This window comes from Lutra lutra, chromosome 6, assembly GCF_902655055.1.
Source record: "Lutra lutra chromosome 6, mLutLut1.2, whole genome shotgun sequence".
In the NCBI taxonomy this organism is placed as follows: domain Eukaryota; kingdom Metazoa; phylum Chordata; class Mammalia; order Carnivora; family Mustelidae; genus Lutra; species Lutra lutra.
In genome coordinates, this window is record NC_062283.1 from 9,354,146 (window position 1) to 9,426,234 (window position 72,089).

Sequence of the window (72,089 nt, forward strand, 5' to 3'; positions counted from 1 at the left end):
GGAAAACAGTGGGGAGATTCCTTAAGAAATTAAAAATAGAGCTTCCCTATGACCCTGCAATTGCATTACTGGGTATTTACCCCCAAAATACAGATGTAGTGAAAAGAAGGGCCATCTGTTCCTCAATGTTCTTAGCAGCAATGCCACAGTCACCAAACTGTGGAAAGAACCAAGATGCCCTTCAATGGACAAATGGATAAGGAAGATGTGGTCCATATACACTATGGAGTATTATGCCTCCATCAGGAAGGATGAATACCCAACTTTTGTAGCAACATGGACAGGACTGGAAGAGATTATGCTGAGTGAAAGAAGTCAAGCAGAGTCAATTATCATAAGGTTCCACTTACTTGTGGAGCATAACAAATAACACAGAGGACCTGGGGAGATGGAGAGGAGAAATGAGATGGGGGAAATCAGAGGGGGAGAAAAATCATGAAAGACTATGGACTCTAAGAAAAAAACCGAGGGTTTTGGAGGGGGGTGGTGGGGGGTTGGGTGAGGCTGGTCGTGGGTATTATGGAGGGCATGTAATGCATGGAGCACTGGGTGTGGTGCTTAAACTGAATTTTGGAACACTGAAAAAAATTAAATTTTTTGAAATGATCTAAAAAATTTGCATGTCCCTGGTGACTCACATACATTACTCCATTGGTTGAGGTCTAACCATCACTCAACAATTTTTTTGTACTTTTCAGTATGTGGTCTAACACATAAGTATTCTAAATTTATTCCTAAAAATTTTATTCTTAGTGCTATTATAATGGTACCATATATTCAAATTTTATTATTTCTTGCTATTATGTAAGACACAATTGATTTTTATGACTCATTAAGGAAACATTCAAGCACTTGACAGTGACCCCTGTCTTTCATTACCAATTTTGCCACTAAATTCTTTATATATTTATCACATAGCTCTCCATATTCATTCCTCTACCCGTTCAATCCATTTACTTTTGAATGCATCTCAAAAATATGGCAGATTTCATTTGTCCTTAAAACTTTAACATGTACATACATTAACTAATTTCAATATAGTCCATGGTTTTTATTTTGGTATAATATATACTTTCAAAGAAATATACAAATCTTAAGTGTACCTGGACTGACTTCTCTTTTTTATATATATATTTTTATTTATTTGAGAGAGAGAGAGAAAGAGCGTGCATGAGAGGAGAGAGGTCATCATGAGAAGCAGACTCCCTGCTCAGCCTGACGTGGGACTCAATCCCAGGACTCCAGGATCATGATCTGAGCCGAAGGCAGTAGCTTAACCAACTAAGCCACCCAGGCGCCCACCTGCACTGAGTTCTGACACATGCACATACCTGTGTTACTAAAACACCCGTCAAGATATAGAACATTTTCACTGAACCACAACAATCCCTCAGGCCCTTCTGCAGTACGTCCCTCACCTGCCCTTAGGAAGAAACCACTTTTCTCCTTTTCTTTTCTTTTCTCTTCTTTCTTTTCTTTTCTGTTCTGTTCTTATTCCTTTCCTTTCCATTCCTTTCTTTTCCTTTTCTTTCACATGGTAAAGTACTTTAGGATGCTCTACAGTTTCATACAAATGCAATGAAATGGTTTGACTCATTTTTCTAAGACTTCTTTTAGTCAGCAGAGTCATTCTGAGATCATCCTGTTGTTCTGTGTGATAGCAAGGTGTTCCCTTTAGGGGTGAATAGCACTTCACTGTATGAACCTAGAACGGTAAGCTTGGTGTTTTTAGGTTCTCCAGCAAGTTGCTGAGGCTGTGCTTATGTTTACTTTCAATTTTTTTTTTTTCTTCCCAGAGAAAGTTTCTATTTATGTATCTTCATTTACATGGACTCCTGGCATCTGCTACTCTGCTATTAAGCCCATCAATTTTTTTTAAATTTTAGATATTTTTCAGTTCTAGCATTTTATGATCTTTTTCATAGTTTTTGTTTCATTTTGTTTTGTTTTAGCAGATAACTAACTTAGCTGTTGAGCAAAAGCTTTACATTCCGTTCAATTCTTTTATCCATAGCTCCTTTGAGCCTGTCCTACGCATGCATGCTTCAAGGATTAGTCAGAAATCTGGACAAACTTCACACACAGATATTGGTCTTCCCTTCTGCGACTCTGTCTCCTTTTCAGGACACCCCCTTCACTTCAGAGCGGCTGTGTTGGCCCCGAACACTGTCCCCTTGTTCTTCAGATCAGAAAGACTGCTGGTTTTCCTTGGCAGTTTAGCTTGTGCGTGCTGGTGATGGCGACCTACCATCGGGCTAAAAGCCATGAAAATGGGAAGCTTGCTCTGTGTTTCCTTCTTCCGAGTGTTGACTTTTCTCCACAGTTTGCCCACTCTTGTTTACTTCCCAGCACCTTTAGGTACATGATTTTTGTGTACATCATCCCATGAATAGAACAGTCCTCTGTGGAAGAATGAGTCTGGCCGTAGCTCACTCAGCCAGACCAGAAAGGGAACTGCCACAACGTATTTTTGCATATTGACCATGTGTCCTGCTACCTTGCTAAATTCACTTAGTCTAGCAGTGCTTATAGATATCTTAGGATTTTCTAAGTACATGAATCGCATCATCTGTGAATAAGGAGAATTTTAATCCTTCTCTTAACACTCTATATGCTTTCTATTTCTCAGTCATATTGATTTTCTAGTTAGGACCGTTCATAGAAGTTAATAAAACTGGTGAGAGTGGATACCCTTACCATGTTTCTGATATTAAGGGAAACATGCTCAGTTTTTTACCATTCAGTATGTGATCAGCTACAGTTTTTCCTACATGCCCTTTATCAGGTTGAGAGAGTTCCTCTCTGTTCCTAGTTGGCTAAGTGTTTATTGTGAATCAGTATTCATTTCTGTCAAATAATGTCAAATACTTCTGCCTACATTGAGATACATATGGGCTTTATCCTTTATTCTGTTAATATGGTTAATGCTGTGACTGACTTTACTTTTTATTTATTTATTTTTTTAAAACGGGAGGGGGGTGGGGTTGGGGGAGAGGGAGAAGTGGACTCCCCGCCGAGCAGCGATTCCCAGCGGAAGTCAGCAAGCGGGCTCCCCGCTGAGCAGAGAGCTTTAACCCACTGAGTCACCCAGGCGCCCCGCTGTGACTGACTTTAAAATGTTAAATCAAACCTGCACTTCTGAGGTAAACTTCACCTAGTCATCATGTTTTATATAGTGATTTATAGTTTATAGATACATAGATATATAGATTTATAGATATATCATTTTATATATGGATGGATTCAAGTGGCTAATATTTTGTTAAGAGTTTTACTTCTATAATGAATAAAGATTATTAGCCTACAGTTTTTCCTTGAAATCTCTTTTTCTGACTTTAGTCTCAGGGTAATCCCAGGTTTATGAGTTTGCAATCATTCCCTCTTTCTCTATTAATCCAAAGAATTTGCTTAAGATTGTTATCTCTTACTTAAATGATTAATAAAATTTATAAGTGAAGCCAAATGATTCTGGAGCTTTCTTTGTGGGAAGGTTTGGAAATATGACTTCAACTACCTTAAGAGACACAGGAATATTAAGATTTTTTTCTGTTTCTTCATGTGTCAGTTTTGGCAATTTTTGAGTTTCAAGAAATTTGTCTATTCAAAGTTGTCATAAATTTAAAAAAAAATAAAATAATAAAAAAACTTGTTTTTTATTGTTGTCATAAAGAAAACTTGTCAGGGCACCTGGGTGGCTCAGTGGGTTAAGCCGCTGCCTTCGGCTCAGGTCATGATCTCAGGGTCCTGGGATCGAGGCCCGCATCGGGCTCTCTGCTCAGCAGGGAGCCTGCTTCCCTCTCTCTCTCTCTCTCTGCCTGCCTCTCTGCCTACTTGTGATCTATCTCTGTCAAATAAATAAATAAATTCTTAAAAAAAAAAAGAAAAAAAGAAAACTTGTCATAAATATATTTAAAATATATTCTTGGGGCACCTGGGTGGCTCAGTGGGTTAAGCCGCTGCCTTCGGCTCAGGTCATGATCTCAGGGTCCTGGGATCGAGCCCCGCATCGGGCTCTCTGCTCGGCAGGGAGCCTGCTTCCTCCTCTCTCTCTGCCTGCCTCTCTGCCTGCTTGTGATCTCTGTCTGTCAAATAAATAAATAAATAAAATCTTTAAAATATATTCTTAGTGGGGTGCCTGGATGGCTCAATGTCTGCCTTCACCAGGTCATGATCTTGGGGTTCTGGGACCAAGCCCCAAGTTGGGCTCCCTGCTCAGCACGGAGTCTGCTTCTCCCTCTACCTCTGTCCTCCCGTCCACCACTTGTGTTCTCTCTCTGTTCTCTCTCAAATAAATAAATAAATAAATAATCTTTAAAAAATATTCCCTTATCATGTTAATGTCTGTAGGAAATGTGGTATTTTCCTCCTTTCAAACTCCTAATTTGGATAAAGTGTGTCTTCCTATTTTCTTGAGAAGTCTACCTAGACCTTTATCAATTTGAATGATCCCTCTACAGAACCAAAATTGGATTCCATTTCTCTTGTGATTTCTTCTTTGACCTATGGATTATTTAAAGAGTATTATTTAATTTAAGGTATTTGGAATTTTTTCAGGTATCTTTCTATTATTGATTTATAACTTAATTGGGATAAAAGAACATAATTTAATGATTTCAATCATTTTAAATTCATCAAATGACTACATGGTCTCTCTTGGTGAATGTTTCATATATACTTGAAAAGAATTTGTGTCTGCTGGTATTAGAGGGACTGTTACTGTTCTTTATCTACAACAGGTCAATTTAGTTGGCAGTGTTGTTTGAGTCTTGCATATACTTCTAGATCTGTTTACCTGTTATATACGAATACTGAGGAAAGAGTATTGATATTTTTAACTCTGTTACTTTGTCTATTTCTCCTTTACATTCTATAGGTTTGTTTCATATCCTTTTAACTTGAATTATAAAACTTTGGGAATTTTATGTCTTCTTGATAATGTAACTCCTTTGTCATTATAAGGTTCCCCTCTTTATTCTAGGTTATACTCCTTTGCAAAAGTCTACTTTACCTGGTTTTTTTTTTTTAAGATTTATTTATTTTAAAGATAGAGTGCAGGAGGGGAAAGGGGCAGAGGGAGAAAGATAGAGAGGAGGAGAGAAGCTGATTCCCCTCTGAGCACAGAGCCCAATGGGGGCTTGATCCCACAACCCTGAGATCAAGACCTGAGTGGAAATCAAGAACTGGACTCTTAACCAACTAAGCCACCCAGGTGCCCCTACCTGGGTTTTTAACAGACACCTCAGCCTCCAGCATATTCTAATATTTAGAGGTTGCATGACAAAATTTCCTATTATGCTATTTCAGACTTATCTGTATGTTTATATGTAATGTGCATTTTTATAAATAGTATAGAATTGGGTCTTATTTTTTTATAAAGTATGACAATTTCTGCCTTAAAGATGCATTCTCACCTATTCCTTCACACTTTATGGTGTATTTGCTGATTACAGTGGAACTAAAGAAAAAATAAAAATGAAGAAAGCTGAATTACGATGAATAGTTTGTTTCTTGAACTGCTCTACAGTATAAAGGCTTAGTAGGCCAGAAGCTTTCAGGCCACCAGTGTGCTAGTCTTTCCAGCTATGTAACTTTCTAGATGATTGAACTATGGCAATTCCACAGAAGTCATATCCATTTTCTGGACTTTTTGCATGTGTATGATAATGGCAATGAAAACTATTGAATTGCAAAGCTATAAGGGAACATCAGAGCTCTTCTGGCCCAAGCCCCTTAGTTTTATAGAAGGTAAGACCGAGAGGTCTAGCAACTTACCCAGGAACACATAGGAAGTAATATTTCTGGGCCAAGATGACAGTGATGACTATACCATCATCTTAGTATACGTTGAGTAAACATTTGTCATTTTTGAGTTATCTAGCACTAAACACCTGTCCTCGTTGTGTGAGCCTTGGTGAGAGGCAAGACTCTATCTCCTAGTCTGGAATTGGATGGGCCGTATCATCCTCCTCGTTCCCTAATTCAGTAGCTTGCACCTGGGCATTTTACCATGACTCTATCAACTCCATCCTGAGACTAAAACTATTGAGGAAATGATAGAGGAAGGTCAAGATCCCAACATTAGCAGTTCACAGACAGCAGTAACATCATCAGGAGGCCAGCGGAGGTGACTCTGTGTTGTGACAATAGCCCTGTTCCAGTTGTCCGATCGCCCCTGGGTTTTGCTAATTTTCCATGCCTTATTCTTTAGGCTGCCCATAGATTCTCCAGATTTCCAGACACAGCTCCCAAGATTAGCTTAATCATATTTTAATTTCTGTGCTTGGAACCAAAAGAAGAAAGTGAAAACTGGGATGACATTTCTTTGGACATTTGAAGATGTGGCAAGATCGTCGTCAACTGGCTGAATTTACCCCAGAGATGTGGTGGGGCTATTTTTGGCCTGCACAGCAAATTTTACAAAATGAAATAGCCCCTTACATTCAAAAACAGAGAGCTCATTTCAAATCCTGACCTCTGGCTTATCTTGAAGCAGGATATATGGCATCCCACATGGTAATGGCAACAACCCTGCCCTCTATGGATAACACAGCTGACAGGCCACCAGATCTCCATGCAGACCACTTATTTCCACTACATGCTGGCCTGGGGAGTATCTGAGCTGGTGACTCCTGTCTAAGCCACACAGGACACTCTGAAATTTCCTATCTTTAAGCCTTTCTTTAGACACAATGCACTTTCATCTCCGTCACCTTCTATGTCTTGCAAATGATCCTCATCATCCTTCCTGATTGTGACCAAATATCTTGTCCCCTTAAATTTTTTTTGAAATTTTTTTTTCAGTGTTCCAAAATTCATATGTTTATGCAATGCATGCCCTCCATAATATCCACCACCAGGCTCACCCCACCTTCCTACCGCCCCTCCCCTCCAAAACCCTCAGTTTGTTTCTCAGAGTCCCCTTAAATGTTTTCCTGATTTCCCTAAGCAGGGGTGACATTCTTCTCCCTTGAATGAGGGCTTCATCCTGCATGTATCTTCTACTTTATTTTAATGATCTCTACGCATGTGATTCTTTCCATCCAGTGGCTTCATAGAAGTCAGAGCCCACAGTGTGTGTGTGTGTGTGTGTGTGTGTGTGTGACACACACGTTTTCATCCCAGACTCTCAGGCACCAACAAACATATGACTGTGAACTTGGTAAATCCCTCATCTATTACTTTCTTTATAAAATATTAGTAACAATTTTCACCTGCCTCACAGGGGTGTCTTAAGATTTGATTCACATTTACAAAGCACTTGGAAATCCTTGGATTTGAGATGCTGTAGAAGTGAACATATTATTATTATTATCAACTTGAGGAGGATAAATTGTAAAGAGAAGGCAGAGGACGGGGATTGCTTGATATTTACAATAATATAGGTCTCTATGCTGGGAATGCTACCTCCTCAGAAATGCATATTATGAATTACATTTTCTTTCCCTAGAAAATAGTTCTTAAACTCAAGCCAGACCTCCGTGCTTGGTTGTATTTTGGTTCATCTTTGGATTTATATAGCTCAGAGCAACAAATTATACAGCCTGCTCAGAAACATTCCAGATACCCTCAAGGTATATATAAGCATAGACAAATAGGAAAGGTAATTTCCTATTTTTATGAAGTAGCTCAATGAAATGTCATCCTTTTATACTAAATCATATAAAGCAAGCCTTCTGGATATTTAAAGCAAGAAATCAGAATTTCTTACACGGGTTTTGTTTTTTATCACAGTCAAGTTGTGGAGAGAAATGTGTCTGTGTCTTCAGCACTTTCTCAGCCCTCTTTGAAGCTGCCTGACTTAAAGGGATATGAGCTCCTCACCCCACATATCTCTTTTCAGCAACACCCTGAACTTTTCTCCTCCAGCATTTTTCTGATGTCCCCCTATTGCTTTCTGCTCCATTTTGCGGTTGGGGAGCATTGCGTTCTGGTAAACTCACATGCAGGAAATCCTCCCCCTCTAGTTGCCCATCTATCCCTCACACTCTCTGCATGGACAGTCTTCTTGAAACACATCTCTGTTTTCTGATCTCCCCACTCATGTGTCATTTCAATTGAATCAGGCCTCCGTTCTCTCAACTCCATTAAAACTGCTCTGGCAAGTGTTGCCAGTGACCTCTGAATGAGCCAGGCTGTCAGGCTTCTGAGCCTTCATTCATTCTGTTCTCTCCACTGTTCCTTGATAAACCCCAGCTCTCCTCAAAAATCATTATAAGGGGCACCTTCTTATAATCTTATAATGATGCCCATCACAGCTTAGGCCCCAGCTTCCTCCCAGACTTGGCCATATATCCCTTTGTCTCCATTGTGTTCCATATATAATTTCATCAGAATACTTTATTGTTCTTATGGCTTATACTTTGGTCTCCTATAACATAACCTTCTTTAGCTAAAGTTTTACTAATTTCATCTCGGTATCTATAAGCTCTAATGTACTATATACTGGATAACTGTTTCTTTAGAGGAAAATAATCTTAAGGCTAATAGTTGGCATTAGGTTAACATGTTACCTCTGCCAGTGTATTTTGATTCTAATAGTGCTATATTGGTGGATATTATACAGTAATAATAATCCTGTAAGGTTTTGTATTGGGGGGGATTTTGCAGATTGATTGCCCCTAACTTTCTCCCTTGGAATCCCAGTATTACAAGATACTAACACATTTTCTCTCTCTCTTTTTTTTTTAAGTTTTATTTATCTATTTTAGAGATAGCATGAGCAGGAGGGGCAGAGGGAGAGGGAGAGAGAATGTCAAGACAACTCCTCACTGAGTACAGAGCCCGATGTGGGGCTTAATCTCACAACCCTGAGATCATGACCTGAGCTAAAATCAAGAGTCAAATGCTTAACCAACTACACCACCGAAGCACCCCAGGGAGAAAGTTTCTAATAACTTCTAATTCTTAGGTCAACTTTTGGTGCTCTAAAATCCAAAATGCCTAAACCAAGAATTGGATCCTTAGTCAACTGAGCTATGCAGGTACTCCCTAACACGTTTTCTTTAAAGAGAGAAACAACATATAAAAATCTAATTCATATTTGTATTATTTTTAATACAAATAATTCAGGATTTCTGGAGACTTTCCATATAACATTGCTCTCTAAGAGGGATATTTGAGTATTTCTTTAGATTTTTTTGAGAGTAAAACCATTCTATTTGCAGAGCACACTTCAGAACATACTTTAAACAAAACCAGCAAGGCCAATTTCTCACATTAGAGGAAGAAACTGCCAGGGAGACCCAAGGCAAAACCCAGGGTGTTACTGATATTAGAACTGGGTACTCCAATTTCGTGCCTAGGAGTCATTCTATTAAAACATGATGGTAGAATTCTCAACTCTTTGGCTGACCATTTGTTCCTGAGATTAGACGTTAAAAAAAAAAAAGAATTTAAGAGAATTCGTGGCTTAATGGACAAGATATAAGTGATAAGGACAATGTGATAAGTGTTATAATACAGAGAGATGATGACTGCAGTGAGGTCCTGAAGGTGACAAGAGGGGACAAGCCATGAAGCACAGGTGACCAATTATCTCTAGCACATGATGCACTGCTCTACTGAAGTAGGGGACTCCTGGGAGAAAAACTTGGGAACAAGAAGATTCCCTCAACTCATACCAAAAAGCCCCTATTGACTCCACCTCTGTGTAAGGTGCCTCATTATCTATTTAATGAGAAACCAATGCATATTCAGCCCAGTGAGATTTAGAAGTAGATTTGAACACTCCATTGGAGCTGTTTAAAATTAAGAGGGAAAACAGACATATATACAGAGTCTGCGTTTACGCAGTAAGCAATCTACAATGGAATTCCGAACCCCCAACTCTTCACAGCTTTCTATTGCTCACCAATGTAAGAGTCTTGACCAGTAGTATTGAAATACCCATTTCAAATAATGGGTTCTATGTATTTTTCAATATGATGGGTTGTAGGTTTGAGTTTCCAAAGTTGGCCTATAAACATGTTTAGTTTTTTTGTTCCATTCCTACTCAGCTTGGACTCACCTTGGAATCTTTTGGATAAAATCACTGCTTCCTACACCAGCTGTTAGTTTTCCTTTCTTGAGTATAATTCCGAAGGAATCAGAGGGCAGAGTCCAGGTGAAACTAATTTAAGTATTAGCTAGAGGGAACTACTTGTAGATCAGTTTTACTCTGACAGATAAATTTGCCTTAGAGATCCAATTATATACAATATTAAGACTAGCATGAATCACCTATCACACTTGGAAACAGCTGCTAATTAAAGCACAGAAACACTAGAACATTCAGAGTTTGTAAGGATTCAAAATGAAAAAGAGAGAGAGATTATTATTTATTTCTAGAAGATCAATTCCAGCAGCCATGTTTGTAAGAAACATTTGTAGGTTCAGTGGGTCGCAGTGAAATTCATTTTTAAAATTTTTGTTTTCTCTTTGATTTTTATTTCATTCTCATCCTTGCCATACAATATGAAAACTGTAAATCTTCTAGCCAAAGAGCCAATGAGAGTGTTATTTTCCTAAAACAAAGAGATTATAGGGGTGCCTTGGATGGTTCAGTCAGTTAAGTGTCCCAATTCTTGATTTCACCTCAAGTCATGATCTCAGGGTCATAAGATCCAGCCCCGTGGTGGGCTCTGTGCTCAGCAGGGAGTCTGCTTGGGATTCTCTCCCCCTATACTTCTGCCCCTCCTGCTCATGCTCTTTCTCTCTCTCTCCAAAATAAATAAATAAATCTTTTAAAGAGAGAGAGAGAGAGGGAATATGGTAGAGTAGCTGAAGCCTTGGGTCCTAGAATCAGCCTGTTTGGTTTAAAAACTCAGCTCTACCACTGATTTTGTTTAAGTCACCTAAATAACCCATCTTGAGTTTCTGTAAAAAACTGTAAAATGAAAGTAAGGACAGTAACTGCCTCATAGTGTCATGGAGAACATTAAAGGAGTTATGTTTCTAAGAGTCAACACAGTGTTTGAAAGAGTACACACATGTGCAAACACACCAAAAATACACACACAATTTATTTCTTCTTTCTCATTTGGCTTTTGGGGAAGAAATGAGGACTTTCCACTACATTATGTAACTTGATTTTTGATCCATCAAAAATTATACTATTTGCTTAGAGGTATCTACAGATCATCAATTTTCATGGCATCTAAAAATCACAAGAATGGCAGTATTTTATTTTTTGGAAGGGCAATGAAGAAATAATCTAAAACAATGAAAACATATCCACACTGATTCACACACATCCAGAGAATCTAAAAAGACCCATGGATACTTAGAGAAGAAAAGCTATTCAGACTTTGTGAGTGTGAATGGCTGCAAGTCCTTAGCTTGCAGTCCATTTTTGTGTTGAAAAATTCAATTCTGGTGTGTGTGTTAACATCACAAATTAGTCAAAAAACTTGGGCTATAAGGCAGAAAGACAAATACTGTATGATCTCACTTATTCTACATAGAATCTAAAAAAGTCAAACTCATAGAACCAGAGTAGATCAGTTACTGCCAGGAGGTGCGGGTGTCGGGGAAATGGGGAGATGGTGGTCAAAGACTACGAACCTTCAGTTACAAGATGAATGTGTTCTGGGGAGCTAATGTACAACATGGTGATTATAGTTAATACTACTATATTGTAGCCTTGAAATCGACTAAGAGGATAGATTTTTCAGTGTGCTCAGCACACACACGCCCAAATGATAACTACGTGAGGTGATGGATGTGTTCATTACCTTGATCATGTTAATTTCATGTTTCCATATATTAAACCATCACATTGTGCGACTTAAAAAATCATGTGGCGGGGCGCCTGGGTGGCTCAGTGGGTTAAGCCACTGCCTTCGGCTCAGGTCATGATCCCAGGTCCTGGGTTCAAGCCCCACATCGGGCTTTCTGCTCAGCAGGGAGCCTGCTTCCTCCTCTCTCTCTGCCTGCCTCTCTGCCTACTTGTGATTTCTCTCTGTCAAATAAATAAATAAAATCTTTTAAAAAAAAAATCATGTGGTACAACCTAAATATACACAATTTGTGTTCATCGTTTTTTGATAAAGCTGAAAAAATTAATATCTTAATAAACCACCAACCAAATGACAAAACGAACAGATTGGGATAGCCTCTTACCACTGCTGCTGCAACCATCTTGCACTTATGCAGCTCCTGTCTAAACCTAGTCTTCCCTCAGACACAAACAAGCAGACTGAGTTCCACACCTCTCAGAGGAGCCAGCACAGCCGACCACTGCTCAGCGGCTAGGCTAGTCATTCATCAGAGTCTCTTGGGGCTGGAGCCTCAGGATAACGGTTGGACTTTGGGGCCATGAAAAGGGTACAAGTGGCTGTGGTACTCCCCGACATCACATTCATTATGTACCTGAGCTATCTGGAACCTGGGAAGGTTTACATGGAAAGTGGCTCAGGGAAGCTCAGGAGGGTAGGAGAGATACTGCCCCAAACCTAGGTACATTCTCTTCTGAACTATCAGTCTAGTGGGAAATTTTTTCTAGGATCAGTGTCTGACATTAGGGTTGGAGTGGGGAAGAAACGGCATGGTTGGCACAGAGCAGATGGCAACAGATAGTGGCTATTATGTTTTATTTTCTAAAGGGGTAACTGGGTGGCTCAGTTGGTTAGGTGTCCGGCTCGTGATTTCAGTTCAAGTCATAATCTCAGGGTTGTGAGATCACGCCCCACGTGGGGCTCTCAAGTCTCTCTTTCCTCTCCCTCTGCCCCTCCCCTGCTGTCTCTAAGAAAAAAAAAATCTATATTGCACTATAGTGGGATGATTCATAGACTTCATAACAATTATCTTAAATTGCATAATATTCCATATAGTGGATCATCTATTATTTTGTATTTTATATACTTGGGTGATACTTTCATTTCTTTGAAGTAGATGATGCTGAAATAAATCTATGGTGCTCTTCACACAAATCATCATTTTCTGCCCAAATCATAAAATAGTGATTTCTTACAAACTGCAGTGTAGGCATGAACAAAAATGTAAGATTGGCATTCTTTGTACAAATGGCTCATTCAAACCAATCCCCTAAAACAAAACAAAGCAAAAATCAAATAGAAAAACAAGATAACTTCTTCGGTGAATTGATTATGGATATAACATGAAATCAAAAAGTTCATATATCATATGTTTTCCTCCTTGACACTACTTGGTCACCACATCAAGTGTACATAATATATATTGGTCAGAAATTGTAGATCATCTATTCAAAGATTCTTTATCAGCAATAGATAATATTTACCCTATTCTGTTGATTCCACTGTTAATTTTTTAAAAGAGATAGAACTCTATTTTTGGAATCTGCAGAGAACTGCATTCAAGGCTTCCAAATGTAAATAGGTTAAGGTATTTAAATAAATCTTGGTTTCAAGTAAAAAAAAAAAAAAATTCAATATACGGATGGGAGACCAGACCTAGAAAAATGCGCCAATATGAAGCATGAATACTTTTTAAAGCCACCTGGTTACTTGAGTATTTTGCCAACACTTAAGAAATAAAAATTAGACTTCCATGCTGTAAGTGTTTGTTTGAAAACTGGAGAGACAGTCTAAAGAGGAGACTGTAGAATAGAATGGGGGATCTGCCAGAGGAGCTCACAAAGTCAACAGTGATCTTGAAGAAAAATGGAAGAATCAGGAATTTATGACAAATAACTTATTTAGGTTAATGCTTTCTAGAACGTCTACTCCTGTAATTTTGAGAATGATCTATATAACGAAAGCTATATGATCTTTATTCTCCCTCCATTAATTTTAATCAAATCATGACCTTATCAAAGTAGTTTTTTGGGGTGGCAGCCAACCACACTGCCTTTCATGAATGTTACCTGAGATGATTGATCGGGGATGACTGTTTTTTGAGTTAGGTTCCCAGAGGTGGGATTAGTGAGGTTATAAGCATTTTTATGACTCTTGACATATTGGTAGCGATACTGTACTTGCAAAGCTTTTGATACATTTTGCTGGATTGTTTTCCCAGAGGACTGTACTAATTTATAATGCTGTCAGAAATGCATGAGTGATTTCCTTTCACCTTCACATGTTAGGACTTTGCCTTTAATTTTTTTATATTTAAAAGTAGATGAAAATATGCATAAAAAACTATTAAAAAGTGCCCTTCTCAGCCTAAAGCAGCAAAGGAAATCTCAAAAATTCCTATTTCAAATTCTATCACATTACATTTTTAAATGTCTAGAGCCCTCATACCAAAGACATGTCTAATTCATGCCACCTTGGCATGTATTACCCAAACAGGAAATTTTAGAGTCTTTTCTGGCTCAATATTAATGCATGCTTAGTTAACATAAGGTTGTTTTATTTAGGAAAATGACCTTTAAAAGGCCACTGTCTTGTGGCCTCACAAGACAACTATATATTTTAGTTATATATATAAAAAATATTTTAATTAAAGGCAAAGATAAATATTTTTATTGCCTGATTGCTCTTATTATATTTATTTTTGTTTTTCTTTGAACAAAGCCTGTATGTGCCCAAGATAAATTCCCCAATAATGTTGAACTATATATTTCTACAAACATCTAATAAGACTGAGCAGAAGCTCTGCATTCATCAAATTCTATTTCTTATTCCTGCTTCCTGGCTTATGGAAAGCCATACTTCTCAATCCCTTTCCAGGTAGGCAAGGCCATGTCACCAGTTCTGGTCAATGAAATTTGGAAAGGAATGGCATGTGTCATTTCTGAGCTATGGTAATGAAAATTTTCTTTGTGCTTCTCCAGGTTCTTCCTTTTCTTGCCCTAGCAAACGTCATGTAGCCGTGTTGGCGCCTGAGTCAGCCTGGATCCTGAGTGACCATGTGGAGGAGAGAGACCCTGTGCTTCCCCCATTCCTTTACCCCCACAACCTGCCTTAGCTTGCATGAGCAAAAAAGAAACACTGGATATATTATGAGATCTGGCAGCTAAACATGTTTCTGAAGCATGATCTTCCCTGAACAATGCCTCAGATGTGGTCACAGACTCTCCTATTAAATCTATTCCCCCAGCCGCACGGCTTGAATAGGGAGAGTGAGGATTTCTGGGAGAGCTTCACCAGGGAAGGTTATAGTGCCTTGACAGGCCCAGTTCTAAGGGGAGGGACCCTCTGACTGGTCCCTTGTACTTCATAAGCACCAAACACAAAGAGAAATATTAAAATGTATATAGAAGCAAAGAATCCTCAGAACTACAGTTTAGATTTATAATAACAAACTTCAGAAAACTCATAAAAGCCCATCTGTTCTGTGAAGCATTCCAACAAAATGACCACTTGGCGCTCACTCTTCTGTGCCGTTGCTTGTCTCGTATTCGTGTGTGGCTCTCGTAGCCCCCAGTGTGCCGCAAATTCAGGGCCCCGCAGGGCACGGTAGTTTATTGTGTTTTTTTGGCATGGCAGTTCACTTAAGATATGTGAATAGAAGGGGAAAAAAGCAAATTGAAAAAACAAAAAACAAACAAACAAACAAAACAAAAAACGATCCTTTTCTACAGATGTGTGGAATTTGAAGTTTACAAACAAATCAAAAGCAGAAGAGTACATTTTCTTTGTCCTACCATGTTTGTCATGTTATAGGATTCCTTGCCCTCTCTATACAAGGAAATGGTCTCCACTGTCAGATGCAGGGAAATAGAGAAATAATCACATAGTCAACCTCCCATCCCTTCTAGTCCAGAAATGCATGGCTCTGCCAACTGTTCCTTCCTACAGGCTGTGGTTTAAAGTGGAAAGAGTCTGTTTTTAGAAGTAAAAAGGATTGTTGATGGAGACTAGACATGTTACCTGAAGAAAGACAAAGGGAATCCACGGCCACCTACCACGTTCCAACTTCTTGCTGAGACACTTCGTATAAATTACTTCATTTAGCCCTCCCTAAATCCCTAAATTTTTCTCATCTATAATGTGGAGATGATAACCGAGTCTGAGAGGATTAAATGAGATTAGGCACGTGGGAATGCTTTGCAAACTACACAGGAGCACCACAGAAATGAAAATTATTATTTTCAAAAAGTTGACTGTTTCCAAAAGATTACCCATTTTCTCTTGGGCACAGGAAAAGTGTTCCTTGCCTTGCAATGCTTGGTAAGTAGGAACTGCAGGTAAAGGAATATTCCCTTTCAAATGTTGCCAGACAGAAGATTTTTAAATGATGTCTTCATGTGGTAAGAGAGAGGGAAGAAGAGAAACTTGTAAGAGAAAGAGAGAGAAATACAGAAACAGACAGAAAGCACAGAGGAAGGAAGGAAGGAAGGAAGGAAGGAAGGAAGGAAGGAAGGAAGGAAGGAAGGAAGGAAGGAAAGAAGGAAAGAAGGAAGGGAAGGGAAGGGAAGGGAAGGGAAGGGAGAGGAAGAGGGAGAGGGAAAAGAAGGAGGGAAAGAAGGGAGGGAGGGAGGAAATAAAATCTTTTAGAGGAAAAGCTGGTATATACATTTTGCCTGTGTTAGTTTGAAAGATCCAGGCTATCACTTTCCATTAAACCCTGGACAGTTTGAGCTGTCCTACTTAAGAAGTGACAAATAATACTTCTTTATGGCCATGGGGAGGAAGAAGTCTGGACCCTCTGGCTGGTCTCGGATTTGTCTGATCTCTGACCCGAAGCTGCTTTCCGTTTTCACAACGAATGGACTCGCAGCCGGCGGTGGAATGAATGGCCGATGTCCTAGGAGGATTAGTCGATAGTCAGTGCATCAGCACTACCTCCTAGCACCCTCTGAGCACCATGGTTCCCCCTCACAGATGCCTTGAGGAACTTGTGCCACACTTCTGTGTCGTGAGTGCTGCGTTCTGGTCTGGCCACGTCACACATCTGCAGAAGCCCTTGCCCACAAAGAGAGCTTGGAGCACGCAGTGGGAAATCGGCTGCAATCCCAGGATCCAGCTGCCCTGTGCTTCCTTCGAAACCTATGAAATTGCTTCACTAAGAAGCCAAGGCTTCTGCTGGACCCAGTTGTGTGCCAGACCTGCTCCTCTATGCTCTCCAGGTGTTTTCTCATCTATTCTTCCCAAATTCCCCAGGAGGGCAGTGCAATTATGCTTATTTTCGGATGAAGAAACTAAAACTCAGAGATCTTACCATCCACTAGGCTATAGACCTGGTTAGGGGCAGAATCCTGAAGTCAAAGCAGACACTCACTGCCACTGGATGCCCATATTTGGAGGGAAGGGGAGGGAAAGAGGAGAACATTCTTTCTCCTCTGCTGCACATTCATGGTCACGGGTAACTTAGTGTGTACGTGCTCTTATTTGCTGCTCTGTATTTCATGATCTGGCTTCAAAAGAAAAAGGGAACACTTTCAGGACATCTGGGTGCCTCAGTCCGTTGGGCTTCAGATTCTGGTTTCTGCTCAGGTCATGAAGTCATGACCTCAGGGTCGTGGGATCAAGCCCAGCAACGGGATCCACATTCAGCAGGAAGTCTGCTTGAGATTCTCTCTCCCTTCCCTCTCTCCTCCCGACACTCTCTCATTCTCTCTCTCTAAAATAAATAAATCTTTTTTTTTTTAAAAGAAAAAGGGAACACTTTCAAAAACATGTTTTTTAGGGGAAAAAAAGCAGTAATAAGAACTGTTTGTCTGAATTCAGATAAAATGCCCTTTTCTTAAAAATCATTTAAAGTGTTTCTAGCAATAAGTTCTCAGGGCCCAGGATGAAAACGAAAGATGAAACAAAGACAGACTGTAACAGGGAAGGGACAAGAGGGGCCAAATACATGGTGCCTCCATTTTCTTGGGGCACCGACATGAGCCTCAAGACAGAAGGCTCGTGGTGAGCGAGAAGTTGAGTCTCGGAGAAGTTTCTACTTTCCATGCCAACAGAGACCAGACAGAGGCAGCGGAGGAAGTTGAGAAAACTGCAGGCACAGGAGCCCAGCTTTGGGAACTCTCCACTGAAGGAAAGTGTGTCCACCAACAAGCCACTAGAACCTTCTGCATCCTTCTTGCACACCCGCCTCCAAGCAAAGGAAGGAATGTTTGTGGTGACTAAGACAGCTTTGTCCAAACACTTGTCCTCAGAATTTGTCTCTTTTACAACCTTTAACAGATGTTTAACAGAAAGAGGGTTCCTGGTCTACTACATTTGGGAGATCTTTCCCATAATACCCCCTCACCAGGATATTCATAAGAGAATTAGCATATTAACAACTATAAGAAGTCCTAACTTAAGTATATACTTCTCAACTTTATTTAATCCAGTATTCTGCAAATACTTTTGTCTATAGAATCTTACTTTTTTTTCATTTAACCTTCCCCAGAACAGAGTTTCTTCACATGGAAATGTTGTATAATGGAAAGGTGGTAGAATATTCCTTCCTTCCACAGTTGTAAGGCTCCACAGTTGTAAGGGGACCAATTAGAACAGCTGCCCCTTTGCCAGCCAGGCCTCTACATGGAGCTTTTCAATGGCCACAAATTCTTGCAACATCCTCCCTAGGGAGCCAGCAGAAGGCCCAGCGCACCTTTATAAACAAGACTAAGTTGATGGTAAAGTTTTCTGAATCACTACCTACCCAAGTATTATTCTATAACTGTTTCTACTTTTATGTAATCAAAGTGAAAAAAAAATTCAATGTGGTATTTGGGGGGAAAAAAAGAAAAGAAAGAGAAAAAAAGAAAGAAAGGAAGAAAGAAAGAAGAGAAAAATTAGCAATAAGAAAATTATGTTTAAATCTCAGGTTTCTCTTATCCTATAGAAAAAGGAATCTGCCGGAAATACAGTGTTGAGGTCACAGAAGTTAGCATGACTCCTGAACCATAGTCCCTATAAACAAGTACTTCTTTGAACCTAGTGAAGGTGACCAGATTTTTACATACTGCAACTCTAAAGCACAGATCATTCTAGGTAGAGATTGCTCAAACATTTTAGGTGATTGTGTCCATCTCATTTACATATTTTCAAATGTATTTAAAGTAAGAATGGGACACCAGGAATTCCTTCCCTAGTGTTTAAATTTAGAACGTAAAGAGAATCAAAGGATTAGAAAGCCTTGTAACCATAGTCAGTATGTCATCCAAGCTACCTGGGAAACGACCTCCTTCATGCTTAAAGGGCATGGAGTTTTACTCTCCCATAATATTCTTTGAACTGTGGAGTCAGGTTCAAATATTAATCTACATTTACAAGTAAGGAAATTATACCTCTAGTTTCTCATCATTGTCCACATCCTTCGACTTAATTGAAATATCAGTATCAAACGTAACAGGACCCTCTCGCTCTGACTTTAAATTGAACTAGAACAACTAAAAAGCTGTAGGGTGAAAACATTTTACATGATAGACTATCATGGAAGCCAAATAATTAAAATTTCTTGAGAAGTAAAATGGTCTATTATAATTTGTCCTACATATTTCAACTTGGCAAAATTAAATTAGCCATTTCTCTATCAAATGAAATAGTAGTTCTAACATGCAAATATTTTTCATGGGTCACTTGGGATTCTATCCATTAGGCATGAACTAGATTAAGTTTCTGAGCATCTCTAGTCATTTTCTATCGCAAAATTTAACATCACTTACAAATAAAAAGCCAAACACTGTCATGGTTTTTCAGGCATTTTTTTACCATACAAATAATATAATTAGCACTTATTTTGCAAAATCAAAATGACATTATGTTACTCAATAACAACTAATAAATGCTTACAATGCTTACAATATACAGAGCCTTCCTTATTTGATTTCCTTTTATCTTTTTTTTTTTTTAAAGGAAAGGACCATCTCTGTTTCCCATATAACCTAAAACACTACCTTGCATATAATAGCAAGGGATCAATGCATTACAGTGGAAACAATTATTGCTACAACTGGTCAGATACACATGAAATTCAGCAGAGAATGGATGGAATGAATATGATAATCTGACTCCCAATAAGACTCCAGATAGAAGGTCCTAACTCAACCTGACAGCCATAGCTCTCTACCATGACACAGCAAAGCTACCCCAAATTATCAAGGGGTCCTAATCACCTATTAATTCCTCTGCCATCCCAAGGCAGAATCAGACAGTAGAAACTCTAGTGGAACCCAAGCTCCTTCTAGGTAGCTAGAAGCTGCAGGAAAAAGATGGCTTCCTCCTGGAACAGGTTTTGTTACTCATGTGACAAATACGACCTTCTATAAATCCTCTCCTCCCATCTGTGTTCTAGCTGATTCAACTTCCAAATCCAGGCGGTTCTGCCACCCCGCGCATCAGTCTCCCAGCGACATGACAGAGAGCTGGGTTCTGGTAGCCAGCTGGAATTAGGCACTGTAGGAATCAGATGACGCAAATTTCCTAACAATAGATTTCTGGAACTAAGATCACTCTGGTTTATTCATAGAATTTAGAATCATAGAATATCGAATGGGAAGGATTTGTATAGATCACTAATTTAACTCGATCCATTCAAAAAAGGAGGAAATGGGCACCTGGGTAGCTCAGTCGATTAAGCATCTGACTCTTGATCTCAGCTCAGGTCATGATCCCATGTTGGGCTCCATGCTGAGCGTGAAGCCTGCTTAAGATTCTCTCTCTCTCTCTCTCTCTCTGCCTCTCTCCCCTTCTCTCTCTCAAACAAACAAACAAACAAACAAAAAAGAAGAAGAAGAAGAGGAAAACAAAGTCCTTCAAAATGAAGGGTGTCAGAGAGAATTCAAGGCACAGCTAAGGAACCAGGGCTCCATCCTTTACAACTCTGGGGTCAGGTGCTTGGGTGACTCAGTAAATTAAGCATCCGCCTTCGGCTCAAGTCATGATCCCAGGGTCCTGGGACCGAGTACAACATCTGGCTCCCTGCTCAGCAGGAGTGGGCTTCTCCCAATGCCCTTCACCCCGTTCCTGCTGTCTCTCTCTCTGTCTCTCTCTCTCAAATAAATAATCTTTAAAAGAATAAAAATAAATAATAAATAAATAAATAAATAAACAAACAAACTCTGAGGTCTTTCCACTGCCACGATGAAATTTTCTACAAAGCTTGCACTGTTGCATATCAAAGAATTATTCTAAGATTGAAAAGGAGGCATCGAGGAGAAGGGAGTTGAAGGAAATTGGAAGGGGAGGTGAACCATGAGAGACTATGGACTCTGAAAAACAATTGGAGGGTTTTGAAGGGGTGGGGTGTGGGAGGTTGGGGGAACCAGGTGGTGGGTATTAGAGAGGGCACGGATTGCATGGAGCACTGGGTGTGGTGCAAAAACAATGAATTCTGTTATGCTGAAAAGAAATAAAAAAAAATCCTTTGAAGAAGGCATAAATAAATAAATAAAATGACAACTCAAATAAGCAATATTAAAAATTTTGATAAAATTAAAAAAAAAAAGAAAAGGAGGCATCGATAAAAATGTAACTAATACCATATACTGATTTAGGCTTTTTAAAATCCATCAACCCATTTATAGATATTTGGTTTTTGTTTTTTTGTGTCCACAGAAAGGTATACACATCCAGAAGAGACACACACCCACATTCAGACATTCCTATTTGGGGCTTGCACATGTGGGTGGCTGGTTGCCTAAGCATGAATTCTTCAGCTGGAAGGAGAGATCTTTGAAGAAATCTGACAACCCTATCCCCTCTCTCATGTCAAACCAAAAGCTAGTGCATCAGTGATCGTTAAGTTCACACAGTCTGCCCAGCCAAGAGTCCATTCTTTACGCAGTGGTAAGACTATACCACCAGCCACTCAGAAGGGGAAGTCATTCATTCAGGAATCCAAGGATATTGACTCAGATGTTTCTTGGGAAGAGTCTAAGAGCTATAGAAGCTATTTCAAAATGCAAAGTGAGATTTCCTCCCTGAATTCATGTTTAGAGGAAATAAACTTTACATGTCTTCTTCTCTAGTAACACAGTGTGGCCTGTTACACAGCTTACCTCCTGCTGTTTCGTAGGGAGCTATGTTGCTATGTTGTAGTGGAGAAGGTAGTTCTGTATGTGTTTCTGTTCAAGTATGTTGTATGTGGCCGTTTCAGAAAACAAACAAACAATAGTACCAAAATCCTGGGTAAATGGAAATAACATGACTACCACAAGGCCTATATTTAGCCCTATATTCCCATCTTCAGAGCCACTGAGAAGCTTATGACCTCCTGTTGCCCCAAGTATCCTCGAGCCCCTGGGGCCGGGCCCGGCCCCGCAGAGATTACAGCCACAAGCAGGGACTAAGGCAGTGTTAGCATAGGTCAGGTTTTACAACTTCTCACCTTCAAACTCCCCAACAAATACTACTCACCTCCCTTTCTTACAGTATCTTCCCTTTCCACTCTAAGCAAGAGTGAATTCTCCTTCTCTAAGTGCCTATTAAGTAAATGTTGGCTTCCCTCATTCTTGTTTACCCTATACTGCTTTGTACTATTTTTCTGTGATGTTTACCCCCAAAAGTCTTCCTCTGCCTTCTTTTAAAGCCATACCTGATGGCTCCCCCAGTAAGGGAGCTGGCGCACTCCTCAGAACCCCCAGCCCTCCCCTCCCCAAACAACACGGACTTGGGACTTGCACGGCAGTGTGTGTAATACTTCCATTCATCTGCATATTTCAAATTGCCTCTCTGCCAATCCCTTGAAGGTAAAGACAGCACCTTAATACCTTTGGGTCTTTAAATCTTATCATACTTCCCAGCACAAAATAAATATTTACTTAATTAATTGAAACCATAGATTCCTGCAGAGGTAGCCCTCACTCATCGGCTATTTTTCTATTTTGCTTCTTTGTGCCTATTATCCTAAGGGTGACTGTCCCCTTTCCCCTCTGTCATCATCCTATATCAGCTACAGTCAAGGAGAAAAGGTAGGTTCAATTCACTTGGTTGGCACTTGGGTGTGAACATGGCTGTGGGCTCAGATGAAGTCAGGGATGTGTGTTTCAAGGAGCAGAAATGCTGAGCTAAAATATGGAGCGGTCACTTGGATTATCTCAGAGAGGTTACGGGAAGCTTACGTTCCTTGTCCCCTCACACAAAGAACAATGCTTATCTGCCTGGGCTGACAACATATCCAGAGCAAAATGGTACAATGACTGTTCGGATGTCTTGCTTGATGGAACATTTCAGCAGCCCGACAGTCAGACGTTCGAGGAGGAAGCAGGAGATGTAAAGCACCCTTTTTTACTGAGGACCCTGGCTCACTGGAGAGAGATTTGTTGGAAAACCCATTCCCCAAACAGCTTGTTTTGTTTTGTTTGGCTTCCTTTGTATGTAGGCTGATCGTCTCAGGCTGCCAAAGTAGGAAATAAATGGTATTTAAAATGTGTTCCTATGGGGCGCCTGGGTGGCTCAGTGGGTTAAGCCACTGCCTTCGGCTCAGGTCATGATCTCAGGGTCCTGGGATTGAGCCCCGCATCGGGCTCTTTGCTCGGCAGGGAGCCTGCTTCCCTCTCTCCCTCTCTGCCTGCCTCTGTCTACTTGTGATCTCTCTCTGTCAAATAAATAAATAAAATCTTTAAAAAAATAAAATAAAAAATAAAAAAATAAAATGTGTTCCTATGAAGAAGCAAATTATCTCTTTTACCCTAATATTCACCAGAGATTTCCTGAAATTTTGAAAACAACACAAAAGCATCAGTGGCTTTCTGGTGATTCTTCCCTTGGACTGCATCTAATTTCAGGTTCTTTCTCTCCGCACTTTAAAGTTGCTAATGTGTGTGGCAGTATGCGATATCACGCCGGCTTTAATTCAGGTGAAGCTAAAATTAGAGGTAAACTTGCTGGTTAAGTGGTCTCGTATCACATATCACACCGAAGCTCAAAGTAGACACTTAGGGCTAAATTTTTAAAAGGGCTCTCCAAATTTGCATTGACAAAACTCTCATTGGTATGCATGAGCAGCTGTCTGGTTACCCGCCCCACCCAACCACAAGCTGGTGACTTCCTTATCAAAGGCTATACAAATCTGGGGCTAAGACTATAATTGCAAATTGATAAAACATTGCAACATCGACTACAAAACCCGCAACCAGCATGCCCTGATCCATTGAGCTACAATGAGCTCTATCAACTATCAGCCCTTCACACGATATGTGAACTCTTCTGTGATGCCCACCTTTATTCTGACTCTGTGGAGAGATGGATGCTCTCATTCGATCGAGTATCATCACCAGACCATAACAGAAGCAACGCCTCTGACACCAAGCCCAGCAGCTGGGGAATAAAGCACAAACAACCTAAATCTTCAGAGGCTGATTTGTAAACCAAATGATCTAACAAAATAGATATAATTTTTTCCCTCATTCGCTCACTCTCCAGATGAAGCCTGTTATGGGCTGAATGTTTGTTCTTCTCCCTGCAAATGCGTATGTGGAAGCCCTAACCTCCAATCAGAGGGCATTTGGAGCTGGGGGTCTTTGGGAACTCATCAGGGTTAGACGAGGTCATGAAAGTGGGCCCTTGTGATGGGATCAGAGTCCTCTATAAGATGTTGCACCAGAGAGCTCGCTTGCTCTCTCTCCCTGCCATGAAAGGACACAGTGGGAAGGGCAGCCATCTGCAAGCCAGGAAGAAAGTTCTTCAAGGAAATCAAACTGGCTAACACCTTGATCTTGGACTTCCCAGCCTCCACGATTGTGAGAAAGTAACTTCGTGTTGTGCAAGTCATGTGGCCTATGGTATTTAGCTCTGGCAGCCCGAGCTGACTGAGACAAAGACCTAACTGTGGAAGTGACCGTCTCTGCAAACAAATAAGGAAATACTAAGGTTATAGCTGCAGTGGGCAGGGTATCCTGAGGGGCTCCCCGTGAACTGAGACCCAGCTACACACCATTAAGTACACTCGAGGTGCAAGTCTTTAGCTGGCCAAAGTTCTTCTCTCTATTTAGCCCATCTGGAAAAGGTGTTCCCTTCGGGGGGCTGTTTAATAAGTCAAAGACATAACAGAAATGGTGTTGACCTCATTAACATAAGCTGCCTTCTCCTGTTTATAACTTGGTCATAAAGCTTCATAACTGCTCAGTAAGAAAGCCGTCTGGATGCTAACAGTACTCAGAGGGGGTGTTGTCTGCAGATCAGCGAAGCTGGGCCACATGTCCCTCCGCCAGAGAGCTTTAAAAGCGCAACTCTCCGTGAAAACAAGGCTTACTTTAAAAATTATTAACACATCGCGACCACTAGATAGAGGAGAATGTGAGTATACACAACACGGAAAAGACTTTTCTTTGTAACGTCTTTGTGCAGGCTTACACATGCATGTGATGCCAAAACGCAATCAGTTGCAAGGCTCACCTTATATTCGAATTTGCTGTTGAACACACACACGGGCACAAAGATAGACGCATGGAGGGTAATACCTATCCTAATAATAGTCATCCTAATAACCGGTGTTACGTGAAAAATGTGTCATAAAATTGAGTAAATGAGTGACATTTATTTCTCAATTCTCTTTTTCACTGTGTGTATACATGGTCTGTGTGTGATGGAAATCAGGTGGTTAATTTCTCAATTCTCTTTTTCATTGTGTATATATACAGGTCTGTGTGTGTTGGAAATCAGGTGGTTAATTAGGAAAAATGTATTTTCAGAGAATGCCCTCTAATGTATTTAGGGATGAAATATCATAAAGCCTATAATTTATTTTAGGTATTTCAGAAAAAAAATGTATAAAGCAAATATTATAAAAAGTGCACAATTATTAAATTTAGCTCATGAATACATAGTTGTTCAATATACTATTCTCTTTACTTTCCTATAGGTTTGGAAGTTTCCTAGTAAGAAAATTAAAGCAAATGAATCTACATTAACAACTAACAGAGTCTTAATGAGATGACAATATTTCAGTCTTTTTAAAATATTAAATAAAAGAATGTTCACAAATGCACCTAAAGATCTATTAGTAGAGAATTGGTCTACCCAAAATTATTATTATAAAATATGGATCTCAGCTTCATTTCTTGGTTGAATTACCTTGTGACACTAACTTAACAGCTGGGTTCACTAATAAATTAGGAGGAACAGAATTCTTCCCTCAAAACCTGATTGTGAGGACCAAAAGAAGCAATCATGTTTTATAAATGTATGTTGCTCTTTATAATCATAACTTAAACAGAGTCCACTTGTAACCATAACTCTCGTTCTGACTTGGTTTCTACCTGGCAGTCAGTCTCCTAATTGCCATGGACATATTAGTCCTTGACTCAGAAGAAGAAATGTACCCCTAGATTCACAATTCTCAACATTCAAGCCTTCAAATACATTTACTGGATTTTCTATCATCTGGCAAGGGAAGAAAGTATCGTAGCTTATTCCCAATCAAAGCTACCGTACGCATGCACACATATAAAGGATTTTGTGGTTACTGAAGAGTTGTCTCGGTACATATTTTAATTTCTCCCCAATTCACCATACTTCCTGAACACTGTTATGATCAGAGACCAACATTATCAAATCAAAAGAGACCACTGTCTCTGTAGCTTACCAGGGGTATCTGGCAAGAGATGTAAGGGTCCAGATACAAAACCCTGTGTTTTGCAGGTTTTGGGGACACTGAGCAGATGTTCAACTTCTAAAAATGTTACATCTCCTCATCTCTCTGCTTTAGTTATTTGAAACACATGTTTTTTCATTATATTTCTACTGAGATGAATTCTTTTCTATAACTGATCATGCAGGAAATGACTTAATACAAGTAACTAAGTTTATCAGAAATTTACTTTTTTAGAAATTAATTTTTCTTCTACTATATATATGCATATATGTATATACATACACAGGACCTTTAAATATTATTTTGGTTATTTAAAAAAAAATAGGCAAATTACCAAATCATAGATAATGGAATGCATTACAAGGGAAGATTAAGCATTTAAAGTTAAAGTGAACCACCAAGCGATATTAGGAACCTAGAATTCTTGAATTTAAGGTGGGATGTACATCTAGAGGATTCAAGAAACATGGTGGTGATGATGTATAAGGATACATGTGTAAAGACAAGGAAACTTGAGAAAGTTTCAGATACTCTCCCTCCTCTTACGCTCATTCAAAGCTGGCCCTTCCCAGTTCCCACGGAGCCAAACAAAGTAGGTCAAAGAGCTCTTGCTGGTAAGTAGGGCACAGCAAGCCCTCACCTCTGGCAGGAGCCTAGCCCAGCCTTGAGCAAGCAGCCTAGATGTTGATTAGAAGGCCAGTGTCATCAAACAGGGTCTGAAACAGCTCCCTCCACACTTCTGCTAGGTCTCCCATAATACCAGCAAGGCCAGGAGAAGATCTGGAGATCTTACTGTCCACTCCACCCACCTGCCCAAGATGGGTAGAGAATTAGCTAAGCATTTGGAGTACGATTCTCGTCAGATACTTGTCACAGCAAAGGGCAGAAGGAGCTCATAATGGAGGATGTGGGATGATCAGTCCAAATCCAGGAGCCAAGTGGATACTATCATGGAACTTCAAAGAGTATATGAGAACTGACCCAGGGCCCTTGCCTAGTTACCAGGTGGCCCAGGAGGAGTCGTCTCAGCAGAAGCCAATAGGGACACAAGCGAGATAGTCTGCAAAGCAGATATTTCCTCCTTGTAGCCATGGACTTCTGACTCCCTATCCACATGCTATCCCAGAAGAGGAGGAGGGGATGGTATCCAAGCGAGGAAAATACCCTGATTGGGATTTTAAACTGACTTAGCAGTTTGGGAGAAAATCATCTCCAGTTTTGGAGAAACAGGACCACCTTCCTGCATATTTGAGTTTTGCCTATAAATTTCAATCCCTCTACCCACGGCCTAGAACAATACCTAATTCTCTGCTTCCGGCTCAGGGAGACATGCTTTCTCAGCTTCTCAAGGCAAGAGAACTCAGAACCGCTGATAAAGAGCTGAATTCTTTCCCCTGTTCTTCAGCAACATTTTCACAGGGTAGACCCTCTGATCCAGCTTCCCCAGCTATCAGGACTATGTAAAATTGCCAGTGCCTGTCCCTGTAATGTGCTCTAACCCAGCAGGCTCATGGAAGGTGGCAACTGGAAGCAGGTGTAACACAGGGGCTGGGTTGGCCAGCTTCTAAGAAAAACCAAGGTTTTCCTGGGAGAATTTAAAACCAAATGCACACAGCCACCCCCAGACTGCACCAAAATGAAACAACCGTTTTTGTCCTTAGTACTCAGAGCAGAAGAGTAGGGTCAAAGACAATCACAAACACAAATGCTACAGAAGAATGACATTCCCTGTTCCTGCTCACATCAGTAGTATGGGGAGAAGGATCTGGACTTTAAAGAAAAGCTCAAAGATAACACAGTACTGACAAGGAGTGTAATAGGATTCAATCATCCACAGCAATCCACCCGAGAAGATGGAATTCAAGGCAGTTACCTACCTAGACTGAGAAGGAAGGAAGGCAGGATACTTTGTAAACCTTTCTTTTTTTTTTTTTCTTTGTTGCAGACCCATTTTGGTTCATTGACCTCTAAGAGTTTGCTCTAAGTCTCCACTTAGGAGGATCTGCTTAGGTGGACATGTGCATGCATGTGTGTGTGTGTGTGTGTGATTTAAGCAGTGAATATAATACCCTACATAAACCAATAGTTAAAAGATATTTTAAAAAGCATTCTGATACATACAATATTCCCTACAAAGTACCCACAGCAAGATACGGGGCAGCACCTGGATGGCTCAGTCAGTTAAGCGTCTGCCCTCTGCTCAGGTCACGATCCCAAGGTCCTGGGTTAGAGCCCTTAATTGGGCTCCCCCCTCACTGGTGAGCCTGCTTCCCCCTCTCCCACTGCCCCTCCCTGGCTCATGCTGTCTGTCTCATTCTCTCTCTTTCTCTCTTTTTTTTCTCTCTCTGATAAATAAATTAAAAAATCTTTAAAAAAAATACCAGAATTAGGGTGTGATTCTAAACAGCAGAATCAGATAATAGGATTCTGCTAACATCTGGTGCTGACCACCTACACACTAATTGATTTTTAGAAAAATGATATGAAGAACATTTTCTTCTAAATGTAAATGCAGCTAGCAGAGTACACTGTCATGATACCACAGTAAATTCATCAAGATAGCTGATCTGTCATTGTAACTGAACCAGGCAACTGGTACCCACATCATGTGCCCTCGGATTGGTTAAGAGTTTTTCTTTAAAAGCCCCAGATCTAAAAAAAAAAAAAAAAAAAAAAAAAAAAAAAAAAAAAAAAAAAACCAGATCTTTTCCTCTCACATCAACTTGTGTTTCACTGGTTGATGGGGTTCTGATCTGTTCTGTTCCTGACGTCTGCCCTTTCACTCAAACCTTGACCCTAAGTCCTGAAATAGTCCTCACACTTCCACTCCAAGGCATGATATATAGTGGCCCCTATAATCACACCATTTCTGACCACTCTGGGTCAGAAGCCTGCTTCATCCCAGGCTGTAAAATTTAACATGAGTGTCTGTGCACTTGCAAAAGGGAACAGACATAAGGTTTCCACCAATACTAACCACCAAGCTGATTTATCAGTTTATCTCTGTGATCCACAGACTTCGGCATCTAGAATTCTCTCGAATTAACATTCTTCAATGACATCTCAATTGTCGATAGGTTTGAATTTCATAATAATTGCCAACACAGTTGGCATTCATTCATTCATGCTTTACTAAAAAATAAAATAAAATGTCAACAACAAAAATTATATTGACTATTTCTTATGGGTTGGGAACAATGATAGGCCCAGGGACCTAAGCCTAAATTAAAAGCAAAGTTGACATTTGTCTATATAGTGAAATTTGGGAGCATTATTTGCCCCAAATATGTCTTTATTTTTTAATTCTGCTATTGTGCCTAGATTGCCTACACTTAGACGCAAAAGGAAATAGAGTATCTACAAGAAAATACGAGTTAGATTTCTCATCAGCAAAAATAGATAGTAATAAAATATGTAGCTGTGAAAATAAAATACATACTAAATTATCATTTGCTTGTGACACATCCAAAGAGTAAGAGAGTTTATTTTCTAGAGTCAAACCTGTTTGAAAAATATTAGGAAAGGCCGTAAGTCATCAAAAAGACACTTGAACCCAAAGAGACAATGAAGGATGGTGACAAAGACATTTATCAAATATGTCAATAACTTTATTTAATATTGTACATTAAAAATAAAATGTAAAAGTAAAAAGCAAAACAAAAATCTAGGTGAAACAAATGCATTGGGAGAAAGAGAGGCAAAGCCTGATGGTATTTGTGTTCAGGAGTAGAAAAAAATAAAGAAATACCCATACTTGTTAAAGGTGACTCTCCAATGGGAGACAAATTGGAATATACATTGGAAGAAATTATTTTGTAAGTAAACACTGAAAGTCCTTCCAAAAAAGATTGCTATAGATAGGGTAAAAAAAAAAATCTTCAAAATCTCTTTTGAGCTATTCCAGTCTTTTTTTTTTTTTAGGATGCTCCACACCCAACATGGAGCCTGAACTCACATCCCTGAGATCGAGGGTCACATCCGTGCTCTACTGACTGAGCCAACCCGGCGCCCCATATCCGGGTCATTCCTGCTGCTGTTTCTCTTCAGAACACGTGAGGCTCCATCTCTGAAAGCACAATCAACCTGTAAGAAACCCAACCATTCTCTCCTCCTTAGAGCTGGGTGGCAACACGCCAAGACGCCACTAAACACAGTTTCTTAAAACGGTGTTGCCCAGGGGCGCCTGGGTGGCTCAGTAGGTTAAGCCTCTGCCTTCAGCTCAGGTCATGATCTCAGGATCCTGGGATCGAGCCCCGCATTGGCTCTCTGATCAGCGGGGAGCCTGCTTCCCCTCTCTCTCTGCCTACTTGCGATCTCTCTCTCTCTGTCAAATAAATAAATAAATAAAATCTTAAAAAAAAAAAAAAGTGAAAAACAAAACTGTGTTGCCCGAAGTTTGGTCTCAGGACACCTCTGGATATGTGTAAAAATTATCCGGGCCCCTTAGAGTTTTGTTTATGTGGGTTATGTTACATCACTGTTTACTATATCAGAAGCTAAAACTTAAAATTAAAATTAATAATTTTATTTTATTTAAAATGATCATTTATAAATAATCGTTTATTTATTTAAAATGGACACTAAATCCATTATTTTTAAAATGACATAGTTTTATGAAAACTAACTATATGTCCTAAAGAAACAATAATTTGTGAGGAGAGTGGCCATGCTCTTTACATTTTTATAAAGTTCTTTAATGTTGGCTTAATAGAAACAGGCGAATCCGCATATATGAGCCTGTAGTCAAGCTGTTGAGCTATGTCAGTCTTGATGATGTATATGAAAGATATCTGATTACACACAGATACATACTCGGGGGGATGGGGAGTATTTTTAATAGCCCTTTCAGATAAATGTGGATATGATTTTTTGAAACTAGACCAAAATTAGTAAGTAATGGGATTTTTTTTTAACTTTAGTTACATGTGGAATCTTTAACCATGTAAGTAAACATTTTTAGTCTATTATATTAAAATATGTTGGTTTATCTCACACACTGGGTAGTTCTTTTATAACTTAGGGTTTTATGACATTATTCATTGATACTTTAGAAAATACTGGTTTGCCAAGTTAGGTTACCTTCCCATATATTCCACATCTCATGATACAATACCAAAAAGTCACATTTTAAATATCACCATTGGGTTCATCAGAAAAAAATCGTTAAGAACCGAGAAGCACTCAAGCTCATGAGGGAGGATACAAGTTTTCAAAAATTCCAATTTTCCCCTGAGATATTAAATGTTCCCCTTGAAAATGAATATTTTAGTTTGTTTTTGAATTGGCACTTTCAAGTAAATATCTGAGAAATACACAAATCTGCACAACAGTAGTCGGTGTGTCAGTGAGACTTTCAAGGAAAAATGGTATCCCATGAGAAAGCCAATACAGTTCAGCTCACAACTTAGTTCAACCTCAAGACAACCTCAGTATAAAGCACAAATGCTTTATGAATACTTTATGAATACTTTATGAATACTTCTTGTATATACTTCTTGTATATACTTGTCATATAAAATATGAAAAAGATGTTTCCTGAAGGGTGAAAATTTGTTAAAATTAAATAAATTACATTCTTTCATTAGAGACATTTTTTTAAAAGTCATATTTAAGAGAAACCAGCTTTTTTTTTTTTTTTCTTTTTAAATGCAAAGACTACAAGGACCTCTTGAGTTTGGGACCACTGCCTTGGTTAATGTTAAGATGCTAGACCCACCGTTCCTTTTTTACCATCATTGCAAATGACAATACAAAAAGGCAAATAATATCTTAGACCTATTATAAAAATAATTTTGATATTGCAGACCCTCTGAACATGTCTCAGGGACTACCAGGGATGGAAGGATTACTCTTTGAGAACCACTGCCCTTAAAAAAAATTAAAAAAACAGAATGAGAAGGAGTAGGTTCTTATAAATATTTGCTGACTGAATAGAGAAGCTGTAAACATGGGATGCTTTAAGTGCATTAATGACTACTCACCAGTCAAATTTGTTGACTAAGTAATACTTTCCCACCCGTGAATAACTCCCAGGGTCCAAACTGGACCAGTGAAGCGATGGTGAGAGAAAGGAAATGTGAGCAGCCAAGGGGTCTTTTGACAAAAGTGGCAGATTAAAAAAAAGAAGAAAGAAAATCAAAGAATCCAGGTGAACCTTTGAAATCAGTGTTGAATCAACAGTCTTTTCTAAGATTTTTTTTTAAAGATTTTTTATTTATTTGACAGAGAGAGATCACAAGCAGGCAGAGAGGCAGGCAGAGAGAGAGGAGGAAGCAGGCTCCCCGCTGAGCAGAGAGCCCGATGCGGGGCTCGATCCCAGGACTCTGAGATCATGACCTGAGCCGAAGGCAGCGGCTTAACCCACTGAGCCACCCAGGCGCCCCTCAACAGTCTTTTCTAGAAGAGCCTTTTATATTGTCTAAAGTGTATTTTAAAATATTTCAGCATAGATAGTATATTACAGTCACAGGTTCGTTTTCATGTATATCCTCAGGGCAACTAGTTAACATTTGATATATTTTAATTAGGATACTCACTACAGAGTGTTTAGTTAACATCTGAAAGAATAATCAACAGTCCACACTCCAGAGAGTTACCAGTCTTAACCCACTTGAAGGCACCACCATCACTGAAAGGTTTTATAATTAGCATAAGAAATGGCTTTCCATTGGTGAAATGAGTTCAAGATTGGCAGAATATCATACAGGCACCTCTGCCTCTGTGGGACAGGGTGTGAGGATCTGAGGACAATGACAACTTACAACCTCTAGAAGGGGGGGGTGGCACTCTGGATCTAGGACGCGGGGTTCTGTGCTCAGACTCATAATGATCCTGTCACCTACTTAATCTGAATCATGAAGCCAGAATACATTCACATCTGTCTTGACTGGACTTTTTGCTCAAGGTTGGCAAAATGCCTTAAAAGGACAGAGCCAAAAAATTTTTTTTTTTTTACCTTAATTGAATTTGGGGGCACCTGGGTATCTCAGTCAGTTAAGCATCCAACTCTTCATTTTGGCTCAGGTCATGATCCCAGGGTCATGGGACTAAGCCCCCTGTCAGCTCCATGCTCAGTGGGGAGTCTGCTTGGGATTCTCTCTCGCTCTCATTCTGTCTGCCCCTCCCCTACTCAGCTGCATGCTCACTCTCTCGCCAACAAATAAATATATCTTTTAAAAATATAAAATTTAAAAAGGCTTTTTTTAAAGACTTTGTTGAATTTAAAAAATATTTTTTTTGCTAGATCATTTCAAAGAGGGCTTATAGAACCAAAAGCAAGAGCTCTTAACACAGAGCTCTCCATTCACTCAACAGTTTTATTTTTTCCTGGGGAAATATAGGACTTAGCCACTCATACTCATGGTTGGTGATATGGAAAAGTAAATAAATGACTCCAAAGTTTCCATAATATGATAAGCACTGGGTGTTACATGCAGCCAATGAAGTACTGAACTCTACATCTGAAACTAATGATGTTCTATCTGTTGGCTAATTGAAGTTAAATTTTTTGTAAAAGTCTCCAAAGTTTAAAGAAATGCTGTGTTTAAAGCTTTATTTCTTGCCTGCTTGCTAACAAGGGTTTTTATGTGTGCCAGAATTCATCTGAAATTTGCCTTTGGACACACACTACCCAGTAGCAAGTTTCTCAAGAGGGAGACCCCCAAATCCTCATTTATCTCAATCAAAAAAGCTTCTTTTGGTTACTAAAAAAAAAAAAAAAAAAAAAAAAGACTCTTAACATTGGGGAAAGACCAAAACCATTTCAAAATGAAGTGGCAAGTAACAGTTGAATTAGTGAAATAACTAGATAACCAGACAACATTTTCAACTGGAAGCATAAAACAGCTTGCCCAAAGAGAGGTTCAACTTTCACCGTTGGCTTTTAGAAGGTCATCTCTAAACTTCTGGAATGTCTAGCCTGATGAGAGTGTCTGTTTACAACCTTGGGCCATGCCAGATATCTATGCTTGAAATGTGCCTTATGGTGAAGGGTCTGTAGGTCACACAGTGTCAGCTCAACCTCTGAAGGGCTGGAGTGTGAGGTCAGACACATTGGAGGTCAACCATGTCCACGTGATTGAGCCTCAATAAAACCCTGGACACTGGGGCGGGATCAAGCTTCACTGGTTGTCAATACTCTGTATATATCAACGCATCATTGCTGTGACAAGTAAATCCTGCCTGCATAATTCCACTGAGCAAGGGTAACTGGAAGATCCTCACTTATAAATCTTCACACCCTGCCCTATGCCCCTCCCCCCTTGGCTAACTTTAATTTGAATCCCTTTCCTGTAATAAACTATAACCGTGAGTATAACTGCTTTCAGTGAGTTCGCGAGTCCTTCCTGCAAACTACTGAACGTGAGGGTGGTCTTGGTTATCGCCAAACTTGCAACCGGTGTAAGAAGAGAGGGAGGTCTCAGGGACTCCAAGACTTTGTAGGACCCAAATAAGAAATGATTTTGTTCCTCCAGAACCTAAAATTGGATTAAAGGCAGCCTCAAAGTAGAAACAGAGAGAGAAAGTATACTGAACTGACCAGATCTACCCCCTGCAGGAACTAGAAACTGAGAGAAAGGTCAAAGGTTAAATGGACTGAAAACACAAAGAACAGACATAACGCCTTATACCCAAACTAAAAGTATGGGGTCATGTGAGATCCTATGTCCAATTCAATTCACCTCAACCGTATATACATAGAATCCTGGATTTTCTTTACATTTTTTGGAACTAGAATCACTTGTGGGAGCCAAAAGTGTTAAGAGTGGCCTGAGTGGGGAAAGCTGCCAGATGGTAAAACAGAGAGGTCCCGGAGTCATGGTCCTGGATGGGGACAGCTCCCCCTTTTAGCTCTAGGACATGGCAGCATGCAGTGAAGTTCATAGCCACAGTAGAGGAGGGGAAGGGAATTGGCTTTCAACCAACCTGATGACTTGAAAGCCGCCTTTACCAACCCCCATGTCTCAGACAGCCAAGCTCCCAAGTTTACACCTCATACAATGGCAGAAGAGAGTGCAGTCAAAAAGGAAAGCCAGTGCCTAAAGGGCCTCAGCATGGCCATGATATATATTTCAAAGTGAGAAGTGTTTGGGAAACATGATGTTTCTAACATCCTGCATATGAGAGTTATGTAATATCTCAAAGAACAAAACATCAATATACTTTCCTTTCAGGATATTCTGTTTTCCTCTCAACAGCTTATGTGTACTGTACACACCAGCTGAGGAAGGACAGGTAGGTGGGTTTCAGAAACCTGTTTTCCTGAAAGCTGAGAAGACAGCAGTATTCAGAGCTGCATCTGTTGTAGGCTGTACAACTGCCAACAATGGTGCTCTCCTTTGGTCCTCTGAAATGGAAGCCTGCCCAGCTGTCCCAGGAGTCAAGGTCCAATCCTCCCCACCACCTTTTTTTTCTTTAGAACCCATTCCATTTTCTACTAAGATAAGGCCCTCACGCACTGTGAATACCTAAGATATCACAGACTGTTTTCAAGAACTGTGTGTTCCAGAGCCAAATAAGAATTTGGAAGGAATTACTATTTGACCCATCTGAGCTTCTGCTCTGTGATATTTTCAGAAGACCAAGCAAGGCTAGTATGTCCCTGCTTGTCCCTCTCATCCATTTATTTTCAACCTTCCCATTTCCATCAACTCATTCAACAAGCTTCTTTGTAAGTTACAAATAAGACCCTCATGAAAATCCATTTTGCAAAGTTCCAAACTTTCAAATCAAAGAAGTTGATTTTTGTTTCATTAAAGAAGCAAGGCTCTGCAATTTATGGATCTGAACATTTTCCCAAACCAGGTGACTCCTTGTCATTTGACAAGCTGTGAGTATTCTAAATGCTTTTCACACATTGAGAAAACAGGCAAATAAGATGACACTTGGACTTGGGTGGGAAGCACCATACTCCATGAATCTGTCAAATAACCCTCGATTTTAAGGAGCTTCATTTAGTTTAGTAACAATTCATTTTACCAAGAATATTTATAGAAAATGTATTTTCTATTAAATAAGGCAAAGCTTTCCTTGGGTTCTTGACACCCACTCTTAGCCATTTCTCTCTCTCTCCCTCTCTGTCTCTGTCTCTCTCTCTGTGTGTGTGTGTGTGTGTGTGTGTGTGTGTGTGTATGAGAGAGAGAGAAAAAGAGGGAGTAAGAGAAATCATTCCCTCCAAAAGCCTATACAAAGAAAATCAGATATGTTCCCATTTGGGATCATAGCTGGATTCTATGCTATCTTAGGAATCCAAAATAAAATCAGAGAAGAGCTAAGTAAGTGAGGCTGGTCACCATCTATCCCATCATATTCATATATTAATTCTCTTCTAAAAGAATATTGATCACGGGGATAAAATGGTCAAGAAGACTGTTGTGGTCCCAGCTCTCATGAAACTTAGCAACAAATGGGGAAAACAGAAATTTAATAAGGCATCCAGATCCAGTGTGATATCATGTTTGACAAGGCAGGTGTGTGGTACCTTGGGGCCATACTGGAGGGTTTACTACCAGGAATTTAGCAGAGGAAATTATATCTAAGGTGAAACCCAAAGACTGAATATGAGTTAAGTATGAAAAGACAATAGGGAAATCTGTTCCAGGGAGAAGAAACCATTGATGAGGGAAGATAGCAAATTCTAGGAGTGGTGAAGACCTTCATATGAGGAGCATCGAGGAAAGAAGCAGGACACATTGGCACTGGCTGGGTGCTAGGTGTCCTTGCATGCAATGCCGAGGAGCTAGGGACTTACCCAACAGCAGTGGGCCCTCATTAAAGGATTATCAACACAATTAAATTAAAAACCCTACAGTGGCTTTAGGATCAAACCTAATCCCCTTAACTGAGGTAACATGGGACTAGGAAGCATAGCATCATGAACCAGACACCCCTTTAACAGATGCCAGAAATCCAGTTTGGGGCACAACACTGAACAGAGACCTCATCACAGAAATGTGAGTTACTGGAAAATAAGGTCACCAGTTCAGATCATGACCAACAAAAAGGACTAGCTTGATGATAAGCTAGGTCTCCGGACATGATTCCTTCTACCCCCTGTCCTAGATAACAAAGTCTATCTAGCGTGAGGCTCCACATAGAGTTTGTGAGACTCAATTGCAAAGATTAGAAGGATTGGAGGGACATATGGCACATGGCCATCAATTCAGTGATTGATTCCTTCCTTCCTGCATTTATTTATTCAACAGGCATTCACAGAGGAGCCTATTCAAGGAAAGCATCCACTTCTGCTCAGCAATTCAATATGTATATAAGTGAAGTGTCAGATTATAGAAAACAGCTGAAAAACTAAATGCATGTACGATGTGTTTCAGGTGCCTCTCAAAGGTCAGATACCTCACACAATATCAGCAAGAAACAAATAGAAAACCAAGCAATGTTAATGGTCAAAAATACCCTGATTTTGCTAGCTGGGAATATTCTAAAATATGGCAGCAATGTCGGAATCAGTCTAATAACCAGTGTATTATTCAGCATTATTGCATCAGCCGACCAACAGGGTATTTTATTGAGCACCTACTATTATAAGGCAGATTCAGAGCTTAATGTTGGAAAATTAAGACAGAGAAATGCTGGACCTCATTTCAAGAGGCTATAATTAACTGTAAATTACCTAAACATACAAGATAGGAACATATGCTGAAGGAGTCTCCACAGCGAGTGTAACGAGTGGACAGTGGGGGCAGTGGGGGAGGTTTGTCAGGAGAGGCAGAGGGACTGGACCCAGGACTGCAGAGAGGAGATGTTGTAGGGTTTAGTGGTGGCAGTCTTATAAAACTGGATATGACTGCTAGTAAGATACTGTCCTCTTACTTTGTTCTAACAAAAACACATTCCAAAGTATATGCGTGAGTCCTGATCCAAGCACATCATTGGCAATGTCACCAATGACACTGTGTTTGTTCCCGGGGCTGTCACACTCTCCAACTCTCCAACCAACTGTCACAATCAGACCCAGCTAACTGATACTCATTCTTATAAATTCTTTCTAGTTACTCCTCACCTATCATAATGTATTTTCCTAGATCGAGAAGCAGATAGGTGAGTGTTTTCCTTCCTCCCCCAAACAATGCTCAGAAGCCTCTGAGGTAAAAAAATGTTTTCCTATAGGTTCAAGTTCTAATAACTTGCAAGGAGCTATTTTAGGGACATTCTTATTGTTTTGGAGACTTGTAGATGATGGGGTAGTTAACTGGTAGCCTGAAATTTAGCTGACCTATTCTTGAGAGGACACTTCTGTCAAGACCAGGGCACCAGGGGTCACTTTCTGAATCACACAACCTCTTGGAGGGTACTTGGGACTCATAATAGTCTTCAGTGATAGCTCTATCCAATTCCTTGTCTTCGGGTCTGTTAAAAATTCACTCTCCAGGGTCTAACAATTGCTAATATTGAAACCACCAGTATATTCCAGTATACTTTAGTGATAAGTTGTCAATTACTCCACCTCCTCATCCCCTTCAGAAGGCTATACTGGAGAGTGTCCAATTTCCAGCCCCTGCTCCTACTAGGATAAAGTCTCGCGGTTATTACGGCTTCTGACTTAACATGTAAAGAGCATAGGAACCCTGTTTCAACAGCCTTTTACTTTCTCATGAGTATTTCCTGCGCAGGGCCCCTCCCCTGGTGTGCAGACAGACAGACGTAAGTACTTTCCTGCTCCATGTCTCAGCATTTAGTGTTTACTATTTGACGTGCACAGAGTTCAAGACAAATCTATGAACAACAGCAGCCAGACTTTCTGTGGGAAAAAAAAATCTATAGTAGGGGCAGCATTTCTATAGTTCAGAAAACTGCTATCAGATCTCCTTAAAGAATATATTTTGGATCATTAAGAACTCCAGGAGAAGAAAATTTATAATACCATTTTGGGGGGATAGAGTACAAAGAGGATAAAATTTAATGAACCTTCATTTTATGTAAACACAACAAAACTTTCGATTTATAGAGCTGATAACATCAGGGAACTCATTTAATTTTATATAACCCAAGGTCCCAAACTTAAGGAATTCATCTGTTAAAGTTATTACTATGTTAGTCTAAGGGCCAGTAACTTCATGAAATATGTATGCCAAGACACCAACCTTGAGTGGCAGAGAGCAGATCAAAGTTTCAGCTAATACAATACAGGAAGGAGTGGTTTTCTCATAAGTGGAAGAGGGGGGACCCTCTTACAACAATGTCCCTGTTGTAAATAAGAAAAGGGGCACACGGGTTGCTCACTCTTCCTGGAGCTGGAACTTGTTGGAAATCTATCTTCCGGGAGTGGTCCCACGAAGGAGGCAGGCGCAGAGAACTCTGGGCAATGTACTCCAGGAGCACATGGAAGCAAAGTGAAATTATTCCAAACATAACTGAATCCAGGGGAAGAAACTAACTTTGCACCAGACCTTGGAGCTGAGGATAGCATAAAAAAAGCTGGGAAAACCAAAATGCAAAGGCTGAAGATGGGGTTAAAAGTGAGAGGAGCCAGAAGAGCAAATCAGAGGGTTGAGAAAGAGAGAAGCAAAAGGGGACAAAGATGCAGGCCAGGGACTCCAGCTGCTTCCTACTTTTTACTATGTGTTAGTGTGGTGCTAATTAGTCAGGCACTGGGACCAAGAGGAGGCAACTGACACACTCAAACTAGGGTAATTTGACAAGGGCATAATAAAGGAATGATTTGCCAAGATGTGGGTGGGATGTAGGAAAACTACAAGACATACCACAATGCCACGCCAGAGGTAAGAGCAGAGCCACTAGGACTCCAGGGCCCACTGGAGTGAGACGAGGGGGCTGTCATTGGTACTCAGAAGCAGGAAACAGTGGTTAGAAGGCCACCCTGAGACCTTATATTGAGGGACACAGACAACCTTAAAGGAACGTGTCAAGGAGGAAACTAGAGAAATAAATAACCAGACCTCAAGCTCATTCTCCTAGTCTCCCACCAGGGCTCCCCATTGACTGAACCTGACCAGAAGCCAGATGGCATGGGAGCTCCTCTGTGCAGGTCACATGAATCAGCCTCTGCATTGCACAGGGTAGAGAAGGGAAGAGAGGAAAGGCAGAGAATCCAACAGAAACTATTTCCCTTCAAGTGTCAGACCCCATTTGAAAACCTATAGCATACTAAGTAAAATCATTCTGTAATACTTCAACCTGGGGAAGAAGGCTGGAATCTCTAGTAGTACCCAGGAGCAATGATGAATTTGGTCAGTCCGGCAGTCCTCCTCAAATAGTTAATAGAATTTAGGGGCACTTGGTTGGCTCAGTTGGTTAAGCGTCCAGCTCTGGCTTCTAGCTCAGATCATGATCTCATGGGTCATGGGGTCCAGCCCCTCGTCAGGATCCACACTCAGCAGGGAGTCTGCATGAAGGATCCTCTCCCTTTGCCCCTCCCCCACTCACTCTTTTGCGCATGCTCTCTCTCTCTAAAATAAATAAATCTTTAAAAAAATAATTAATAAAATGTATTCTGCACTCAGCACTAGAAACTAAAGAGACTGGCCTACTTCCCGTTCTCAAGAATCTCACCATCTAGTTTGTTCAAATGATGAAACAAATATTCGTCGAATTTCTTATATATGTTAAGGGCAGAGATACAGGCCATCTGTGCTTTCAAAGGCATTATTACCCAAGAGTAAGAGATCCACTTGAAAATCTTAAAGGGCAATAGAAATTGTGACTATTAAGTGATGAAGTACCAACTCTAAGAAAATTGAGTTCATAGGAGAGAAATAAGACATGCACAGGAAGGAAACATCACAATTCCAGACACGTGACCTGATCCCCCTTCTGTCACTGGGTCATTCCACTCCCACTGTAGTGCTTTGAGAGACTTCTCAGCAGGGTAGGGACCTCGAGGTCCCTTTCATCTAGGCTCCATACATTCCTTCAGGGCTGCAGCTAGTGCTTATATTGCCTTTGTGCAAATCAGGAAAGATGGGTAAACCAGTTAGGAAATTACACCTGTCCCAGGGGGAACCAGCCATCTGCCAGAGTCCCTGATTAGGTAACCAGTGGGCAAGATGGACTTCAGCTCCCACTCGCAGCTGCCCATTGGCTAGGCCTCTCCGGTAGGGCCCGACCTGCATCATCATAAAAGACATCTCTGCATTTGTTCATTCACTCTAGAAATACTTATTAACCACTTATTATATACCAAGATCAACAATGACTCTGTTGTATTTTAGTTTTCCATTTAAGCTAGTGGTGGCAATTAATGGCTATGGTTTGGGTAAGCCATAAACGAAACCCTGAGCTAATCCTAAGGCAAACCCTTTCAACATGAAACTCTTGACTGCCAGGTGAGGGGGTTCAACAGGACAATGTGATGAACAATGTGCTATAGCACTGCTCCCTAGCAAAACCCCCTCCTCCCTTCTGTAGTTAATTGCACTTTCCCATGAGATATTTCTGAATTCGGAAGCTTTGGGCTGCTTTGTGACCTTATTCTCTTTTCCTCTCTCTTTCGCTTTGTGAGTCTGCCATGATCCTCTTTTTAAAATATATTTTGGGCCTCTCCCAGATGGGAGTTCAGGGTCCTGAAACAGCCTGAGGTGGGCCATCAGGAAACCAGCTGAGGAAAGCACGTGGGAGACAAGAAATGGGACCTTACAGATTTCTGAAAAATCCAATGGAACAGCAGACAGCAGGCCTGGATGGTACATGCATACACAATTCACTAACTTAAACTACACTGAGGAAAGACTGCTCGTACCTCAGTTTCCTTGCCTGGATAACACGCCTTAAATCAGAAAGGTTTCCTTTAGGTCTAACTTTCTAGGGTTCTCATAGGATCATAAAAAGAAACTGTGATTTTTTTATAGAGAAGGTGCCAGATTTTCTACTTTAAGTATCCTCTTAGGATAGTTACAGTGTTAGCATTATTGCTTTAAGCTGTGTCCCCAGTCTCCAAAACCAGGCACCCCAATGTCATTCCCTTTGTTTTTCCTATAGCTGAACTTCTATTCCTGTGACTTCCATAATCCCCTTAGTGAAGGAGTTTTCCCTCTTGCCCTGTAAGCCACCTGCTAATTGCCGTGTGATAGAGCATCCCACCTGTATGATACCTCTCTCCTGCTAATAAATGACACAAATTAAAATGATCACACTTATCGTATATTCCACTTGAGATTAAATAAGGGAATGTTTTATTCCGTGTAAGTATCTTTCAGCTGTAGGAAGAAAATGTTAATCAGACATTAAAGTTGCCAAGAAAAATAAATTCAATATGTAAATAGCTACTTTGAGTAATTAGCTATTTACTATTTAATAAATGCTAAATAAGATCTCCCAGTTCACCACAACACTGGAGAAAAAGTACTTCGAAGGGCACCATAACAGGTTAGTGTTGACAAGAACCTGCAGCCCCAATGAAAGGTCTAAAAGTTTAATCAAGTTCTTGTGGCGGTAAAGGGGCCCAGTGACTGAGTCTGATGCTAATTGGTCCGGGTGGTAAGGGAGAAGGCTAATGAGGCAGCTCTCACACTGATAAGAGTGAGACCGTCAAACATGTGATGATCACAGAAACCTTTCAATGACACCTCACTGCTAAAGAAGGAATGAAAGAATTTGAACCCTGACAAGGGATCCTTACTCGGGTGTGAAAGGCAAGCTTCGTTTGGATTAGCTAGTTCATCTACTGTCACCTCACCGTTTGGAGGGTGTGATGGTTAACTCGACGTGTGAGTTTCAACATGACTGGGTTAAGGAATGCCCGGATTGTTAGTGAAACATTATTTCTGGCCATGTCTGTGAGGGTGTCTCTGGAAGAGACTGGATTTGAATAAGAAGACTTAGCCAAGATCACCCTCCCCAACGTGCCTAAGGATCATCCAATCCACTGAGGGGTCGCATAGACAAAATGACCGAGGAAGGGAGGATTTGCTCTCTCTGTGTGTTTACGCTGTGACGTCCATCTTCCGCCCTCAGGCACCAGCCCTCCTGGTTCTCCAGCTCTGACTCAGGTCAGAACTTCCAGCAGCCACCTCCAAGTCTCGGGCCTTCAGACCGGGACTCATTATACAGCCACCTTTTCCAACTTGCAGATGACAGATCACGGGACTTCCTGGTCTCCATAATTGTCTTAGCCAATCCCTCTAGTAAATCTCCTCTTACATATATACCCCATTGGTTCTGTTTCTCTGGAGAACCGTGACTAACAATCTCAGGTTTCATACCACCAAATCGCAAAAAAAAAAAAAAAAAAAAAAAAAAGGAAGCAAAACCATGACAGCGATAGCTTAACCAAAGATGTTTACAAATAGAAGTGTGCTAGAAGAATAGGAGGCACAGTCTCACTGGTCCATCTCGATGCCAGTATCTCATTGGAGATGAAGACCATTGCCTGCGGGTCACCCCAATGGTGACAAGCTTCCCATTCAGCCCTTCCTCCAAGGTAAGACCCTCCCTGAGCCCTCCCTTCAAGACCCACTCCCAGCACACACGACAAAGCATACAACCTCACGAGGTCTGTGTGGCTAACCATGGAGCTGATAGAAATCTCTTTTGTCCCGCATATTGTCTTCCCAGAGGAAGAGCACAAAACTGTGAAATCAGTAAGCTAATGATTTTCTCTCCTTCAAGCAACTGTGCATATTACTCAGCTGTAGAGCTGGGGGGACTATTTTGAAAAGGTTTTTTTCTCTCCTTCAGGTTCTTGCTTCCCATTTCCTTCATTAGTCCCTTCACCTGGTATGACTGCATCCTCGCTGGTCCGTGAGCTGTTATTAAGAAACCACGTTACCTCGTGAAGTACCACAAAGCCTTATTTCCAGGTGCGGAATAAGGAAACTGGGGAGACAGTATGTATAGGGGTTATTCCCTGACTCCAGAGCCTAAGTGCTGCTGAGTAACCTGCTCACTTTCTGTCTCCGGGACCTCTAAGCACTACAGAAGTAGAAGCAATTACGGCACCTACTTGAAAGCTCTGCTGGGAGGATACAAAGAGTTTGCAGACACGAAGCATGGACAAGGGTCCCTAGTGCAGAGTAAGTGATTAGTAAACACTCGCTACCATTGTTCCTTTATTTTTATCACTTACAAAAGAATTGCTGTTGATGATAAAACCCTGGAGAAATAGACAAGACAATGGAAACCATACCTGGTCTTAGCATCCAAAGATATCCGTTATTAGTATTTTGAAATAGTTGACAATCTACAGATCTCTGCTGTATACACAAATTTCTTAAAATTTTTTTTTAATTTCTTAAATTTTTTAAATAGAAAGGGCACCACAGAATATAATTTTGTTTGCTACTCTTTTCACTCAATATTATGAATATTTTCTTATGCCCCCAGTGTTCCTCCAAGTGTGATTTTAATGAGTATATGTACTACTATACAGCTGTAATAGAATTTGTTTTGCCATTGCCTGACTACTGAGCCTTAAGATAACTTTTAGTTTTCTACAATTACAAATAATGCTGCAGCAAAGACAACTGTTACTCGGTTTTGGTCTGCTTCATGATTGTGTCTGGTATAGAAAGCAGGATCTGAGATTACTTCTGGTCATCTCTAACACCAGGCCCTTTGTGATGCAGGGAACAGTGGCCCAGTGTTCCGTTTAACACGCACACTGGTCATTTGGCTAGAAGCCAGGGATCAGGGGCAGGGTTGGAGAAACAGGTAAAAACACCTTCCTAACTTCCGTCAGGTGAATGGGGATGCCGTGCCCCATGAAGCCAAACATGACCAGGCCATAATCTGGGCATGCTCTACCCTCTTTGGCCTGAGAGTCTGTAGAAATTCATTCCAGATTCTAGCATCAGCTTTTCTGTATTGTTTTTGTCTTTTTCTTTGCCCATATGAGAGTCTTATTGGAAAATTGGGAGATGCCATGTCAAAAAAATGCTAGCTGATCTCTGTTTTATATTTTAATGTAATTTATAGTGTGTAATTGCATGTTTGTGACCCACAGATCACATCAACTACACCTCTCACTCCTAGCTACCATCAGCTGATACAACTCCCCCTTCTCCTCTCTCCTCCTCCTCCTTTTTTCCTCTTCTTTTCTTTCTTCCTCCTCCTCCTCCTCCTCCTTCCTCCTCCTCTCCTCTGCTGCATGCTCTTTTGTCAAAGCCCATTCCCTTCCCCGAAGACACTCATGCTCAAGTATTTAAGGTGTTGTCTACTCAGTGTAAAATTTCAGGCCTGCCTTACATGAATAGCTGTGAAAATACCTAACAGCATAGTCTGTATATTTTTAATGCAGGTTTTATCTTGCTACTCATTTCGTATCATCTTTCACGATGGCAGCATGTTCCTGAAATTGGTTCATGTTTCCATACAGAGGCTTCGTTCATTCCACTGATTATTCCCTTCTGCACACGTGCCGCATTTTACTCCTCTCTTCCTCACAAGGTGGTTGTCCACACTGTCTCCAACTCTTACCTACTGTGCATAGCACTCCAGCAAACTATTTCATCTTTGCACAGTTCTCATGGCAGAAAACTGTTTGCACAAATCTTCCCCGCAGAACGATCCAGAAGAGAACTGCTGAAGCACAGGGCATTTTTGTGTGAATTTCACTAAACGGCTCTCCAGAAGGGCCACGGCGGCCCTCGCGACAATTCGCAGGTGTGGAGATCGTGAGTCTCTCTACGAGCTCGCCGGTACCTGATATTGTCCAAATTTCCTTTTTGCCGATCGCATAGATGCCGGCTGGTGTGTCACCTTTACTTCTGTCAGTCTCTTTGTCAATGAAGCTGAACATGTCATACATTTCTCAGCTATTCAGGTTTCTCTTTTGTAAACTGATTTGCCCACTTAGAGGGTTTTCTTGTTTTGTATATTTCATAACTATTTCTTACATATTATCGATTAATCCTTTATCAGAGATGCTGCAAATAGTTCCCTGAAACCAAGCACCCGGCCAAACTCTATTCTAAATAATTTACAGTTGTCTACCATTGAAGAAATTCTACCTCATGAAAGACATGGTGTTGGACGTAACAGACACGCAGCTCCCTCATTCCCTTGCCTTTTCAGAACCTCTAAAACACTCTATTCTTGTATTTCTAGATTTTACTTTTTATGCAGAAAATAACCTTTTTTACTGTTTTGTTATAACTCATAGCTTTGGCAGTAATGATTAGTAGTAGTCATACATGGCCTTTATTACAACCACTCTGCATTAGACAAATTCCACAAATGGGAAACTATCATAGGGACACTTTTGGCATATCATGGCTTTTAGGTGATAGAAAAACCAAAGCTTATCTGGTTTTTCCATGTCATTTATGTTGTGTGTCTTCTCATACCTATTATTTTATGTACACGATTTTTTTTTCTATTCTTACTATCCTTGCTCTTTAAGGTCTTGGTGGTTTGAAAGATGGTCAGCTGACAAGGGCATGGCAAGCCCTCATTCATCCCGGCCTCTCAAAATTCTTGGATATTAGGGCAGGTGTTCCAAAAACAGAGAAGATAATCCCAGTTTTGCAATCCTCGCTTCGGCCCACAGCAGCTCTATAGCACAGGCTCTGCCTTTGCTTGCACACACAACACTTTCCACCATATGGAAACACTTTCCAGCCTATGTTAGGGGTAGGCTGTACACTTCACGGAGGGTTCCTGAACAGAAACATAGACTCCAGACCAATGAGTCCTAAAAAACATATGCCTAGGAATTGCTCAGGATGTGCGGTGGTGGTACTAGATGTTTTCTCTCACAATGAGGTTCTCTTTCGTGTAAAAGACTGCAGATTAAAGCGTGTTCCTGGCCCGCATCCCTACCCTTCACTTATCAGTAGGAAATGAAATCACTTAGTAGTGATTGGAAAGGAGAAAGAGAAACATGGCATGCTAGCCCAATGATGATGCCACTTCCTCGTGGGATCGAGATGGCACTCTACCCTCCTCCATTCCAGAAGTCTGCAGCCCTGTGCTGAGGTTTACCTGGCCCAGCACTGCCTATAACTGAGGGAATGCTCTTCTAACTCTGGGGCTCAGGGTCAGAAAGAAGGTTTACTCACAGATAAAATCTACCTCCTCCAGCTTAAATCTTAAAAGTAATCAATGCAATACGCTGAGTCCTTTTTTCTTATTTCTCAATTGACTTAGAATTCAGAAGGTAAAGAGGGTCATTGAGGTTCCCAATGAGAATAAAGTTTGTTAAACAATACAGGTAATTAAATTTCACTGGAAATCTTCATTTTTAACAGGATTCCCAAGTAGAAATCCAGTAGGCTACCATGATGACCCTGGAAACACTGTTTTAAATATATTTAGGAGTGGCCATTATAACCCAGTATCAGGATGATTTTAAAAAGTAGAACTCTACAAATTCAGGTAACTGGAATTTTATTTTTCATTCAATTTTATGTAAAATTTTCATAGCAAAAGTGGTATTTATTGAGTAGCTATTTTTTTAATTGTCCCATTGTCATGAGCTTAAGATACATCATTCCAACTTTTATAAAGCCATGAATTTATTACTGCAAATTTTTCCAGATGAGGAATCCAAGTTCCAGAGAGATTTCATGAATTTCCTAAAGCTTTGAAGGTAGCTAAAGGACAGATGAGGTTTGGACTTACATCTGTTTGGGTCAATGTTTTTTCTGCTAATCTGCTTTCTTATTTATACCTACATGTATTCATAAAGTGAACCATTATTAAGTATATCCAAAAAGTGAGAATTCACACCCACTTTCCTAAATGTGACCAAAAAATATCTGTTTTATTCCAATATCAAGTTGTTGTCTCTAGATCATGTTTGGCACTTATAATTCTCTCCAAATAATATAATATGCCTTCACTGAGAAGGTACATATGAATGAGAAGGAAATAAGTATGTGTGAGTTGACCCTATTTTCTCTTCCCATTAGTGTATAATGGCTACTTGGTCATTATCTTATTTTCAACATCAACATCAAAAGTAGGGGTGCCTAGGTGGCTCAGTCGGTTAAGCATCCAACTCTTAGGTTCAGCTCAGGGTGGTGAGATTGAGCCCCATGTTGGACTCTGGGCTGGGCATGGAACTTGCTTAAGATTCTCTCTCTTCCTATCCCTCTGTCCCTCCCCGCACCCTGTTCATGCTTGCTTGCTGTCTTAAAAATAAATAAATAAATAAGTAAAAGATACAGGCTGGAGAGTGCAATGAAAAGAACACAGAAATTGGAGTAAGGATCCCCAATTCTAATATTTATCTCTTTTGCTTCCTGGCAATTTGAGGTTTTTCTCAACTATAAAATAATAGGGTTGGTCGAGATCAAGGACGTACATCACCATTTCTCCCATTTTCTTCTGTTAAAAAACCATTTTTGCTCTCAACTGACTTGCGTCTGTCCAGGATTCTTGACAGCTGCAACCAACTGACTGAGTTGGCATGCCATCTAAACCTTCTTTACCATTGCTAAAATAGATCAGACCAGAAAATCTTTCCACCTTTAAGTCTAAGACTGCTGTCAGCAGGGTCCAAAGAGATAGTAGCAGTTAGGTGAAAAACCATAAGCCAGAACTTCACACCTTAATGAGTCTGAGGAATACTGGCTTGTATTGGATATAATCCCTTTCATATAGCAATTTCCACAACCAGTGGTTTTTCTGCTCTCTGAAAACACACAGCTTGACCTGCAGGTGAGAAAAAGAGTCAACATCTTCTTCCCTGATGTCTCCCCATCAGGTGACATGAAGCGCAATATAAGCGATGCCCACAGAGTATTTGTTATGAAATCCAGAAGAAAAGCCATGCAAGAAATATAAACTCAGATCTGTTTCAAATCCCCTGGGGAAGGAAGGACCTAGCGGCTATGTTTCTGCGTTAGGGCAGAGTAGGGACTATCCTGCTGCTAGGGTGTAACCACGGCCAGGCCACCAGGGCCTCATTAGTGACAGAACGTCAAGCTGCTACCCGGTAATACATCGCCTTTCCCCTGCTCTCTCAGTAAGTAACCGCTTCTAGAAATCACACCTGCTTACTCAGGACTCTGGAGCAGAGAAATCTCAAAACTCAAGAACAACCTCTAGATAAGTAAGCTCTTATGAAATGTTTGTCCGCCAGGAAGATACCCAAAAAAACTCCTGTCCCCTCCAGGAATCCAGAAGCCCTGTGCCCAGGTCCCTACCACCCCCACCAAACATAGCTGATGAGATGAAATGATGGCGATTTCTAAATTATAGTACTTGTGTTCAAATCGACAGGCACTTCTGTGAGTCTGATCAAGACCGGAGTTAACCCATTCATCACGTGCACTAGAACTAGGTGTATCTTCTCATTCTCACTGACCTTCCCACAGCACCCTTATCAGCCCGAGAAACAGTATCACATGTTCCACTTCTGAGGGTTCCCCATGTGATCCGCAGTTTCCCCTTGTTGATAACAGATGCCTCCTGCCACCTGTGACCCAGTAGGTCTAAAGTGTTTGTTTGCTAATTGACGCCAAGCCCTCTTCTGTTTAGCCCTGGACTTGACCCTCCCCTGCCTCAGATGCTAGCGTCCCCTGAGCTCTAGTTACAGCATGCACCTGGTGTTTCCTTTATTACCAGAAGCTTCCCTTGCAGCACAACCCTGTGCTACATCCAAGAGCAGAGTCACACGTGCTTTAAGGATGAGAGTCAGGCATTTGCCAAATGTAGAATTCAAGAACTCCCTGTCCTTCCCTGCCATAGTATCCACATAGAACGCCCTGTGTGTGCTTTTCCTGACAGTCTGAAAGGGCCTTTGAGGTTTAATCAGTAGATAGTGGCAAAAGGATAACACAGTGTTCATAGTGGGAATTCTTATCTTAATGCTGCTGCCGGCCGAACACCAAAGACTGCATGCTTTGTGGTTTATTTAGCTGTAAGGAATAGGGGTCAGGGTGATTCTTGGGTTACTATATATAAAAATACCACTTTCTCAACTCAAAAGTGATCCCTAGGCAATATGTAACAGCAACTTGTAAGAAGTTCAAGGTAAAATATTTCTTCTAAAGGAATACATTCCTTTCCCCTATAGTTCATCCTATAATAATTCCTGAATTACTAAACGTGGTTCTTTTTTTTATTCCTCCTTTATTTTAGCAAATGGTTATTCCTAATTAAGTCGATGATGGAAAATGAAAAACTTACTCATTGATGCACCAGAAAAAAAACAAACAAGAAACAAAAAACAAATCCATGACTTGCAATGACTAAACAAACATCAAACTTTTACAGTAGTTAAGGCCTCGAATCATAAATACTACTTAGAAATCTGTGAAAACACCTGAGTTTTCAAATATAACTATTGTATACATTTAGCGCATTTACTTTATATGCTTTATACACTTTTTTCTTAGGGCTCTAATGCCATTTAGCATTCCAGTTGTTTTATTAATTCAACTTTCCTATAACACATTTCAACTGCTTTCTGCTCCGAATGTGGTGCTCGGGCCCGCGGCTCTGGTGTCACCACAAAGGTTTTGGACAACGCAGTATTTTGTACTCTGCCCTGTTTCAGAATCTGAATTTTTCACCAGACCCCCCTGGTAGTTCAGATGTATGCGAAAATGTAAAATGTAAAAATGATTTCGGATAAAGAACTGAGCCTGGGTGCTTTGACAAGATCTCAGATTCAAGTCGCATGACTTTTGAATTTAGACAAGTTTTCAAATTTCTTTAAATACCATACTCTTCTCTTGTAAGAGTACAGTAACCTACACATTACAGGGTTGTCATGAGGTCGAAGCTGGCTAATTCCTATAAAGAAGTTAATTAGCATAGGATTTAGCATCCAGAAGTTTTCAGCAAATGTTTGTTGTCACCTTTCCAAAGGTTATTGGCTCTCAGAATAATACAGTGTAAGTCCTTTGCCTTACACATGCGATCTACATAGCTCCTCCCCTCATGCTTCTACTCGGAATTACTACTGTGACAAGTAGAGAAAAGCAAGGGGCCAACCCATGTTTGTACAAAAATGCTCTAGATTAAGTCACTGACTATTAATTTCTCATCACAAATTCATTCATTCATTTACAATACACTTATTTATTGGCTACTCTATTTTCTATACTATGCTGAGTACTTAAACCACTGTAAATTTTTGCAATACACACTTTTCTTTTTCTTTTCTAAACAGGGTGCAGCTGGAGCCGACCGAGTGCCCTACATGGCTTTGGGGGGAAGGGAGAAATATTTTCCAGTCCTAGTGGAGGGGCTGGGAGAGGATGGGCTGGGATGCCCTGAAGTTAAGTGTAGCTCAGAGAGGGGTGCCTGGGTGACTCAGTGAGTTGAGCATCTGACTCTTGATGTTGGCTTGGGTCTTGATCTTAGGGTCATGAGTTTGAGTCCCGTGTTGGGCTCCATGCTGGGTATGGAGCCTACTTAAAAAGAATGGAATCAGACCCACAGCACAGATCTCTGGCGTTTCCTGGGGCCAGGCAGGGGAGTCTTGGGATGAAGGACACCTGAGGGCCCAAGGGCTGGCAGTCCCTTGTGTCAGCCTCAGCCTCAAAGGACTAGCAAGACCCCAGTCCACACCCACACCTCTCTCCCCACCACCTCCCCATTCAGTGCAGAGTCACCTCTGCCCAGGGGCCTGGCCGGGTGTAATCCAAGTCTCTAGATGGTTAGAAAGTAATTAGAGAACTGTTCAAAAATAAATTTTCTTAGTTGATAAATTTCAAAGAACTCACAGTATTCTTAAAGATCAGAAAATGGAGATCCCTGGGTAAGGAGAAAGAAGATTCACTGAAAGCATGAGATAGGAGTTACTGCTGGAAGATGAGCACAGTGTGAATAATCATAAATATGGGAATGAAGGAGACGTTCATGGAGAAACATGGTATCTAAGGTCTAAAACTGCACATGCAAACGTTTTACTATTACATCTAATTTAATTTAACTTCCATTTGAGTAACTCAGCAAATTGGTAAAGACACAGGCTGGCTTCTAAAGTATACATACATTCCCTGAAAATTTCATCCCCAAATTTCAAATTTCATCCCCAAAGCCTATATAATTAATTTTATTCTCCCTACTCTTTTCTTAAGCTCTAAGGAGCTAAGCCTACGTCCAAGACAACGCATCCATATTTTTAAGATTCATTATCATCAACATGTTTAATAAAAGAAAGAGTGTATAGAATATTTACATTAACCAGCAATATAGATGAGTACAAGTGTCCTTTGTGTGTGTCATTTATGAGGCTATACTATGCTCCAGTGAGAGTGATAAACAATTTCAAATTTCCAGCGGTTTAACCCAACAGAATTTCTATTTCTGGGTCTGAACGACAACCCAGAGTAGTTCTCCTTTTCTCGGTATTCTGGCTGCTTTGATCTGTAGATGACTGTATATCAGCACATGGTTCCACAAATACCAAAGCCGGGAAAGAGAGATCACAGAAAATATTAGAGCAGTTCTTAACTGCTTCTAACCAGAACATGTGTCACTTCCATTCATATTTCCCTGGACAAACCAAGTCACATGGTTGTGGTTGATTTCAAAGGGAGAAGAAATAAGAGGCTGCTTGTATGCTGGGGAGGGGAGAAGAACTGTAATTCCAAGAGTAGAGGAGTTTAAAGAGTAACACAACCATATAGTGGTAAAAGTCTGTCTGCAGGGGTAATGACAACCCCTTGCACACATTTTCCTCTGCCCGTCTAGAAATGTTTGAATACATGTGATTAAAAACAGAGCTTACTTTTATGATGTTTTATTTTAAGTGAACTTTATCATTCCATATGCACTGTTCTGCAACTTGCTTCTTTGATCTGTTTAACAGATGGTTTTGTAGATATCGATCTAGCTTCTTCTTTTCAATGTTTTTCTTTTTTCTTTTCTTTTTTTTAAAGATTTTTATTTATTTATTTGAGAGAGAGGCAGTGAGAGAGAGCATGAGCGAGAAGAAGGTCAGAGGAGAAGCAGATTCCCCGTGGAGCTGGAAGCCCGATGCGGGACTCGATCCCGGGACTCCGGGATCATGACCTGAGCCGAAAGCAGTCATCCAACCAACTGAGCCACCCAGGCGTCCCTTCAACGTTTTTCTTCATCTTAACTCTAAAGTACAGAAATGCCCAACTATATCTAACTTGATGAATATCTACTTCGCTTCCAGTTATTTTTTTAAAGATTTGTTTATTTATTTGAGAAAAAGAGAGAGAGAGAGAGAGAGAGCACAAGCAAGCAGGGAGAGAGTCAGAGGGAGAGTGAGAGGGAGGGAATCTCAAGCAGACTACCCACTAAGCATGAAGCCCAACGACACAGGGTTGGATCTCATGACCCTGAGATCAGATCTGAGCTGAAACCAAGAGTCAGATGCTTAACTGACTGCACCACCCAAGTTCCCCAGTATTGTCTTTTTAATAAATGGTGCTAGATTAATTTCATATCAATATGAGGAAAATGTTTTGGCCATTATCTCACTGTGCAAACAAAAATCGATTCTAGATAGATTATAGGTCTAAATGTATAACATTAAAAAAAAAGAATGGGGGTTTAAAAAAGAACTCAGGAGGAAATTTCATCATGCTGGTGTAGACTAAAACAAACACAACCCCAAATCAGTAACCTTAAAATTTTAAAAATTAGATCACTATAAAATAAAATATTGCTGTTCATCAAAAGAAACCATTCACAAAAGTGTAAAGACAAGTCACAGGGTGTAGGAAGAACTTTTCAATACTTCTATCTAAAAAGGACTAATATGAGAATATATAATATATAATATGTATATAATACGTAATACATATTATATATAATGTATATAATATATAAAGAAAACCTATAGATAAATATAGAAAACCTAAATATATAGAAAATATAGAAAACCTATAGATAAGAGAATATCAGGAAACCAAACAGAAAAGTAGGCAAAAAACTATCACTTTACCAAAGAGTATATGCAAACAGTTGGATAAGCACAGAAAACTTACATTTAACTTCATTATTCAACAAAAAAACTACAATTTAAATAACTTCTTCACAACCACTATAATACTCAAACAAAGGTAACAGATGATTCCAAGTCTTAGTGATAATGTAGAATTATAAATACAATTAAGTTGTATCCTTATAATTGTTTCGCTTTTGCATATGTACATTTAAATAAAAAGTTAATTTGGGGCGCCTGGGTGGCTCAGCAGGTTAAGCCTCTGCCTTCGGCCAGGATTATGATCTCAGGGTCCTGGGATCGAGCCCCACATTGGGCTCTCTGCTCAGCAAGAAGCCCGCTTCCCCCTCTCTCTCTCTGCCTGCCTGTCTACTTGTGATCTCTCTCTCTGTCAAATAAATATTTAAAAAATAAATAAATAAATAAATAAAAAGTTAATTAAAAATAATTGTCCACTCATATAAAACTCTTAACAAACTGGGTATGTGAGGATGGAAGGAAACTCCTTTAACCCAATTAGGGATACCTGATGATAAAAAGCACCATGTTTAACAGTAAAATATAGAAAAATTTTCCTCTCAGATCTAGATCACTACATCTATTTGACAACTTATTAGATGTCACAGCTAGTTGGAAAAGTTTTTAAAAAGGAAAAAGAAAGGAAGGAGAGAAGAAAAAAATAAAACTTACAGAAAACATACAAAAACCTATAGACAGACTATTGGCATTAATTTGAAAATTTAGAAAGTTTACTAGATGGAATATAAATTTTAGTGTTTTAATACATAAAAAAATCTTCAAATAAATTTTTAAAATTAAGGAACACAATATGTTTAGTTATCCAATTACATAAGCAAAATATTCAAAATGGTCCAAAGAGCTACGAATATGTTCTCAATCTCACAATATACAAGGGAATCAAATTAAAACCCCAAGAAAATACAAATCAATCAGAATGAGTGCAGTTAAAGAAGACTGACGAAATACGTGGAAAAGAGAGTTTCTAGCTGCCCTATTAGTAGTAGCCAAAAAGTGGACATAATCCAAACGCCAAACAGACGGATACAGGAATTGTGGCATTCCTACAAAGCAACCGGCACATGAAGAGGATTCTAGTAGTGAGGAGGGTTCAGCTCTACCGGTTACATTTTATTATTTGGTTTATTAGTTTCCAGTCAGCAATTTTGTATTTAAAACTTCAAATGAGTTGCAGTAAACCTTACCAAAATATGCAAATAAAATATATATTTATAGCTTCCAAAACAGCAAGTAAAATACTAAGCAAACAAAAATTGGGCATTTAAATTAAAACTTCGTAATTCCAACAGAAAACGAGAGAGAAGGAGGGAGGGGGGGGAATTTCACCTTTTGAAGGTAGATGCTGAAAAATACCATGGTTGTATTTTTCTTTTTAATGCCGTATGTAATGATTCATTTATTAACATGGAACTATATCCATGGAATACTATTCTGTGAGAAAAGCACATAACCGAACTCCTAGTATTTTGTAAACAATTTACTAGTTTTATACTCAGAAAATCAACTATAAAAGTAGCTTCAAAAACCTTCTTGCCCGTGTACCTGGGTATTTCAATTAAGCGTCTGCCTTTGGCTCAGGTCATGATCCCAGGTTCCTAGGATCGAGTCCCACATCAGGCTCCTTGCTCACTAGGGAGACTGCTCCTCCCTCTCCCTCTACTCCTCTCCTGCTTGTGTACTTTCTCTCTCTCTCTGTCAAATAAATAAACAAAAATCTTAACAAAACAAAACCGTCCTGCCCCAACCTCACTTGAGTCCATCCCGAGCAAAGAACAGGACCAGATACCATGGTCCAGGCTGCTAGTACAGGTTACAGACTACTTGCTCCTCCCTGTGTCTTACAATTTTTTTTGGATTTTCCATATTTTCTTCATATTTGGTCTTATGACAGTTTTTGCTTCTCTCTCTTTCGCTGGATTTCTGTGTTTAAACTCGAGCATGTGTAGACATTTGGCACTCACTAGACCTCCTTCGTTTAGGCAGATTCCAGGTCCTCTCTGTCCTGAATCTCTAAGACATGTGTAGACAGTTTTTTGCAGCTCTCATTTCCACCCCCTTGCCACCACCAGCCCTGTTAAAATCACTTAAAAGACACTATTTCTTAGTACCCTTCTTTCAGAGACACAATACAACAGTCAACCGCGCGGTGTGTTTATGATTACCAATTTTTTTCACTGAAATACACCACATATATGCGTAGTTACATAAGAAAAAAAAATCTGTGAAAACTGTTGATAAGAAAGAATTGGATTTGAACTGTTTCTTTTGTGATCTGAGCTAATATCACCTTGGCAGAAATACAGCATTATCCGGCAGAGGTCTTCCAGGGTTCTGATTATGGGTCCAAACAAATCACAATGCAATCCATCACATTCCCACACTGTCAGCTTTGGGCTGACTCACTCAATTGTCCTTGAAAGTGCCGTTGCATAGTTTTTTTTTATTCCAGCCATTATGGAAAAGGTGCATTATATGGTGTAGGCAATCACATTTACCAGAAAATGCCCTTAGCTTGCTTGCTTATTATGTGCATGGAGGTGAGGGAAGGAAAAAAAAAAAATCTCACAGGTTATTTCCCTCAACCCTGAAAGAGAAAACTAAATTAATCTATAGAAACTCCTTTCAATAGCTTTCCCTGTACGAAATTCATTCTCACCTATGTGGCTCCTAAGAGGGAGAAGTCTGACCAGGTATGAGCCTAAGGAACACATCCATAGCAGAGTCAAATTCGAGGTAAGATTTCAGGAGCTGTGTCTAGCCCAAATTTCAAATATGCTTATTATGGCTTGCTCAAATCCCATGTGCTATGGGGTATGATAATTCCTGAAAAAGCAGTTCTCCTGGAAGATTAAGAGAACAGTTTGCTTTTGCCTCAGGCCATTAACATTTTAATAAAACGGTCGTCAACTGTGATAACAATTCATCTTTAGGGGACTTTATCTATTATTAACCTTATTAAATAACAAGTTTATTATTGCTGACATGTAGATTTTCCAGCCTTCATCAAGCATGCTTCTCACTCCAGCTCTCTTTCATTCTCTCTCTTTAAAAATTTAGTTCAATTAAGCTGAATTTCTGTGCCAAGTGCATATTTACAAGTTTGTTGGTTTGTTTTCCTTTGGAGCGATTTGAAAATTATTCTCATTTCCAATAATAGTTGATGAAGCTAAACACATTTTATGCGTTTTGTTGAGGACCACAATCTGTTAAGCAGGAATAATTTACTACTTTGATTTTGGTTAAAGATGCAATTGTCAGTCTTAAGAAAATGTTATTTTAGGAAAGAACGGGCAGTCAAAAGATACAAGTTAAATTTTATTGTCATGTAGCAAGAAGGTGTTATGATTTGCAATTATGTTCCCTACCAACAGCATCATGTCCAATATACTTTATTCAAACAGTTATAAACACCCTATTTAATCTATGATTGACCAAGGAAAATAAATCCAGCACTACTGCTCTAAAATATAGGAAGAAGAAAACAAAAAGACAGGAATGTGATGGTCCAGGATGTGTCTGGGGCACTCAAAATGATCCACTCTAGTAATAGTCAAGGACTAGACAAAGAGGAACAGAGTGTAGGATTAAAAAAAGAAAAAATATTTGGGAGATCTGGGTGGCTCAGTCGGTTGAGCATCTATCTGTCTTCGGCTCAGGTCATGATCCCGGGGTTCTGGGATCAAGTCCCACATTGGGCTCCTTGCTCAGCAGGGAGCCTGCTTCTCCCTCTGCCTGTTGCTCCCCCTGCTTGTACCCCCTATCTGTCTCTCTCTCTCTCTCTCTGGCAAGTAACTAAATGATTAAAATCTTATAAAAAAATGTTTGGAATCAATTTTAAAGTACAAAAAAATCAGAAATGTTTTAAAGGAAAAAGAAATCAGGAAGGATGCTCTGATCAGTTTATGTCAAACAGGGAAAAACCGCAGCAGTCTACAGAAGCAGTTGTGGTTGTAAGTCCGGGAGGCAGGTCAATTCTATGATGGCAGTTCCAAGAGGCTCCCCAAAAGATGGTGAGGCCCTCAGCTTGGTAGAGAGGGTGGCAAGGAGACACATGTCATATACAACAATCGTTTCTGAAGAATGTTCAGTAGGACTGGATGAAGGGGAGAGATGCGTACGAGAAGAACGAATCTGAGATTTCCCGTTTGAACATCTAAGTGACGATGTCCTCAACCATCAACTGGGGCAGAAAAGTATAAAGATAAATATTATAGTGAAAAGACACTGAGTCCTACTGGCATGTGTATAGTTCTGAAGTCTGTGGATGACATTGACAGTTTCCAGTGAGGTGGAAAAACAAAACAAAGCTGCCTTGTACACCCACATTTCTAAGACTAAGCAAACCTCAGCTTTTGGGTTAAGAAAGAAATATATGGGGACGCATGGGTGGTTCAGTCAGTTAAGTGTGTGCCTTCAGCTCAGGTCATGATCCCAGGGTCCTGGGATGGAGCCCTGCATCAGGCTCCCTGCTCAGCGGGGAGCCTGCTTCTCCCTCTCCCTCTGCCCTCCATTCCCTGCTTGTGCTCTCACACTCGCTTGCTCTCTGGCAAATAAATAATAAACAAGATCTTAAAGAAAGAAAGAAAGACAGAAAGAAGAAGGAGAGAGAGAGGGAGGGAGGGATATATATACTGGAGTCTATATAGGACAAAACATTTTCCCAACTCCTACTCACTTTGCATTTGTACTTTCTTCCATGTGTGTGTGTGTGTGTGTGTGTGTGTGTGTGTATGTGTTTGTGTGTGATACGATTAACACTGTTGTTACATGCTTTTCTTTATTGTGTTACGTTAGCCACCATACAGTACATCATTAGTTTTTGATGCAGTGGTCCATGATCCATTGTTTGCATACAACACCCAGTGCTCCATGCAATCATGCCCTCCTTAATCCCCATACCCAGCATTTGTACTTTCTAAAAGTGTCTCTGATACAGCTCTTTCTTTATTCCTATACTCACTGACTTGTTCAGAACTTAGTCTTACGTGGTCTGTTACAACAATCATTCAACTGCTCACCCTGCTTTCAGTTTTATCCCTCACAGACATGTTTGCAGCACAGCTCTCAGAATCATTTTTGTGGCCTATGTAGGTTATAACAATGAGATCAATCAGCAGCACAACGGGACGCTACACCCCTTTACACGAGGCTGATTATGTAATGTAATTGTACTGTCCTGAAGTAAGGTTCACTGATATCTTAACTCATCAATGCATTTAATTTCAAAATAAATCAGTAAAAATAATGAAGATAAAATAAAAGTAAGCTGTGGCAAAATAAGGCATATTTCAATACAAAAATGTTCAGGCGCTGGTTAGTATCAGGCACCAACCGGAAGATGTAATGAAGTAAACTACTGCTTGTATCTTTATGTAGAATCTCAGTGGATAAACAAAGGGGGTCCAGTGCAGTTATGCGGGTTGGGGTAGCACTGCCACTGATAATATAATTTCCTTCATATGTATAAGACGTCTGCTAAAGTTGCCAATGTAATGAAAAGCCTTTTATTTGCATTGTAGTTTTGTTCCTGGAAAATGTGATGTACGTTATAGCAAACAGTAAGGCACACAAGTATAAAATAGATTTAAGGTGTAGGTTCCAAGCATTATAATTCAGCTATAATTTATTTTTTATAAGATTTCATTTATTTGAGAGAGAGGGAGCTCCTATATACAGAGGGAGAGGGAAAGGGGGAAAGTAGACTCCCCATTGAGCAGGGAGCCCAATGCAGGGCTCAATCCTAGGGCCCTGGGATCATGACCTGAGCTGAAGGCAGATGCTTAACCCACTGAGCCACCCAGGAGCCCCAATTCAGCTATAATTTAAATGTCCAACATGACATTTCAAAGTTGTGAAGGGAAGAGAAAATTCTTCATTATGTAGAAAAGTCCCAGGTGTTGCAGGGAGTACAGTCTCCTATTAGACACCAGGAGTGCCTCCTAGGTGATCTAATAATCTAAAAATTGCTCTCCAAAGTGTCATATGGCCCTTTCAAAGGTTCTACATGCTGTAGGACTACATTCGTAAGTAAAGAGATTTGAAGAAATGATGGTGGGAAACTTTCCAAATTTGTTGACACATAGAACTCTACAATTCAAGCAGCTCAGCAAATCTAAAGAGGTTAATTTCAAAGAAATCCATGCCTGGATACATCATGATCAAACTATTAAATATCAAAGATTAAGTATGGAAACCACCTTGAGAAAATATGATGCATTAAACCACCTTGAGAAAATATGATACATTATGATACATATACATTATATATATGATACATTATATGATATCTATATGAACGATGATTAAAATAATTGCAGATTTATCATCAGAAGATAGTGAAGTGTGTCTTTAAAGGAATATTCGTAATGGAGTCAAAGTATAATTCTATACCCTTATAAAGTATCCTTTAGGAATGAAATCAAAAGAGAAACATGTTCGAAGTAAAACTAAGGGAAACTGTCACCAGCTGACCTGCTTTATAAAGACTGAAAGAAAGGATTTTCATAGACTGAAGGAAAAGGATCCCAGAAAAAATCTAAGATTTTTAGAATTTAGGAAAGAGGATCAAAAATGGTAAATATTTGGGCAAATATAAAAGACTAACTTCAACTCTTTAGTTTTAAAAATTCTACATAAGTATTTAAAACAAGATTATGCCATTATGTGGTTGAGTTGCCAAAATATATGGAGTTAATCAATACAAACATTTTAATACAAAGGAGAGTGGGTATGAGGCCTTTTTGCTAGTTTTCTATATTTATGTGACATGGTACAATTTTAAATAAACTATGAAAGATTAGACATGTATATCTTTGTCTAGATCAATCAATAGAAACTAATACAAAGAAATAGAACCCCAAAATTTAACAGGTAAATTAAAATATTTTAAAATATTCAAATAATCCAAAAGAGAGAAGGAAAATGGGAAGTGAAAAGAAGGAAAGCAGAAGAGAAAAAAATGAAACATTAAAATAGTACACTTGGATAGAAGTAATTTCTACCTATCAGGAAAATTTCAGCAAATTAAAAATAGAATTTTTAGATAATCCAATGATTCCACCTTTGGGCGTATACTAAAAAAATTGTAAGTGGGTACTCCAACAGATATGTGTACACTCATGTTCACAGCAGCATTATTCACAAGAGCCAAAAAGGGGGAAGAAATCCAAGTGTTCATCGGTGGATACATGGATAAGCCAACTGTGGTATACACGCACCATGTTGTATTACCAGCCTTAAAAGAAAGGAAATTCTGATGCATGCCACAACCTGGATGAAATCAGAGGACACCACACTAAGTGAAACAGGCCAATCATAAAAAGATAAATATTGTAGGATTTCACTTATATGAACTACTCGGAAGAGTCAAATTCATAGAGACAGGAAGTAGAAGAGCAATGGCCCCGGCAGAGGCTGGGGGAATGAGAAGTTGCTGCTCAATGGGTTTACAAGATACAAAGAGCTCTGGCTCCACAACAATGTGAATGTACTTACCACTGAACCACATACATAAAAATGGCAAAGATGGTAAGTTCTACGTTACGTGTATTTTAGCACAGTTTCAAAAAAATCTCTTCCAACTCACAAACAACCCATTGAAAAATGGTGAAAATATCTGAATGAAGACTTCCCAGATAAAGACACATGCATAGCCAAAGAATATCTACAACATCAACAGTCATCAGAAAAATGCAAATTCAAGCCATATAAAATATCACCACTCCCATTATAATGGCCAAAATTAAAATTACTCACCATACCAAGTACCAGAGAGAATGTGGAACTCCTGTGAAAATGCAAAATGATACAATAACTTAGAAAACTGTTTTTTTTCCCCTTAAAAAGTTAGATACACCTGCTACTCTTCTTCGAGGTATTTGCAAAATATATATTTGCCCTCACAAAGACCATGCCATTGAATATATACTGTCTATGTGTTGTTAAAATAAATATTTAGGGATTTAAAATAAATATGCATCTTTATATATCCATACATATTTTGTTCTTAGTTTTCCTCTTAGCACTTAAAATACTGTTTTAGGTGAAATAATTATACCATACTGCACTCATATTAAGCTTTTAAATGGTAACTTCTTATATAAAATTAGAGTTGCAAAAAATTAATATGACTTGCTGAAGACTTACAATACATGAGATCTCTTACATACATTGTATCATTTAATCCCTGCATTATACTTTATTTGACTAAAATTAATTGAGCAGTTGCTATTTGCTACACACTTTAGACAGGAAATTTGATGTAGATATTTCCAACGTCCTCATTTTACTTGTCTTCATATATAAAAAAACCAATTACACACTTAAAAGCTGACAGTCCAAAATAAAGTTGCTCAGAAGCCTTTAGACCAGTGGTTGTCACTTGGGGACAGTTTTGTCCCCCAGGGGACACATGGCAACCTCTGGAGACAGTCTCTGGTTATCACAATTGGTGGAATACTACTGGCATCTAGTGGGTAGAGGCCAGGAATGCTGCTAAACATCCTACATCACACAGGACTGTCTCCTGCAGCAGAGAATTTGCCAGCTCCAAATGCCAATCGTGCCACCAACTTTGAGAAATCCTACATTGGACCCATAATCTAAAACCCTCATCTCCACTAGGATTAAAACCTACTCACTTTTTCTGTCCAGGTCCTATCCTCCTTTGCATAATTGTATGGTCATGGCACAAAGAAGAAGAAAAAGGAAGATGGGGGTCTCCCTATACCTTCCTTGTTCCAGGAGGCTGTCCTCGTACAATGCCCCCACAGAATCTTCCTGCTTTAGTCCTTTCTCCCATCGGTGGTGCAGCATATTTGGCACTTCTCCTATGATGGCTAAATACCCATGTCTACACATCCCCCTTTGCTGTGTGAATTTGGTATACAGCAAGGAGAGGCTATCTGACCCCTTTAGCATCTCATGATGTCTCTGCTTGCTCTGCATGCCCCACTCCTCTTTGCAATTTGACCATCAGCCTCCTGCAAGTGGTCTCTATCACACCCTCTCTTTGTGCCCTGACCATTAAGAAAGCTGATAAAGTGTTCAGGCCCCCAACATTGTAAGAACAGGAAATGGGAGGTTGGTTATAAATTTAAATCTAGACAGTTCAGTCTGAACAATTAACCCATATTCCATTTTCTCTCCTGTCCAGTCAAATAGCCTTGATATCCTTTTTGGCCAGTCTAGTATAGACTTTACTTGTTGTCAGGGTGATGGCAGCAATAATGGACTTGGAAGTGGAAGAGAATGTTCTATGTCAGGATGCCGCATACTTCAAGTTTTTATATCGACAAATCCTCAGGATTATAGGAATAATTTTCTTGAATTAACTATTATAATAAAATCTGTATTCCAAGCAGTTCTTGGATTTCTCCAGAACATCAAAACCACAGAATAAAACAGCAATCTTCTGCAACAGAACACTATCTCCACCTGCAGTTAGAACGACGCTCACGACCAGAACCCCACACCATAAAAAAGTTCTCTTTAGCAAAGATCTTGGAAGAGATTGCTTTATTTAGAAGACGGCAGTGAATTCTGAGTTGAATTTATGCATCTCCATGCCCCAGTATGATTTCTAGAAACAGATAGGAAGGGCTGGATTTCTCTACTGTAAGTGACAGATCATGACAAGTGTGTTGCTCCTCAGGTCTGGCTTAAATAGAAATTGAAGTGAAATTCCCAGGTCACATCTGAACTATCTCTGCCTTTCACTCTGCATTATTCTCATGAAATTATTTTTACTACCTTCCTCCTTACATTTCTCATTATTGACCTGCAAGTCTTATTGGAATTGTTTTCATGGCTTGGTCTTTGGTCTCTCATATCTCTGGAGAGACAAGACCTGTGAGAAGGTAGCATGGACTTCTGAACAGCACTTTTTATTCAACTCATACTGCCCTCAAATGTTTACGCTTTTAGTACTCCTGGGTTGTCAAAGACCGGACATGAGTGAATTCACAAACAGTAAGTCTAGAAAATAAAGGAAAGAAAGCCAAAAGCCTGGGAAAGGCACAAGACAAAAGTAACAGTAGCTTTTGCTCATTTTGAAAAGTTTTCTTTTCTTCTGACTTGAAATTTGCTCTTTTAGGGTGGTACAACTTCAGTGTGATAGTGGGAATAACCTGAAGTGAGACAGAAAATATAAATTCTCTACCTGGCTACACCCAAGTCTTACTGGCAACTGAATAGCGAGAAAGCAAAGATGATGGATATCTAAGATGGACACAGAGTGACCACAATGGCGTGTGTAATCCAAGAAGGGCAAGTACTGAAAGCTGAGAAAGTAAGCTTAAAACAATGTCCTTGATGTGGCATTTACCACCCTGACAGCCATTACTGATACCCCAGTAGCAGCTTGCCCATGTGGTATCCAAATCTGGGTTTCTAGTACCATTCTCCAATGAAGGGCTACCTGCAGAAATGACTGATTCTAAGACTAGAGAAGGAAATACACATGATATTCCTGGACCACCTTATAGTGCCAGCAAGTTAGGGTGCTAAAAACAAACAAAAAACAGAATTAAACAAAAACTCCACAATAACCCAAGTGTATCAGAGGAACACAGCAACCAACTCTGAAAGAGCTCCCAACAGGGGCGCCTGGGTGGCTCAGTCGGTTGAGCGTCCAACTCTTGGTTTCAGCTCAGGTCATGATCTTGAGGATCTTGAGATCGAGCCCTGACAGAGGCTCAGTGCAGAGTCTGCTTAGATTCTCTCCCTGCCCCTCCCCCCCAATATGTACGCTCGCTCTCTCTCTCTCTCTGTCTCAAATAAATAATCTTTAAAAAGAAAAAGAAAAGGAAAGTAAGAAATAACTCCCAATGGCCAACGCTGGAACAACTTGAGCAACAAAATATATAATGGTAATATTGGTTTTTAACCTATAGACTAAAATAAATATCCATGAGTCTATACTGATACAAATAAATTATTGAATAGGGAGAATAGATCAATATTCTTATGTAGAAGAATTCTAAATAATTTCTGTAGCTCTTTCACATGTAAGGATATAGAAGACGACTCCTCATTCTTTAAGTGTGAGCTGTGCACAGTGACTTTTTTCCCAAGAGCAAAGTATGGAAAGGAAGGAGAAAAAAGAGCTGCTTAATAATGGAGAACTTGAAGAACACTACCTCAAACCAGGTGGTCATGATCAACGTCAAAAGCAACAAGTCATACTGATCACATTTACCCTTGATCTGATGTGGTAGGAATGGCATCTCACCTCTGTGGATTTCCTCCCCAAAACCCACAACCCAGTCTAATCATGAGTAAAGCATCAGAGAACTCCCAGCTGAGGGACCTCCTACCGAGTACCTGACCAGTTTTCCTCAAAACTGTCAATTAAATACAAGAAAAGTCTGAAAACCTGTCACAACCAAGAGGAGCCTGAGGAGATATGACAACTAAATGCAGTGTGGTTCCTAGATGAGATCCTGGGACAGAAAAAGAACCTTAGGGAAAAACTGGAGAAATCTTTATAAATTACAGACTTTTAGTTAATGTATCAATACTGGTTCATGAATTGTAATAAACGTAATATGGTTACATAAGATGTTAATAAGGGAGACTAACCATGGGGTATCCAGGAACTCTCCATAGAATCTTCAAAACGATTCTGTAAATCTGAAACTATCCCAAGATGAAAAGGCTATTAAAAAAAAAATTTAAAACTTTCGTTTGAATTTGCTATATGTTTGCAACAGTGAGACCAGCCCTAGGCAAAAACAAACATAAAAAAGTTGTATGAAATGCCAAACTGACCACCTAAATTCTTGCTCCAGAACACAATTAATCTAAGCTTAGCAACCATATCTCAGCGCCCTTCCCTCATAGGGCTTGTCGTTACCAGTTATCAGACTCTTCTCTCCATTCCATAGTACTGGCCCGCACACCGGTCCTCAGCAAGTTAATCTGATAGGCAAATCCACAGTAACATAAAAGGTAAATGAATAATTGTCAGTTAACATAGCAACATATCAACTGTGGTTATCTGGAGACAAGAAGCTCTCATCCCTCTCTCATAGTGGGGTGGTCAGACAAGAGAGGAGAGGGGCAGGTTCAGCAGCAGACACACACCGAGACACACGATGCTCGGTCTTCTGTTCCCTTACGTGCAGTCGTGCACCTACAGCAGGTCCACCTTTCTGGAAAGGCAGTGGGAAGTCAGTCACCAGATTTCCCATAATACAGAGGACCAGCCAGTAAGAACTCCTAGAAATAGCCATGAAAAAGACCAAATTACATTAGTCTTCAGGAAACAGTGTCATAGACCTTTCTTATTTTATGGACTTTAGTCTACCTAGGAGATCACTGCTGGGTGTGTGCTTTGTGTTACGTTCTTCTCTGCAACCATGTCATTTTCTACTTCCTCTATAAGGCCTATGACAAAAACAGCCTCATGGATGAACATCGTATTAATATACCAGGGAGAACTGGGATTCAAAGGACTCTATGAAATACCAGGCCTGAATGACATGGGCTTTTGTGAAGCAGGCATACCTCATCCATTTCATCTCCAACTAGTTATTCAAGTAGCTGCCTCTTACAAAATCATTTAAATCAAAGCACACTTCCCTTTACAGACAGACGAAATCACTTGCAACTAATCCATCTCTTACTTTATTGTCCATAGAAATGAAGAACAGGTTGTTCAACCACGGTGGCTGGGAGACAGCAGCCATCCGTTTCCTCATAGTACGTACACAAGTTTGATCGTGTTTGTCTAATTATCCCATTAACCTGTACCTAAAGATCCAATTACTCCAGCTGTGGGTGATTGAATAAAGGGCAACGGCAACAGATACCAGGCAGGGGACATGTGCATTCCTCATCTGTAAAGTTTGTAATTGCTAGCTCAGTCTTTCACCAAGAAATTCCTAGGGCAGCATAGAGAACTGAAGTGTTTTCAAAGTGCAGTTTCTAAACTGGTAAATAGTCATTTAAATTCTAAGTGTTTATTATGAATCAAAGTATTCCTCCTTCTTATAAGCTCACATTTGTGCTATTCCCATCACTTTCCTCAAAGGATTTTTTAAATATTTATTTATTTGACACAGAGAGAGGTCACAAGGGAGGCAGAGAGGCAGGCAGAGAGAGGGGGAAGCAGGCTCCCCGCAGAGCAGAGAGCCCGATGTGGGGCTTGATCCCAGGACCCTGAGCCCATCACCTGAGCCAAAGGCAGAGGCTTAACCCACTGAGCCACCCAGGCACCCCTCCTCGAAGGATTTTTAAAAATCGAACCTAGTGAAGCAGATTCTAAGTATTATTCCTCCAATTCAGGTAGCTGTCATCAGATAAATAGAGATCTCTAATTCAAGATAGGGATGCATGAACCAATGATCTGGACTTTCTCTGGATATGATAAATGTGTGTAAATTATTCATTAAAGCATCATTTTCCTATAACAACAATCCCATATTAAATAGCTAGCATAAACATTCACTTATGGTTTCTGATCTCAAATGGACCCTCAATCCTGGCCACAAATCCTTACATTTTTTTCCAGTTAGGTTCTCCACAGAAATGCACAGGCTTTATATCCCCCCCCATCCGTTAAATATCAAATCCTACCATCTCTACTGTCAGTCTGAGCAGGTGAGTTCCTCCAACCTCATAGTGAAGTAGACATCATCATCCAAAGGCCACAACATGGCCTTCAACCACACCCAATGCCTCCTCCTTGCACCTTCCATCAAAGACTAATTCACGACCTAAATTTCAATCTCTCTTATCTTCCCAGAGACCTCTTTACTCCATCGATTATCCTCTCATTCCTGTATCTTCTGCTACTACCCCTCCCCCACTATTGGCTTCTTCCCGTTAACATTTATATCTGTTCAAGACATTGCTATCTTTAAAAGGAATTGTTCAGCTGACATTCTCATTACCACTGTCTTCCTTTTCACAACCAAACTTCCTACATGGGCACACCTCCTTATGGCTCAACCCACTCTAACGGAGTTTGTGCTTACACAGCTCCACCAAAATCAATCTTGTGGAGGCCACCAGTTGATCTCCATGTTGATAAACCAATAGACAGTTGTGAATACTGACTTTGCCTCTAACCGTTGATCATTACCTTTCTCTCTTCCTTTCTTGGTTTACGCACTTCATTTTTTTTTCCCTCCTCCTTTTCTGTCTCCTCTTGTCATTTACCTATTCTTCCCAGATATCCACATGGCACATTCCCTCACTTTCTTAAGGTTATTATTCAAATTTTACCTACCCAATAAACCTTCTTTCATTACCTATTTAAAATTGCAAATTTCCAACAGAAGATAACAAGTGTTGATGATGATGTGGAGAAACTGGAACACTTGTACACTATTCGTGGGAAAGTAAAATGGTACAGCCACTATAGAAAACAGTATGGAGGTTTCTCAAAAGATAAAAATAGAATTACCATATGATGCAGCAGTTCCATTCCTGGGCATATTGAAAGCAGGGACTAAAACAGATTTGTACACCCACATTCACGGCAGCACTGTTTACAACAGCCAAAAGGTGGGAAGCACCCCAAATGGCCATTGATGGATGAACAGACAAACAAAGCATGGTATGTCCATACAATGCAATATCATTCAGTCTTAAAAGTAAGGAAATTTTGACACAGGCTACAACATGGATAAACCTAGAGGATATATTGCTAAAATAAGCCAGTCACAAAAAGATAAATATTGTAGGATTCCACTTACATCAGGTATCCAGAGTAGTCAAATTTATAGAGACAGAAAGTATAATGGGGAGTACCAGGGGTGGGGGAGAGAAGAACGGGCAGATGTTGCTTAATGGATATAGAGTTCCTATTTTGCAAGATGAAATGAGTTCTGGAAATTGGTTGCACAACAGTATGAATATACTTGACACTACTGAACTGCATAAAAGATGGTCAAGATGGTTAAGTTTTATATTATGTATATTTTGCAATGACTAAAAATTTAATATGTATAGATTTCCCTTTACTACTCTTTTTTTCTCCATAGCATTTATTACCAACTAATATGTATTTTAATTGTATATTTTATTGTCTCTCTCTCCTCACTAGACTGTAAACTACATGAGGGCAGGGATTTTCGTATGTTTGGTATACTGACGTATCCCCATTGCCTGAAACAGTGTCTTGCATATATTAGGTGTCCAACTATTTTTGAATTTTGAATGATTTATCCTGTGCTTTCCTTAAATTTCCATTCAGTTCTGTCCTATGTCCTCTAACGTCTCAATCTGTTTGATCTCTATGGGACATCTCCTTCATTTTAATTACTAACTACAAGTTCATACCTCTAAAAAATGTACCTACAGTTTTCTCTTCTAGGATTCATACCCTTATGAATCTACCTCTGGTTGATGTCCTACTCACCTCAAAGTCAATAGCTCTAAAACAAAACACATCTTCTCCCTCAAATCAGCTCCCCTTTCTGTGTTCTATTGCAACAAATTTACTCAGTTTCCAAAACAGCAAGCTGATACTCATCATTGACTCCTCATTCTTTATTTTCCACATAAAATCACATGAAAGCCTATAACTTATAGCTCTGTTAATTATATCTGTTCATTTTAGTTGTTTCAAGTTTTGAGCTATTGCTCTAGTAAGGCTGCTATGAAATTCTTATACATTTCTTTTTGATGAAATAAATGAATTTTTGAAGATATAGAAATAAGAAAAGAATTTCTTGGTCATTAGATATCTATCTATATATTTATTTGGCTTTAGTAGCTACTGATGGATGTCTAACATGTTTATACCAAATAACACTGCCTCCAGCACTATATGGGAGCTCTAATTGGTCTATATCATCTCAACATTTGGTATCATCAGTCTTTTTAATTTTTGCTATTCTGGTAACCATATAATAGTATCACTTTGTGGTTTTATTTGTACCTCCTTTAGTAATAATATCAAGCAACTTTTGATATGTTTTAGGATCATTTTTATATCTTCTTTTATAAAGTGCTTGTTCAAATTTTGCTCATTTTTTATAGAGTGTGACTTATATTTTCCTTAATGACATAAAAGTTGTTAAATATTCTAGATGCAGATTCTTTATGGACTATATGAGTATTAATATAGTCTCATTTTATTCTTGCTTTTTCACTCTTAATGATGATTTAATGAAGAAGGGTTCTTAATTCTAGTGTAATACAGTTATCAATTTTTCTTTTATTATCAGACTTCTTTGTGTGCTGTTGAATAAAATTTTGATTATCCTAAATCTTGAAGATATTCTTCTGCTTTATCATCTAAAACATTTATGTCTTCCTTTTCCATATACATCTGTGATCTACCTAAAAATGATTTTTTTCATACGGTGTAAGGAAGGGGTAAAGTTTGTTTTTTCCATATAAATAACCAAATGTCCCCCTTTTTTCTAAGATTTATCTTCAGATTATGTTGACTTTCAATTTTTTTCTAACTTTACACAAATATCAAATTGCCATACTACTAGCTTTATAATAAATTTGATAACTAGCAATATAATTCTTTCAAATATGTTGTTTTCATGTAAAATTGTTTTGGTTATTCTTGGTTCCTTGAAATTCTGATTAAGCTTTAGAATCAGCTTATAAATTTCTATAAGAGCTTGCTTGAATTTTGCTTGTTATTGCATTAAGTCCATAGCTCAATGTGTGGAAATTTTACATACTTCAATATTGAGCCTCCTAATCCATGACTAAGGTATTCTCCAATTTATTTAGGTATTTTAAAATACATATCAATAATGTTTTATAGTTTTCTGTGTAGAATTCTGAACATCTTTCAGTAGATTTATTCCTTGTATTTGACATATCTTTGTTATAATAAAAATACAATTTAATTTTATTCTTTAATTTTTTAGTATATAAAAATGATTTGGTTGTACTTGTTAAATTTAATTTGTTCATTCTAATAGGTTATCTGTAGATTTTTTCAGGTGATTTTCTACAATCATGTTTTCTATGAATAACATAGAAATAGGCCTTTAACATTTTTTTTCTTGACTTACTATACTGATACTTACAGTAAAATGTTGAATAGAAGTTGTGGTATCAGACACCCTGGCTTCTAAATCCAGAATAGTTTTCTTGAATGGAAAACCCTCACAGAAGATAAGATTGAGTACATCTTGAAGTATGTCCCTTTTCTCCAGGACATTAAAACCTTAAATCCTGGATAACTTGATAACTCTCTAGTGCCTTCATACAGATAATTTTTCTACTTTATCCAGCTTGTCTGTCTGTTCTTAGCAAGAAATTTGGCCAAACATAAGCTATTCCATCCACAATTAATGGAAGAAAGAATGTTAATAAGGTCTTTTGACACTGCTTTATTCTGAAAGAAACCATGTTTCATTTTGCCTTTCCAGACATTTTAAACATAGGCTAGAGAGCATTTTTCATTGAAAATATATGGCATTGTTTCACACCATTTTAAATTTCAATTTAGTTTATATCAATAAATAAATCCCACTGAATTTCTGTGAAGAAATTTTGCTGAGAACTGGCTCCATAAGATATACAGAAATCTGTTCCCCATGTTCCATTCATGAACACAGAGAGGATTTTTTTTTCTCTTCTTTTCTTTCTTTCTTTTTTCCTTAAGAGAGAAGACAGGGGTGAGAAGGAGCAGAGGGAAGGGGATAGATAGAGAGAATATTAAGCAGGCTCTATGCCCAGTGTGGAGTCCAACACTGGGCTCAATCTCATGATAAGCAGATCAAGAGTCTGAAACTTAACTGACTGTGCTATTCAGGTGTCCCATAGAGCAGTTTTAAAGATGTTGTACATTTTTTACTGAATCTGATAGCAAAGAAGTACACATTTCATTTTTATTATCACCAGTATTATAAAATGTTGACTATCCTGGATAAGTTTTATGTCACAAATTGAAAATAAAACCATA